The 69,854-nt window shown below is 48.1% G+C and overlaps 3 protein-coding genes and 2 non-coding genes across 20 annotated transcripts; 3 read left to right on the plus strand and 2 right to left on the minus strand.

Annotated features, from left to right (window-relative positions):
* The first annotated feature begins 5,844 nt into the window (after nt 1-5,844).
* On the plus strand, nt 5,845-14,980 carry ZNF672 (zinc finger protein 672). Of its 2 annotated transcripts, XM_014855313.3 has the most exons (4): nt 5,879-6,025; nt 10,828-10,929; nt 11,390-11,476; nt 12,648-14,980. In XM_014855313.3, exon 4 carries the CDS (start codon nt 12,772-12,774, stop codon nt 14,155-14,157), a length of 1,386 nt encoding a protein of 461 aa, XP_014710799.3. In that variant the 5' UTR covers nt 5,879-6,025; nt 10,828-10,929; nt 11,390-11,476; nt 12,648-12,771; the 3' UTR covers nt 14,158-14,980. The 2 variants fall into 2 exon arrangements, with proteins under 2 accessions (XP_014710798.3, XP_014710799.3); XM_014855312.3 differs by lacking the exon at nt 11,390-11,476 and having other exon boundaries at nt 5,845-6,025; nt 12,648-14,965.
* Nucleotides 14,981-15,810: 830 nt separating this feature from the next.
* ZNF692 (zinc finger protein 692) lies at nt 15,811-24,243 on the minus strand. 15 transcript variants are annotated; one of them, XM_070519527.1, is made up of 12 exons: nt 24,101-24,243; nt 23,239-23,426; nt 22,925-22,956; nt 22,313-22,573; nt 21,720-21,768; nt 21,503-21,628; nt 20,947-21,165; nt 20,782-20,859; nt 20,603-20,681; nt 19,062-19,176; nt 16,242-16,341; nt 15,811-16,114 (listed from the first exon to the last, which is right to left on the minus strand). In XM_070519527.1, exons 2-12 carry the CDS (start codon nt 23,412-23,414, stop codon nt 15,811-15,813), a joined length of 1,539 nt encoding a protein of 512 aa, XP_070375628.1. In that variant the 5' UTR covers nt 23,415-23,426; nt 24,101-24,243. The 15 variants fall into 15 exon arrangements, with proteins under 15 accessions (XP_070375628.1, XP_070375632.1, XP_070375627.1 ...); XM_070519531.1 differs by having other exon boundaries at nt 20,947-21,168; nt 22,313-22,405; nt 24,101-24,237; XM_070519526.1 differs by having other exon boundaries at nt 20,947-21,168; nt 24,101-24,237.
* A 16,250-nt stretch (nt 24,244-40,493) lies between these two features.
* Nucleotides 40,494-40,599, plus strand: TRNAL-CAA (transfer RNA leucine (anticodon CAA)). Its single transcript has 2 exons — nt 40,494-40,531; nt 40,554-40,599. It is a non-coding gene; the product is annotated as a tRNA-Leu (tRNA).
* A 275-nt stretch (nt 40,600-40,874) lies between these two features.
* Nucleotides 40,875-40,946, plus strand: TRNAE-CUC (transfer RNA glutamic acid (anticodon CUC)). The gene has a single exon. It is a non-coding gene; the product is annotated as a tRNA-Glu (tRNA).
* A 4,556-nt stretch (nt 40,947-45,502) lies between these two features.
* LOC106840130 (L-amino-acid oxidase-like) lies at nt 45,503-52,365 on the minus strand. Its single transcript, XM_014855316.3, has 6 exons — nt 52,034-52,365; nt 51,697-51,809; nt 50,166-50,367; nt 49,661-49,729; nt 48,032-48,168; nt 45,503-46,801 (listed from the first exon to the last, which is right to left on the minus strand). The coding sequence occupies exons 1-6, from the start codon at nt 52,259-52,261 to the stop codon at nt 45,958-45,960; spliced, it is 1,593 nt and encodes a 530-aa protein (XP_014710802.3). The 5' UTR covers nt 52,262-52,365; the 3' UTR covers nt 45,503-45,957.
* Between the last annotated feature and the right edge of the window lie 17,489 nt (nt 52,366-69,854).

Raw genomic sequence — 69,854 nt, forward strand, 5'->3', positions numbered from 1 at the left:
GTTAATAACACTGTCAGTTACTAGGTAGTATCACAAGTCAACTCTTAGTGAAATAAAATTTTCTCAGAAGTTTTTACTGGTAACTTTCATCTTTAATTTCTTCATACAAATACTCTAAATTACCCTCATCTTTGAAAACTACCTTTTTCTTAGTTTGTTTTTTCCTACCAATAAAAGCTATCTTTTTATGTTCTTTGATTTTTTTCCCACCATCAGTTAAATATTTAATAAATACCACCAGCAATCGATACTGTGAATTAAACATCAAGTTAGTTGACTAATGTGCAGTCAGAGCAGATCAGTGGTTGCATAGGGGAGAGGTGGAAGAGATTACAAAGTGGCACACAGAAACTTATGGGTGGTGGATGTATTCTCTATCTTGACTGTAGTGAGGATTTGATTTGTGTATACATATGTCAGAAATTTTCAAATTGAACATTACAATATGTGAGATTTTTTTATGACAGTTATACCTCAATAATGCTGTTTTTTAAACATCTGGTTGAAAACTTGCTCCCAGAAATATATAATGTAAAATCTACTAATGTTAATAAAAGGGACTGTCTATATGACTAAAATACCTGAATTATTTCTACCCTTATTAAATCTGCTGGGTTTTCCAGAAGGAAATTATTTTTCCCTGAGTTGCTTATCTCATTTAATAATAAAAACAGCAAACACTTATGCAGTGTTTACCTTGTGCTAGACACTGTTCTGAGTAGTTTATTCATTTGATCTTCATGATAACCAACTGAGGTATATTGTACCTCCATTTTATAAGTGAGGAAAGTGAGGGACTAGAGGTTAAGTAACTTGCCCAACATCATACTGCTGGCAGGTGGTGACACCAGTCTTTGAACTCACACAATCCAGGTCCTTAGGTACAATAATATACTGCCTCGATTAAGCTTTATAAGGAAAAGTATTTAAGATTATTTAAAATCTTTTTAACACATCATATGTTAAGTTTAAATCTACTTAAATTTTAAATGCTCCAATCTGAAAATAACCAAAATCAAAATAGTTTCTAAAGATGCTACAAGTTTGCATGTAATACTAATATTATTTATACTAGCTCTTACCTAGCCTTTAAAGTAGTTTCAATCGTAAAACCTGATTTTATCCTTACCTTGTAGTCTACTTTGAAACTGATTTTCCCCTCAAAGTTTTTCATAATTTTAAACTCATTTTTATACTGATTCCTAGATGTTAATTTTGAACATATTTTTAATCTAACATAATTTTTAAAAAATGTTACCATTAAGGACTAAGAAATTTTGTCACTAAGGACTACGACATCATTAAAGACTAGGGAAAACCTGCAGTTTAAAGCAAGTTGATCTTTTTTTTAAAATAAACTTTATTTATTGCAGTAACAAGAAAGTTGATCTTTAAATATCCTCTCAACAAATATTCTATTTTTGTTGTGCTATATCAGGTTTATCTAGTTTACTATAGCTCTTCACAATTAGTTTACCTGCATAAATGTAAAAATAAGAAGCAGTCTCTCTGATGGAATCAGTACCCGAGACCTTGAAGTTGGCCACAGACTGTGAGCAGCACAACCTCCAATCATTTTCTAATGAATGCTCTTTAAATTAATTTAAAAGACGTTTAATCCTCTGTGTCACGTCATTAAAATTAACGTGTGTTATTGATGCACTTGGTAAGTTCTCTCGTTTTCTGCTTTCATTTCCTGAAATCTATTTTGATCTGGCTTTACAATATGTTTGCAACTTGAAATTAATAAAAATCCTCATTGCTTAAAAAAAATAAAATCTGCGATTCAGAGTTTCATGAGGTTGATCCATTCTTCCCTGTTATTATTATTGTAGACTGTTAGATTTCACTTTCCTATACTTGGTTTTTCCCACTATTTGAAAACTGCGTCAGTTGACATCTGTGGAATTATTTGAGGAAGCCCTATAAGCTACCATGTTCTAGAGGTCAATGTTTTTATTGTATGTAGGACTGAAATTGGAATACTTGAAGAATGAAAACATTGTATTCAGTAATATAGGAACAAAGTGAAATTGAAACAGTATTCTCAGTCTTTATATCACTAGTAACACAGCAAGCCTTCCAAATCTGATTTTAGACATTTTGAATATCCATTGGGCTCACATTTCAAACTAGCAATTTGAAATAGTGGTCTATACCCTTAGCTACACTTACTTGCTGTTCAGTTGCCTCTCAACTGCAACGTAAAGCATGTACCATGTGCTTGCTCCAGGTAACTTTTACTTTTATCCCCTCCTTTCTGTCCCTATCTCTCTTCTTAAACCACTGGCAGTGCCATCTGGTCAAACCAAACAGACTGATGCTGCCATGATGTTATTTGACTTACTCCAGCATTGGTCACTGACTACCACTTCTTCACATGGGATCCAAAACCTAACCCTGTCCCTACCCTTCTCCTCTTCAAAGCCTTTACTGGTTACCCATTCTGCAGCTGCCTCTTTTTGGAGACTGGTGCTTTAAGGTTCTACCCTCAGCCCCCTTCTTATCCACCTACAGCCTCTCTGGGAAATGTCATCCACTCTCATAGCTTCACTTTTTGACCTCTAACTTCCTAGTCTTTACAAATCCGGTTGCACTGTGGCTCCTCCACTGCCCACTGAGGGAAGCCCAAACTCTTGAGTGTGGCATAGATTCTAACCTTACTCAAAGGGCACATAATGGGCACATAATTTTTTATTCATCTCCATAGTCCCATTACTCAGCCAGGTGTGGACTCAGAGGACCTTGATAAAAGCTTGTGGAAAGAAGGGATTCCTCTAACTACCCAAATTTCTTTGAGTTTCCACTCCGAACACCTCCACCCCCTCCACTTTCTAGAATTCCTACCCTGCCCCACTCAGCATTGTCCACAGAATTCTGACCCTCATCTACTCACACTTTGTCCTCAGTCTAGAGCAAGAGCATGCCCATTCCTTTCCTGTTCGTCCATTCCCTCTGCCCCAACCCAATCCCAGCACCTACATTGGAAGAAAGCTCCCAGGGGTGGAAATCATTGTCACCATCACCCACAGACCCTGATACAAAACCTTGGCTACACATTGAATCTGTGAAATTTGCTGATGACCTATAGCAGAATTAGCCTGTTCTTCCCATTCTATCTTTCTACCATTTATACTTGGCACATTGTGGGATGGCAAAGTCTGTGGAGGTCTGTCCTCCCACATGTCCTCAAAGGACTCATCTCTGTTTCATCTCCAGTACTCAGCTCACTTCCTTGCACATAAACAGGCATTCAGAAATGTGTACTCAGTATGACTGCCCTCAAGCTTACAATTTAGTAGGAGCAAAAAGATATGCACATAATTCCTAAGTATATGGTAAAGGATGGTAAATACAGAGACAGTGTCTTATGACTCTTATGGCCTGCAAGGACAACAAATTTTCAATAAATGCTTACAGAATTGCTGGATGAACAATGTTAGTGGTCAGAAACGAAATATGGTTTTCTCTTTGAGGTGGGTTGACATTTGAACACAGTCATGAAGGATAAGCAGGACTTTGACAGACAATGAGAGACGGAGGAGTGGCAATGTATTCCAGGCTGAGAGAAATTTAGAAGGTGGGTGAGGAGTGACCCAGCTTAGTGGAGGGTTGGAGAAAACGGGTTGGAAAGGCAGGTTGGCACAGGTGGAAGAGAGCCTTGATGTCACATGAGGAGAGTAAACTTCATTTGGTGGTTAATACATACCTTTGATAGTTTTTGAACAGGAGTATGACACATTCAGAGCTTACTTCAGGGAGATTCATCTGGCAGTTCACAGCTGTATTTGCCAATGCCTAGAACACCACCTGGCATATACTAGACCATCCATAAGAATCTTGAATATATACAGCACCACATTGGGAGTTGTCATTTATTGATGTAGATTTGTAAGGAACGACAACCATTTGGATCTTATATTTTCAAGTTGACAAATATGCATATAACTTCATCCTTGGTCTTTTAACTTTCACTACACTCGGTAATCCTGTTCCAATTATTATCCCCCTCTATAACGACTCTGATAACATAAGAAACAAAAATTCACCTTCCTGTATTTTTTCTCCATTGTTCAAGTTCTTCCCTCCATAGCTACACAAAGAAAGTTGTCTAATGCAGCCCTTTTTCACATGACAGTTTGTTAAATTTTGCATACAGTTATCATGTACAGGTTTCTGTTTTCCAGGTTAAATATTCCCAAGCCCCTTCAATTATGTGATGTATTTCTCACCATTCTAGTCACTGCTTTGGAAGTGGCCAAGTGTGTCAGTCGCCCTCAAATACATGACAATACTGAGTCCAGAAATGTCCTAATTAGTCCACTTCTCTGGCTTGAAAGGCTTTGGAATTATCCTCCTCTACATAATACTACCTTATCTGTGTATGGTACTTTACTTCAGGCATGTTTTCCGTTTCGACATCCCCCACCTCCATCCCTTCCTGGTTCAGAGGCCCTCATCACTCCAGGCCTGCATCCTGGGTCTCCATTTTCTGCTTCTTTGCCTGCTGCTGCCAGACCTTGTACTCCTTACACCATGCTGTCATATGAGGGTGAGCAAACACTGATTGAGCATCTGTGATCTGCAAGCACTCTGCTCATGCTTCAGGGCATCGTTTATGAGTAGGACAAGGCCTGTCTCTTAAACTATGAGGGCGACAGCCTTCGACTATAACGTGTAGAGGCTTGCATTGCAGTATGAAGCATCGTTTATGAGTAGGACAAGGCCTGTCTCTTAAACTATGAGGGCGACAGCCTTCATCTGACTATAACGTGTAGAGGCTTGCATTGCAGTATGAATGCACATCCAGGACTGAGGATGAGGGCATCTGGCATGTTTATGGAGATTGCATTTGACTAAACTTTTAAGAATGGGTGGAATTAAAAGAAGAGTAGAAGAGCGTTCCAGGCTGAATCGGGGAAGGGCATGAGCAGTCTAAGTGTACACTGTTTTAGGGGACTCCTAAGCAGAGCAGAAGGGCAGAAGCTATGGATGTGTTTCAGGATAAATGGTACTAGGTGATCTCGAAAGGAAGATTAGAGCAGGTAAAGCAGGGGTCCTGAGGGCTATTCTATGGAGTCTGTTGTGATCATAGGCAGCCCTGCAAAGGGGACAGTCACGCTCCCAATGCATTTCCGGAAAATAACACAAGCATCACTTATCAGTGGAAGACGACATTGGAGTCTCAACACTCGGACAGGGAGCTCAGCCAGCAAGCTCTTGCAGAGGCAGCAGGCAAGCAGGAGAACCCCCAACCGCCCCTCCCACCCCCCACCCCCGACAGTACGACCTTGGGCGAATCATTAACTTGTGGGAGCCTCCTAGGCTGGGCTGTGGCGAGGATTAAGCGAGATAACAGGCCAAGTCTGGCCTCACTGTAAGAAATCACTAGCTTACTACTGGGACGGTTTGGGCGAGCAGCCCCTGCGGCCGTCCCGCGCACGGCACCTGCTACCCCGGCGGCAGCACCCGCAGAGACACCAGTCCACAGCCCTGCGGACGCGCGCTATCCGCGGTAAAACTAGAGAGTGCACCCGGACTCCGCCACCGGTGGGGCGGTGGCCGCGGCTCGGTCCCCTTTCTGCTCTGACTGGGCGGGATGAGCCCCGGGAGGAGGACAAAGGAGGAGGCAAGGATTGGTTAAGTCTGGGAAGAAGGCGGGGCCTTGGCACGGGAGGGAGGCGGGCCCGGAGTCTCTCCGCGCTCCCGCTGTCAGCCCCGCCCCCTCACCGGGATTCTGTCCTGGCCCCGCCAGGCTGAGCCGCCAGGGGTGCGTTCTTCCGCCTTCTAGTCTTCCCAGCAACCCGTGACGCGGTCCGCGTGCGGCCCACCACTGGCCAACCCGGGAAAGTGGGGCTGGAGCGTGAGTCCCCATCCCGAGGCACCTCCCTGTTCCCAGCGCTCGGCGACCCGTTCTCCGCCAGCCCCTTCCCTCCTGCGCCCCAGTCTCGCGGTCCGGGAGGCGGGGGTCGGCGAACCCGCTGAGTGGGAGCCGCGCAGTGTCCGAGGAGCCAGTCGGCGACCGGTGAGGGGACCGAGGGGCCGGGAGGGCAGGGTTGGCGCCAGGCAGCGGTCCGCAACTGTCGCCCGTCTTCTCCCCTCCGCCCCGGGCGGCCCGCGGCCGCCACCGTCGGCATCGCCGCCCCGACGACGAAGTGACGCGGAGCCGCGGAGGAGTGAGCGATCGGGCTGCGCACGCCTGCGGCCGCCGAGCAAACTACTCCTCCCAGGCCTTGTCCTCCGCGTGTCTTCGCCCGTCCTCCCCCGGTGACCTTCGGGGCCAGTGTCCCCACAACGTAGACCTTGCCAGGCTGAACCGGATTAAAAGGGCAGCAGCAGCCACTGGGCTCCTTCGGCGTTAAACGCCCACTGCTCCCTACCACGTTTTTGGTGCCCTGTCTTGCCCTCCGCGTGGGCTGGCGCCAAGGGCGTGGAGCTGGGTTGGGTCCGGGCTGGGAAGAGTTTCGCCCAAGGAGAACCTACCCAGCAACTCGTGACGAAAGCTGACTAAAGGGTCTGGGATTGGCTGCGCTGCACCCAGGGAAGGCGACCTGCTCAGGTGCGGCCTTCCTCGTTCCTCGAATAGTCATGCTTACCTCCCGTTAAGTACTAGGCACCAAGTCTTAAAATGAGTAACCAACGTCCCTGCTTACTCCCGAAGCTCTCAGGGTACGGCGTGTGGCTACGGAAGGCTCTAAGGCTCTACGGAAAGCTACGCTTCTCTAAACGTGTGAAGACGATTCTGTAGGGGTCGGGGGGGGGGGGCGGGGAAGGACTTAAAAGGTCTTGCAGAACGTTTAGGATGCTTAGGAGGTAGAAGTAGGAGTCAGACCCCTTCAGGGTCCTTCAGTGGAACTGTCTCGAGGAGAGTAAATCCTAAAAAGTCGGCAACCGCAGTTCTCAGATTTGCACATATTTTGTCCTTCCCTCTTTTCATATGAAACATTATAATAGCTTCTTTTACTGAGTTTTCCAAGGCAGGAGTGTCAAACACTCGAAATCCCCTATCCAAAGTCACACAGCTAGTAATGGGAGAACCAGAATTTGGACACTGCCTCTCTGGTTCCTCTACATAGGTTGCAGTTCTGACTCAACCAAAGCAGAGTATTTGCAGTATATGCGGTGGGTAGGGCAATGGAGGATAAGATGACTAGAAAGAGGTCGTCTCTTCCAGGAACCTAACGTTACAGATTATTCCAGATTAATACATCATTTAAAAAAAGTGTTGAATGCTTTTGTGTACTCAACTTCTTCCTAGGCCCAGGGAGGATGCAAAACACCATGAAGTCACTTCTTTCATCCCAGTTCTGGGATACTCTGGCCCCTCAGGGCTTCAGTTTTGCCCATGTGTCAAAGAGACACAGAGAATAAACTACCCTGCTATATATGTTCTCTCCCATGCATACCTTATCCGCACTTCCCAGATTTTACAGGAATAGCTTTGTGGAGGCAAAACTTCCAAAAGAATGTATTTGGATCATGATTAGGCTTGGGCACTGAGGGTGTGAGGGAGCTGCTCTTCCTATTTCCACCAGCTCCTTAAACATGTCAGACTGGATCTGAAGCTGGAAGGGGCTACTTTTGAAGAACTGGGCCTTGTTTTGGGGGGAGAAGGAAGTGAGGAGTGGGGATTTCACACCCATCCTTACCTAGAAAAGGGCTGAAACCTTTCCAGGGTGGATAGGAATCAGTTTCCTGTTACTTTCACTGATTATTCAGAATAAAGCCAAGTAAGGGGATGAGGTGTGAGAGTGCTTAGCAGTGCTTCTCTGAGGAGGGGTTATTTGAGCAGAGCTCTGAATGAAAGGGAAAAGGGCTTTCCAGGAAAGGAACTACAAATGGAAATGTCCCAAAGCAGGTTCCAGAGGGTCAGGTAAACTTTTCTATCTCCCCAATTCCTCCCCCACCCCCACAGATTGAGAAGTGGACAATTTGATTCTGTCTGGATGTAGATTTCAGCATCTTCCAGGAGTGTCTCTGAGCCCAGGAGACAACAGTGTATCTTTAGGGCTGGGACTGGGTGGTGCTTAAGGATACACAGAGAGGCCAACAGAAGAATCATCTCGCCCAAATGCAGCTACTGCTCCCCAACCCACAGCTTTTTTTTTTTTAAAGATTGGCACCTGAGCTGACATCTGTTGCCAATCTTTTTTTCTTCTTCTTCTTCTCCCCAAAGCCCCCCAGTACATAGTTGTATATTCTAGTTGTATGTCCTTCGGGTTGTGCTATGTGGGATGCCACTTCAGCATGGCTTGATGAGCGGTACCATGTCCATGTGTAGGATCCGAGCCAGCAAAACTCCAGGCTGCCAAATCCCAGCACACGAACTTAACCACTTGGCCACATGGCTGACCCCACCACCCCACCCCCACTGCTAACGTGGGCATTTTCCTTTCCCCAGCCAGAGCCTCAGGGGGTCAACATGTCACGCATAGACCGAGCCCTGGTCCTGGCACAGTGGGGCTTCCTGCTGAGCTGCCGCTGGTAGGCTAGGGCCGGGAAGGGTTGGGGGCTGCCTGAGAGAACTAGAGCCAGGCTATCCGGCCTGCTGCACCCCTCCTGTCCCCAGCCCTGTCTGCAGCACTTGTGTTGGGTGATGCTGGACAAGCTCCTGTGAGAACCTCAGGTCTCATGGGGGTAACCAGTAATACCCACCTCAAAGGACTACTGGGAGGACCCAGTGGGAACAAACAAACACTTGAGAGTGGTTATATGTTGATGCTAGTAATAACAGAGAGTAGCAGTGAGAGGCATTGCATGAGTCACAACCCCAAGACCCAACCAGGTTTCCTACTCGCAGTACAGATGTCCACTTTCCAGAAAAGCAGGTGGGCACCTCTTGAAGGGATGGGCAGGGCCTGGGGTTTTGGGAGATGAGAGGAATGGTCCCCTTCTCTGGTTACTGAGGCTCTAAGAGTCAGGGCAGTCAGTGACCTCTTCCCAGGCAAACCCTTCCAGGTACTATGAGGTGAGACAATATATCTCTTTGTATATTGTCCAGGATTGGGAAAGGCATTTGGGTAAGCACTCTCCAATAGAAATAAAATGTCAGCCACATTTGTAATCTTCACTTTTCTTAAAAACAGGTGAAGTTAATTTTAACAGTATATTTCATTTAACCCAGTATATCAAAAATCTTATCATTTCAACATATAATCAACATTAGACATTATTAATGAGATTTTGCGTTCTTATTTCATACTAAGTCTTTGAAACTAGGAGTGTATTTGACCCTTACAGCACATCTCAGTTTGGAACAGCACCGCTCAAGTGTTCAGTCACCACATGTGGCTCGTGGCTACTTAGTGTACAGCACAGCTGGGACAGCCTTTAGCCCCACTCCTGCAGCCCAGACCAGTAACTCAGGCTTCAAGATGGAGGAATTGTGAGGATCACTTGCTTCTTTATCATGCCCCAGAAATACCGGCCCAGCAGAACAGATAACCAGGGAAGAAAATTTCCATACTGACTGAAGGACAAAACTCAGAAAAAACTCTAAACTGCTCTCACAGTAGATTGTTAGTAAATATTGTAAATCCTTATTAATTCCAACACTCTTGATTTGTAATATGTGATCGCTTAGATATGGTGTGGCGTGCCTGCGATATCTATTAAGAAACAAAAATAAAGTAATATACAAAACTCAGAAGTTTATCTTTAATCTATTGTGAATGTTAATCTTTTCCATTAGCTTATCTTCTTAGTACCTGTTTTTTATTAGTTGTACGTACAGTATTTGTAAATATTTGTATTAATTGCTTGAAAGGTACTTAAATACTTCAAAGCATCAAACGATTAGGACTTTTTGCCAACTCACACATAATTACCCCTTCCCTCTTTCCAAGCCTTCCTTATACTTTTTTTTTCCCCTAAGTAAAAGAAATTTGGTGGTACAACGACTTCAAAACTCTCAATCAGGAAAGTAGTGGTTAGGACAGCCTAGAAATCATTCTTTATTTGGCACAGTAATACTTTACTTTTTCTTTCAGATTTCCTTGCAGGCATAGACCCCTTTGCTTCTAGGGCAAGCTCCAGCATGGGGTGAGGTACTGAAGAGAGACTTGAAGGGTGCACCTCAAGCACCAAACCTGCACCCTAGACAGGGTCTCTCTTACTCCACATCTGTAATGGGGGAAAATGGTGTCTTTGTTTATATGTCATTTATGTGTGCATGTTGGTGCTTGTGTGGTTGTCTTACCTTCCTTGGGCATGTGCCCTGGCAGTCAGTGGCCTGGCAGAAGGTGGGTTCCCAGAAACTTGGCCTGAGAAGTGCATGGTCCCCAGAGACCCCTGGGTGAGGTGGAGCATTCACCGAAGCATGAGCATTTGATGTGTGAGCATCTCTTTGGCATTTGGGATCAACCAGTGAGTCTCGAGGGAAGGTTTTACTCACATGAGAGCAAACATGCCTTTGAATTGACAACCAGCTAGAATCAGCAGCCTGTGTCTGGGCTGCAAGTTCCCTCTGGAAGAACTGAGAGATTCCCTCTAAAGTCTGCTCTCACATCTGCAGAGGGGCTTCTGCTCCTGGTTGCAGATTTTGCTTAAAACTCATCTTCTTTGAATAAGATGTCTTGGATTTAAAATATTCCAGACAAAAAAAAAGTGTGTGGGGTGGGGGAAGTCTCATAGATGAAACAGATAGCAAAATATAGATAGACACTGAAGATGAGTGATTCATGATACTATTCGTTAGTTTTTTATATTCGAAAATGTCCATTAAAAAATACCCTCCTTCAGGAAATATTTCCCTCTTCTTTCTCTCCCTGCTTCTGTCCCTTCTGCTCAGTTTAAATTCACGTCATCCCTCTTCCTTCACCCCTGCAGGGCACAGCACATCCTGCTCCAGATACCAGAAGAGAACACCCTACACTGGCCACTCCTGCCCAATGCGGAGGGGAGCAGAAGCTCCAGAGCCCACCCCTGCAGGTTTGTGGCTTTCAAGGTTTTTTTCAGTTGACCCCATTTGCACCCAAAAGATGAGAACTCCATCTATGGGATTTTTATTTAAGATTGGCAACTGAGCTAACATCTGTTGCCAATCTTTTTCTTTTCTTCTTCTTCTTCTTCTCCCGAAAGCCCCCCACTACATAGTTGTAGATTCTAGTTGTAGGTCCTTCTGGTTGTGTTATGTGGGATGCTGCCTCAGCATGGCCTGATGAGTGGTGCTGTGTCCACGCCCAGGATCTGAACTGGTGAAACCCTGGGCTGCTAACGCAGAGCGCATGAACTTAACTATTGGGCCATGGGGCCAGCCTCTGTGGGATGTTTCAACCAGAGCTCTCGATATTTATAATGAGTTTTCATCTGCTAATAAGAAAATGACTGCTGACTATTTTGTTTGCTTCCTCTCCCTGATCTTTTGGGTGACATGGCCTACAACTGATAGCAACTATACCTAATCTCCAGTGTCCCACTGAACTGAGCTGGGGACAGATCCATGGGCCTTGAGGGAAGCAGTGATGAGGCCCGCCAGGTGAGGAGGATAGCCCCATTTGTGCTCTAACTAGAGGGCATAGGAGGTTCTGTGCACAAAGGCTGACCCTGCTCCCAGACAACTCCTGGACCAATTTGTCAGAAGGATCCAGGGATACCATTTGAGATAAAGAAGACAGCAGAGCAGAGTCTGTCCCCATAACAGGGCTTCTCTGCTACTCCAGGTTCTCAGATCCCTGGAGCTGGGGCAGTGAAGAAAGTCTGTAGAAGGTCTGCAAACAACTTGGATGGCCCTGAGAATTAGAAAGGATTCCCCTTCCTTCTCCCCAGCCTTCCCTGAAAATGTGAAAAATACTTCTTGGATAATACCATTAACTTTTGATAATATTCTTTGTGAATTATCCATGTTCCTTTTTCAGCCCTTTCCTAGATCCTGAGTTGCTTTCTCAAGGCTAGACAAGGGAACTCCAGGGCTGTGTACTCGTATGCAGCGATTGTTTATCAGGTACCATCTGAAACCAAGGAGCAAATACTTAGGCGTTCCTCAGATACCTTCTGTTGCCCAGGCCCCAGCCCTTTCTGAGCCTTTTGCCCAGGCTGCCGCTGCTGGATGGGTTTATGCTTCATCTCATTGCCTTCCTTGTCCTTCTAGCCCAGGCCTGGCGGGGTTCACGTTGGTAACTTAGAAAACCCGGGTGTCAGAAGAAAGTGTTGGTACCTTCTAGGGACTTCTCATTGCCTATGCCTTCTTGGTTGTTTCCTAGTGCATCTCCAGGCCAAGATCCCCAGTCTAAAGCCAGAAAACAGGCTGGGCCTCCTTCTCTACTCCCGAGCAGTGTGCTGGAGGCACATTCCCCTCTCAGTCTCTCCTGTCCTTCCTGGTGTCACAAGAACCCCTTTCCCCAAATTTCTAGGACTCTCATCGCTTTGTGTCCTCTTGGAGAACCGAATCCAGGAGATGGCCTAGCTGAGGAAGTTACAGGAAATGGAGAGTCAGTACTTGCCTGTCTATTCCCCAAGGTGTAGCTGTTGCAGCTGCTGCTGGGGCTCACAGTGACCTTCTCCCTACAGGGCTCACAGTGCAGGGTGAGCCTGGCTACAGCCAACCTCTGAACAGCTGCAGTACCTGCCTGTGAGAGAAGGAACCCTGGAATCCACAGACTAATTTTCCACACCTTTCCTTCTTTCCTCTGCTATTGCTCCTTTTCCAGGATTTGAGAAAACTGAAAACAACCCGCAGCTCCAGGAGGTGGACCACGGAGCATGAGTGGCACGCTTCCCTGCTGGTCTGGCTCCCAGTCTGCACCCTGAGGGCGCTCTGACTGGGCTGCCACTATGTTTGCTGCATCAGAGGTGGCGGCTGCGGATAAGCCTTACGTGTGCAGTGAGTGCGGCAAGAGTTTCCGCTACAGTACGGTGCTGCTGCGGCACGAGCGTGCCCATGGCGGAGACAGCCGCTTCCGTTGCCTAGACTGCGGGGAACGCTGCGCACAGGCCGCCGACCTCCGAGCGCACCAACGCGCCCATACCGGCCAGACGCTCTACATCTGCAGTGACTGCGGCCAGAGCTTCCGCCACAGTGGCCGCCTCGACCTGCACCAGAGCACGCACAGGCGGCAAAGCCGCTCCTGCCCCTGCCGTGCTTGCGGCCGCCGCTTCCCACACCTCCCAGCTCTAATGCTGCACCGGCGCCGCCGGCACCCACCTGAGCGGCCCAGCCGCTGTCCGCTGTGCTCCCGCACCTTCCGCCAGAGTGCGCTGTGCTTCCACCAGGCGAGGGCGCACCCGTGGGGGACACCTGCCCCGGCAGCCGACTTGCTCCACCGCTGTGCACAGTGCCCACGGGCGTTTCGCAGCAGCACCGGGCTGCGGTGCCATGAGCGCGTCCATGCGGCCCAGAGCCATGGCAGCTCCACACCCCGGCAGCCATGCGCTCCAGCCACACACCAGTGTGGCGTGTGTGGCAAGAGCTTCTCCAAGAGCTCCACGCTAACGCGACACTTGCAGACGCACTCAGGTGAGAAACCCTTCAAATGCCCCGAGTGCGGCAAGGGCTTCTCAGAGAGCGCCACGCTGGGGCGCCATCAGCGCACACACACGGGTGAGAAGCCCTACGCGTGCCCCGACTGTGGGCGCTGCTTCAGCGAGAGCTCCACGCTGCTGCGCCACAGGCGCAGCCACCAGGGTGAGCGGCCGCATGCATGCTCCACCTGCGGCAAGGGCTTTGGACAGCGCTCCGACCTGGTGGTGCACCAGCGCATCCACACGGGTGAGAGGCCTTTCCCATGTCCTGAGTGCAACCACCGCTTCAGTGACCGCTCAGACCTCACCAAGCACCGGCGCACGCACACGGGCGAGAAGCCCTACCGCTGCGAGTTGTGCGGAAAACTCTTCACGTGCGTGTCCAACCTCAATGTGCACCGGCGCAACCACGCCGGCCAGAAGCCCCACAAGTGCCCCGAGTGTGGCAAGGCCTTCAGCGTGGGCTCGAAGCTGGAGCTGCACCGCAAGACGCACCTGGGCGAGCGGCCAGCAGAATGTGCCGAGTGTGGCAAATGCTTCAGCCACAGCCGCTCACTGTCACAGCACCAGCGGGCCCACACGCGTGCTCGCACTGCCGCCGCCACCCAGGCCCCACTGGGAGCTGCCCTCATCTTTGCTGGGCAGGCAGGACAGGAAAAGCTAGAAGTTTCTCTGTCCCGGTTGAGGGAGACTTGCTGAGAGACTCCTCTGGAGTGTGCTAGGCAAGCATCAATACACTGCCACAGGGATGGTGGGGCAACTCACAGATGGACGTTGTGGGACGTCGTGGAAGGGCAGCACCGCCTGTCCCCTTTCCCTATCTCTGTTGGTAGCCTTTCACCTGGCCTCCTGCCACACCCCTACAGCGACTTCCCTTGTCAGCTCTTTTCCTGTCCTCAGCCCTTCTGCCCTCTGCGGTGTAGCTGCAGGGAGGGGAAAACCTCCCAGACCCCAGCATGGAAGAGAGCCCAGATGCTGGTGTGGTCCTCCACTGCTGTTGTGCTCTCAGGGGTTTCTTGTTTTCTCATCTGTGTTGTCTTCTCCTGTCCCATCTCCTTTTTCTAGTCTGAGTCTCCTCCCTCTCTCCTTCCCGGGGGCTTTTGCTATTGTGCCTCTTCAGGTAATGATCACACATGTGGTCACACACACCCTACCTGCCCTGTGGTCTTGCCTCTTGGTTCTACTTGACTGTTGGTCTCTCTGCTGCTTTCCTCCTGGGCTTCTGAGAGATGGTGGGAGAGCTCACTTCAATGAAGGACATTTACACGCCAGAAGGACCTAGCCTACTGCCTGGCAGAGATGGCCCACCCACATCAAGGTGGGCGGGACACCTCAGCATGGCTGCCTGCCTATCCCATAGGCCAGACCTGATGGTGTCCAGATCCAGGTGCCTCTCAGGACAGAGTTCTCCTGAGAGGCACCACCAGAGGTGGGTGGCATTAGCTCTGGAACCTGGGCCAAGACCACATGGGTCCACAAAGCCAGGCACTGCCAATTTTAGCATCAGAATGTTATTTCTAAATCAAGCCTGGAGCCATGGGGAAACTGAGCTCCACAGAGGTAACAGTGCAGGGTGGAAAATCCCCTGGAATTGGCCAGAGATTTTTTGCTTATGGCTGGTGAAATAAAGAGTTGCTTATTTGGGTTCTGGATCCCCAGAGCCCCCCTTTGTCAAATGTGAGGCTGCTGTCTTTGCAGACTTCAGGAGTGATCCAAGAGCCAGGCCCTTTCAAAGTTCCAAGGTCTTGTCCCTTCCAAAGGTAGCTCAGCCATCTTGCAAGTACGGGCCCCTCTATTTTGCACTGGAAGACAGTACTATTCAGGGGCCTATACATTTGGTTCTCTTGGTCAATGGAGAGTACAAATGTGGCCAGGATCACATACCTCTTTTCCTGCTCCAGCCCATTTCTCTGGAATGACCCAGCACTCTCCATACGGTCACGGCCTGCCCTGCTTAAGTGCAAGGGTAGGTGTGATACTCCATAGAAAGGGCTGCAAACTGCCAAAGCAAATTGGGAAAGAAAGCTGGGTCCTCAAGGTGGGGGCAGATAGGGGCCTGCAGAGAGAGGAACAGGGCCTACGCCTATGGTGCACTTCAGGCACATGCCAGCAGAGCCTGCTTCCAAAGGAATCAGGTGCCAAAACACTCGCTCTGCCCACACACGTCCATGTAAAATACTGGGTTTATTCTGTCCTTTAGGAAGACTAAAGTAGCCTGGGTCCCCTAGAGCCCAGTCTTGCCCCCACTCTGCTCTTCCTGTCGTTCTAGTTCCAGGGACCAGGCATCTGGCTCTTCTCCTCCTTGCTCCTTTTCAGTCCCTGGGGTCTCGCTCCCCAAAGCCTGGGGAATGCTCACTGCTGAGGGAGCAGGGTCGGAGCCTGAGGAACTGGAGAGGGCCTGGACCCATCACTGGACCCCAGGGGTGTAGGGGAAGAGATGCTGGCACAGGGCTCCAGTAGGCCAGGTGACTCTTGTGGGGCTGGGTGCAGGGTTGGGTGGCTTTTGCTGCGGTGAGCTGCAACACTGTCTGGCTTCTCAAAGCACTTGCCACAGAACTCACAAGGGAAGCGCAGAGTAGCTGCTGTCTCTGCATGCTTGCGCCGGTGCCAGTTCAGGGAGGCCTTCTGGCGGCAGGTGAACCCGCAGATCTCACACCTGAGCCAGGGACATCAGAGGGAAGGAAGGGGCCTCAGTCCACCTTGACATCCCCAGGGGTTCCTTCTGCTCCCAGCTGCCACTGTCCTGCCAGCCTCCCTGCCAGCCCTCCCTCCCCCACACTCACTGCAGGGGTTTCTCTCCAGTGTGGATGCGCCGGTGGATGATGAGGTTGCTGCTGGTGCGGAAAGACCGAGCGCAGAACTCACAGATGTAGTCCCGGGTATCTGCGAGTGCATGGGGGACACCCCAGCATCCATCCCCAGGCTGTGGCCCCTCCTCAGCCCACCCCACTCCACATACCCAGGAGTACTGTCCCGGTTCAGCCTGCATATCCCACCCTTTCCAGCCCTCAAGAGTGCCTTGTGGCTGTCAGCAGTCAATTTCCTCCCTTGTCTTTTCCCCTGCCCCTGCCCTCCCTGCCAGCTATCACAGCACCTGCCCGTTGCCAGTCTCCAGCAGCTCTCATAGGCCTGCTGTCGTTTTTCTCCTACACCCCCAAGCCTCAGGGCCTGCATGGAGGAGGTATCCTTGCCTGTCATGGCATCCTTTAGACCTCTGTCCCACCACTGCACTGTATATCCTGCCATCAGACCACACACACACCTGCAGCCTTCACCCCCTTCACTCCCCTGTGCTCCACACAACTGTCTCCAAGCCCTCTCCTCGGCCACCCCTCCTGCTGTCGTTTTGTTTTATACATGTCCAGCACTCCACTTCTCTGTTCCCTGACCTTCACTGACCTGGTCCCCCACCATTCTCAGCCACCTCTCCCAGGTCATACCCCATCACTGTACCACCTTGAAATCACAGTTTCAAGCAACCCAAATTCAGCTATGGCCTCCTACTTTTTCCTGCTACAATAATCCCATGACTCCAGGCTGCCAGTCCAGTGGCCCGCTGCCTTTCCACAGGGTGTCTTTATAGCCTTTCTTCATTCATACTACCAATTAATCTGTTCCCCTCTCCTTCAGCTGTACCTGCTTGGTTAAAACCCAACTCAGGATAAACACAACCCTTGGCCTGCTTCAGGCCTGAGCATGTGTGCTGAGGAGCCCACAACCACCTCCCTCCCCCAGCCTCTCCTTTCATCCACAACCACAAGTCTCAAGTCTCCTATGCCTCTGCATTTCCCTGGTCAGTTTACTCTCCCACTCTCTACAATCCAGAAGGCCATTTTCATACCACCTCCTCTCTCCACCAGCCTCATTCAGCAGTGATCTCGTTCAAGTCACCAAGAAAAGAGAAGCCAGAAGAGAAGGCCCACATCCACCCCTGACCTAATCCACCAGCCAACTTGCTTCTGTGCCCGTATATGTGAATACTCCCTGCTCCCCTGTGGCCACCCTCCAACTGTGCCTGAGACACACCCTTCCTCACTAAATTGAGGTTGCCCATCCTACTCCATCAGCAAGCCTTTCCTCCCTGTGGGATTCTTCCCATCTCTGCGCCAAAATCTCACAGCCCTCCAGTTAAGACCCCATTTCTCTTATTTGTTTTCACAGCAAAACTCCAAAGAGTTGCCCATAGTCACTGTCTCCACTTCCTCAGCTCTTTTCTGCCTTGAACCCACTCCATTCTGGCTGTCACCTCCCTTGTCACATGCCATGTCACCTGGTCAAGGATGGCTTCTCGCTGCCAGTCCAGTGGCCTGTCCTCATCCTCATCTTACCTGGCCCTGCAGCACTGGCACAACTCACCGCTGCCTCCTCCCTGAAGCACTTTCTCCACTTGGCTCCTCAGAGCCCACTCTCTTTGCCTGCCTCAACTGCCCCTCTGCCGCTGCCCTTCTCACTTGCTCTGCTTGGACTTCTTGTCTAATTATGCTCGCTCCCTCCATGTAAGTACACTCTATTCACAGCTCCAAATACCGTCCATGTTGAGCATGATGAACACATTTTCTTCCCCCACCGTCTTCCCAAACTCCAGATTCACATCTTCTGGGATGCCTAATAAGCATGTCTCAAATAAAAGGACCCTTTCTCAAAGCCCGCTTCTCCCTTGTTTTCGGGAAATCACGTCATCTTCTGCCTAGGTGCTCAGGCCAGAATCTCCTAAGTCAGCCCTGACTCCCCCCGCCCATCCCAACCGAGGCCAATCTGTGCTTCCCACAACAGCCCTTCTGGTTCCACCATCACACTCAGGTCAGCCTCCAGCCACTTCTCACCAACTTGCCCGCACCAGTGCATCCAGGCTACTGTCTGTGCACTGCACATTCCTGCAGTCCCCCATTCTCTACATGGTAGCCACAGAGTTCCTATGAAAGTCAATTGTGTTCCTCCACTGCTCAAGACCCTGAGACGGAGCGCATCTCATTCAGGCAGGAGCCAGGCCATTCTGTTGGTCGTCTTGGAGGCCTCTACCACCTATCTGATCTCTCCTTTCCTTTCTAACCTCCTGGCCTCCTCTCCATTCCTGGAATGCGCCATGCAGATGCCAGTTCAGGTCTGTCAACGTGGATAGGTCTCCATTCCTCCCTTCACTTAAGTCTTTGCTCAAAGCACCTTCCCTTTCTAAGAGAGCAACTCCTCTCTCACACTCTCCTCTCTTTCCCTGCTTCACATCTCTTCATAGCCTTGTATCACTAGAGAGGACATCTTAAGAGGTCAGGACTGCCAGCTTTGTTCCCTGCTGTTCGATACAGCAGCACTGCTGTAGAACATCTAGGTGCCGTTCTAGTCCCAGCACCTAGAACAGTCTCAAGCAGGCAGGTGCCCAACACAAAGAGAATGCAGGATGAGCGAGTGTCAGTCATCCCAGACAGGTGTGGCAGGACCTACAGATAGGAGGTGATGGGGCCAACAGGGGAAAGTGAAGGGACCCACACGGAGGTAAAGTGCCCCACAGAGGGAAGCGACAGGACCCATAGAGAGGGAGGTAAAGGGACCCACTGAGGGAGATGACAGGACCCCCAAGGGAGAGGTGAGGAGGCATTTCCACCACTCACCACTATGCAGCTTCACATGCTCCTTCAGGTGTTTCTTAAAGTTGAAGGACTTCCCACAAGCCGGCTCCGGGCAGGAGAAGGACTTTTGGTGGATGTGCTGGTACTTCTTGTGGTGCTAGAGAAGGAAGCAGGTGGTGTCCTCAAGGAGACTGCCAGAACTGACCCTGCAGGCAAGCTCCGCTGCCCCTTCGCCATCCCCCAGCAGTTCTCCCTGTCACCGCCAGCTCACATCATCCTGACTAGTCCTCACCCTGATCCCATCCCATCCTGATCCCCACTCTGCCCTCAACTTGTGTTATTTCACCTCCTTGCCACACCCTCCCCTGCAATGCTCAGTTCCCTGTACAAAGTGCCACTCTGGTGACAGTCCTGGTTCCTCAACCATGGATTTGCTACCTGCCAGGGATGGAAATACATTTTGGGTGGGTATGATTATCCTCTGATGTCAGTATTAATGTACAACAATATCGCCTAGATTGCCTACTTTTTATTGACAGCTCACCACAGGTAAATATTGTATGATGTTCTCCTAAATCTGCTTTGGAAACACACACCCTCAACCTGAACACGTTTAAGGGTAGTATATTCTTCAACCTTAACTCTCTAGTTATTTCCGGGAAATATTTCTCTTTTTATCTGACCTAATTTCACATCCTGTCTCACTAAAGTGCATGGACTTTCCCCTTCTCCATAATCCCATTTTCTCATAGTTAAACTGCTGCTGGGGGCTGCTTCAGTCTCCTCCATCAACAGGCTCAAGTACGTCTGACCAGCACTGCTGAATGTTCTCCTCAGTCCAGAGCTTCAACGCCACTTGGGGACTTTCCCCCTCCAAAGTCTCTCCGAAATCCCATCCACCTGTGCCTCTCCATCCCTCAGATGTGGGCTCTCTCCAGCCTCTGGACCTGCCCTGTGACGGCTCCAGCTGAGTGTGGAGCTGGGGTCCTTCCCTCTCTGTGCCTCAAACCTTTCCTGCAGTGAGGCTGGGGAGAGGACCATCTCCCAGTTCTCCCGGTGCCAGAACCACCCACTCAAGCCAGCAGGGTGAGGTGGGCAGAGAGCAGACTCGGGAACCCCAGCGCTATCACACACGCCAAGGAGCCTTGGGCGATGCTTAACCTTTCTGTGTGCCTTTGTTTCCTCATCTGCAAAGCAGGAACAATATCAGCACCTACTCCATAGGGATGCTGCGAAGATCAAAAGACTTGACACACGTCAAGTGCTTAGAACAGTCATAGCACCCCAAGAGCCTGACGAATGCCACTGTCATCTGTGTGCGGTCCTTGGAGGGCCAGTGCAACAAGCAGTAGCGGACAGCGGGTGCGCACCTGAAGCTTGGTTTTTCCTGGTTTTTTCACCTTATCTACCAGTCGTCTGACTGATTATTAACTGTAGGCAAGCTCTGCTCATACCCCAACCCTTCTCTTCCTGGCTTCAAATCCCTCCACGCCCCAGGCTCCATTGCCTGAGCTGCTCCTTCAGCCCTTCTCCCCAGCCCCAGCGGCCACACAGAACCCAACCTGTGCCCCTCACACCCTCACATTCAAATACTGCCGGTTGGAGAAGATCCTTCCACAGCCAGGGAAGTCACATGGCAGCAGCTCTCTTTTGGCAGCTTTCCTGGGGGAGGAGAATAGGGAAAAGCATGAGGACTACAGCAGGCTCTCCTCTACCTCCCTCCTCTCACCCCCTTCCCCAGAACCCCCTACCCCAGTCCTACCTAATTCTCTTAGGGCCGATCTGTGCGGTGTCCTCATCCCAGGTGGAGGCCAGAGCAGAGGGAGACTGACTCCCAGGGCTGTGGGCAGCAAAGAGGAAGCAGAGGGCCTCAAGAGAGAGCCATGTTGCAGGATGCCCCTGCCCTCTGTCTCAGCCATCAGGTTACCTGGCCATGGGCTGACTCTGCTGGGCCACTTGAAGGGTCCCGGTGAGCTCCAGCTGTACCCCGACTTCTGCAGGCAGAGGAGCTCCAGAACCCAATGAGGATGCTGATGAGGGTGGCAGAGCAAAAGGAACTGGGGGAGCTTCGGGGGCCATGGATGTCTCCCCCTCCTTAAGTTCGTGGGTGACAGGGGAAGGGGGTGGGTGTGGGGCATCTGGCTCACTGCTGAAAGGAGAATGAAGAGAATGAGGGCATTCTCTCTGGGCCTTCAGCCCAACCCCAGCCCCTATATCGCAAAGATCCCAAACTTGGAACAACCCAACTCCTATCCCACGATCTCTGTTCACATCTGCTTTCAGCCTTCCTTCTCCCCCAGAGCCTAATTTTACCCCCTTCCACCAAATTCAAAGCCTCCGGTTCTTTATGCCTTCTCCAAAGTCCAGCTTGCCCTCACCACCAACAAGCTCTTCCACAGAGTCTGCAAAGCTCTGGGTTCCCTGACCAGCTGCCCCCTCCCTCCTCCTGCTCTGCTAAGCATCCTCCCTCAGCCCCAACTTGCTCATCTGGGGAGGAGCTGTAGGTCCATGGGCTGGCATCACTGAGCATCTCCTCTTCATCTTCATCTTCCTCCTTCTCCTCTTCTTCTCCTGGGGGCAGGAAGGTCTCTGGTAGGGGTCCCACCCCCCTGCAGGTTCAAGGAAGGCAAGCTTGAGGTCCTACATGCTCACCCAGACTATCCACCAGGTCTATCCTGTCTCTCCCACCCCCAACCTCACCTGGGCAACCTGGCCTCCTGAGTCCTCTCATCATGCTCAGATTCCAGACCTGTTGGCACAGGTAGGGTCAAAGGGGAAGGAACTCTGGGCTGGAGGGATGAGGACAGGTGGAATTCTAAGGTCTGAAGTGGTAGGAGGACTCTTAGAAGGAAGAGGAGAGGACAGAGGCTACTGGAGTGGGAGGGGGTATTTTATTTTAGAGATGATATGTTCACATGGTTCAAAAAAATAAAGTATAAAAAGGTACATTGTGAAAAAAACCTCCTTTCCAATACTGTTCCCCAGTCACCTAGCTCTTGCCACAGGCAACCTGATTTCCTACAAGCCCGTCCAGAGATATCTGATACAATCATAAGCACATGCAAATAGACATTCTTTCTCCCCTTATTTTTCCAACAATGGTAACTTACCAATATATGCTATTCTGTATTTTGCTTTTCATACCTAAAAACATATTTCAGGATATATTTCCTTATCAGTATAGAGTTTTTCCATTGAGAAAGGATCATTTTTAGAGAATAGGGTTCTGAGCTACAGAGATGGGAATACTTTTCCCTCCCTTTTCTCCACAACTCTTCTTTTTCCCAGCCTACCTGCAGGCTCCTGCCTGCTCCTGGCCTCTGGGCACCAGCTTCTTGGGGCAGTACTTGGAAGGACTGGCCTGGGCTCCTCTGGAGGTGTGGGGCCTGAAGAGGGGCCCCAGGAGAAGGTGTGGCCTGCTGAGCACTCCCACACAAGCCCCCCTTCTCGGCCCCCAGGCCCCCGCAGCCCAGGCACCAGGCTGCACTCTCGGCTGTGTGCATGAGACAGGAGCACCAGATACTGCAAACCCTTGGGGGGCAAAGGCTTGGGACCTGGAGGGGTGAAGGTGACAGTCAGGGCAAGCTGCGAGGCCCTCTACTCTTGCCCTGGAGAACCATACCCAGATAGCCCTGTCCCCCAACCCACTGGGCAACCAGGTTCTTAGTCCAGTTTACCATTCTTCATAGCCCAGAACCCCAAGGTCTTGAGACATTGCTCCCTTCCCCACAGGCTGCCCCCATGGAACTACCTTGGGCTCCCCAACTCCCCCACCTCTTCTCAAACTCACTCAGTTCCCTCTAATCCAATCCCCTGAGGGAGGTGTTCCCAGGTCACATCACTCCCTGTTGCCCCTTTTCCCTCTCTGGCTCCTAAGCCCTCACCTCCAGCCATTCCCTACCTACCTGCACAGAGCACACAGACTGAAGAAGTGTACCTGTCAAGGGGACAAGAGGCAGGTCAAGTCCGGCCCCAGCTGGCCAACTGCCCTCAGCTGTGGGCGCTCACATACTTGGGAGCCAACCCTAAGGATCCCCTATTCGCTGGGGACCAAGAGGAGGGGACAGGACCGTGGGAAGCCACAAATCACACAGGCAATCCTGTTAAAGTGAGAAATCTGCCCGTGGAAAGTAGCAGCGGGCCAGCAGCTGGCCCTGGGAATGGGCCTGGGTGTTGTGCGTGGGTGCCCTCCCCCAGAGCCTTGGCCCTGGCTTCTAACCGGTCCAGCAGGAACTTGGCGAGCTGGGAGTGCAGGGAGAAGCCCAGCTGCTCCTTGAGGAGGCACCATTGCTCCATGTGGCCGCCCAGGCGGATGCGGCACTTGCTGCGGCGTGCGTCCAGCTGTCGCCGCTTCTCTCGCCGCGTGCGGCATGCGTCCGCCGGGGAGGCAGCCATGGGCACCAGGGCCTGCAGGATGGAGGAAACACGCATGTGAGCCGACCTGATGGGGGCCCAGTGGCCTGGGCTCCACCTGCTGCTCGGGCCTGTTTCCTCATCACTGAATCGAGGCAGGGCTAAACCATTTCAACAGCATTCACTGCCATTGGGCCCAAACCTCTCCTACTTACAGGGCGCGCGAACTAACGCAATGGGGTGGATGTCGTGGGGTAGGAGTTAGGGGGACAGGGTCAAAATCAGAAAAACAGCCTGACCCCGGGCTCACTGAAGTGTTGAAGCAGGAGGTATGGGGAAGGGATGTGAGATTTTCATGGGGAAATTTCAGCTGGGGGTGGACTGGGGCTACGTAACAGTTTAATCTTGAAGAGGGCATGGGCCTTTACTGGCTGAGGGGGGAAGGAGAGGTCGTGTGCATTGGGGCGCTCGATGTGGGTGGGGCCTGGGGTCGGGGGGTCTGGAGGGCTCCCCCCACCCCCGTCTCGGGCCGCCCCACTTAACCCTCACAATGCGTGGGACGGGCCAATCCCAAAGACAGCTTCCAGGCGGCCCAGACAGCCCGCCGCGGCCCACCCAAACCCCAGCCTTACCTGCGCACCCCCACCCGCCCTCAACCCGACTGCGCCTGCGCCTCTCCCGCCTCCTCGTGCGCGGGCCCAGAGAGCCGCAGAAGGACAGGGGCCCACCTCGAGCGCGCGCCGCCGCCGTTTCTCTTTTAAGAGGAAGCCGTCCCCCTCCGCGTCGGCGGCTCCAGCCCGGAACTAGGGCCGGGGCCGGGGGGAGGGGAGAGTCGGAGGCGGGCGGCGTGCGCCTGCGCACTGGCCGCTCCGCGCAACGCCTGCCGGGAACCGTGGTTCCCCACATATTATCCATGCGCATCGCTGAACCCTGCCAGAGTTGTGGACAGCCTGCTTCCGTGGCGGGTGCGTGCGCTTGATGACCAAAGTCTTGTGGAAATGGACTGGATAGGGCCAGGTCCAACTCCTGTGTGCCCAACCCCAGCCCTTCTAGCCTGCCCAAGAATGTCTCCTCTGCAATTGTTCCCATTTTGTACTTCACCTTCAATTTCCCTCTCTCATTTGCCACCAACAAGCAAACACGTGCTGCAGAATAAGCCACCTTAAAAACCAACTAGAGCTTTCTCAAGACCCCAATGTCCCCGCCAGCTATTGCCCATTCCTTCTGTTCGCATCAGAAAATCCTCTGAAAAGTTGCCTAGATTCACTGTGGACTCTTCCTCACTTACCATTCTCTCTTCTATTGACTCCAATGGGGTTTTCCTCTCTACCAAGCTACTGGAATGATGCTTCTCAAGGCCACTTGCGGTGGCCACGTTGCCAAATGCAGTGGTTAGTTCTCTGCCTTTCCACCCTTAGAGCAACATCTCACAATGTAGATCTTTCGCTCCACGCTTCCCGGCCCCCAGGTTGGCTTCTGCGGCTTCACATTCTTCTGGATTTCCTCCTTTCTTATTGGCTACTCCTGTCTTTTGTTGGGCCCTCCTCCACTGTCCTACCAAAACACAGAATGTCCCTTGGCTCAAGCTCTGGACCAAGCCTTCTCTCTTCTGTACCAAGTCTTCTTTCTTCTCCCTTCTTGGGTGATCTAATCGGCCCCGTGGCTTTACATACACTGATGACTCCCAGATTTATATTTCCAGCCTAGCCTCGTTTCAGCTGCTGACTCCTACCTAACTGCCCACTTGACTCTCCAGGGATAACTGACTTACGAACTTAGAATAGTGCCTGGCACATAGAAAGCAGTGACACATGCTAGCTGATGTTTTTCTCAAACATGACCATGGCCAACTCATAACACTTAATAATTCCTGCCCCCTCTCCTGTATTAGGAAGTTGCCATCATCCACCCACTTGTTCAGAACAAAAACCTGGAATCATCCTTGACTCTTCTCCTTCTGAGATACCAACACTATATACACCACTAGTCCTGTTGATACTATCTCCAAAAATACATCTTGAAGTCAGTGACTTCTGGCCCTCTCCACTGGTAAAACCTTGCTCTAAGCCACCTGTATTAGTTTTCTGTGGTTGCTGTAACACATCACCACAAACTTGATGGCTGAAAAAAGCAGAAATTTATTCTCTCACAGTTGTGGAGGCCAGAAGTCTTAGTATCAAGGTATTGGCAGGGCCGTACTCCCTATAAGGGATCTAGGGGAGAATCTTTTCCTTGCTTCTTGTGGTGGCCAGCATTCCCTGACTTGTGGCCATCTCACTCCAATCTCTGTCTCCCTGGTCATATTGCTTCCTCCTCTTTTCTCTGTATCAAATCTCCCTCAGCTTCTCTCTTATAAGGACACACCTGCATAATCCAAAGAATGTCCCCATCTCAATATCTTAAAACAATCACATCTGCAAAGTGTTTACCAGATAAGGTAACATTCACAGGCTTCAGAGACGATGACATAGATATCTTTTTTACTGGACCTTTTTTTTAGCTTACCAGACCACCACCATCTTTCTTCTGGTCTATGGCCAGCTCCTCCTAATTGATCTGCCTACTACTTCTACTCTTACCCTCACAAAGCAGGGACAGTAACCTCAAAGAGAAAATCTCCTGCTTAAAACCTTTCACTGGTCTCTAGTGCAACCCAAAACCCCAACCATGGCCCCAAGGCTCTTTGTGATCTGGCTGTTGGCCGCTCCTCTGGCCTCCATCTCCACCTTTCCTCACTGTGTCCACTCTGTCTTAGCTATGACAACGTTCTTGCTATTTTTTAAGTGTGCCAAGTATGCTGGAGGGAATTCCTTCTCTCTGGAGTGCTTGCCTCCCTCTTTGTGTGGTTGTTTCCTTCTTATGTAAATCCAAGCTCCAAGATCACCCACTCAGAAAGATCCTTTTTGTCATTCTCTGCCCCACTGTGCCCTATTCTTTCTCCCTCCTAGCACTCACCATTCTCGGACATCATTTCAGGGACTTGTTTACTTGTATGTTTGTTGTTGATGTATGATTGTTGTCTATCCCAGGATTCTCTGTACTTAAACAGACTAAATGACATGGTGTCCCATCATGAACCACCCTTAGGATAAGCCCTGTATGCCCTGCTCATACTGTCGTCTTGATTTGAGGTACCAATGACTCAACATACTTGTCTACCTAGTATACAGTAGGAAGGAAGATTTCCCACCTTGTTCCAGATAATTTACTCATTAATGAAGGTGTAACACTTACATGAAAAGTGCAGGACTCTATAGGGGAAAAAGAGAAAAAAGCTTTATTCTTTCCCCTCATAGTCCTTTAATAGGCATCTGCAAAATCCTAGCTTCTCGGTCTTGTGGATGAAATCACAAGCAGTTCCATAACCTTGGTTACTCTTAGATCATTAAAGTCCTTTACTCACTTTGAGAACCCAAGAACATTCTTGGTTCTCTGGGTTTGATACTACTCAAAATAATAAAACTTTAAACTCCTTAACCCTCCAATAAACCTCTCCAAAGAAATCCTTTTTTCTCTGTCAACCTCTCTTCAATTTTTTTACGTTATTGAAGTAAGAGATGAGCCAAGTCTCTTAAAATAGTCACCAGCTCCCTTCTTTGTAAATTCTGAAGAGGAGCATTAAGTTCTTTGGCACGGAGGGGAAGGGGGATTCTTTATATTTGTTCTCTGCCTTTACTGCTTCCTCAGCCCAATATGAGATTATAGAGTTCCATTTTATCATCCTCTTACAAAGGCTAAATTCGAGCTTTTCTTAGCTTTATCTCTTTGAGTTACATGGAATTTTCCGCATGCTGAAACTGCCAATTCTTTTTCACATAGAAGTTCCTAAATCTCCCCATGATGAACTCGTGTAACAAGCTGTAGGGGTCCATGTGGAGGACATTATATTTGTCCTCATGACATTTATTTTTCCTGTACTTTACATGGCACCGTAGCCCCCTTTTTATCTCCTCCCTTGGGAAAAGCCACATCTAATATTTCTGTTGCTGTACCCACTGAGTTCTCAATATCTTCTCCCTAAACACAAAAAACATTTTCCACTTCCCTGGTCCAAAGAAGGGAAGAGACAAATTGCTACAGAGTTGGAATCAACCCGCTGATCTGAAATCCTCAGAAGACTCATTTGGGCTGGAGAAGGAGCAATCCGCAGGAAATTTCAGCCCTAATTTTCGCGAAACCCGCAGACACTCTCAGCCTTGCTCAGGCCCAGTAGGAGGCCCTTTGTCTCCGCCCTCATCCAATCAGCGTCCAGCGTCTCTTCCCTCCAGCCAATCAGCATCGCTGGGAGCAACCTATATCCTAATTTGCCCTCGTCCCTTGACATTCAGTGGGCGGTGCCGCGCGCTGCGGCCAATCACACCCGACCGTGACCGGCCAGTGCCCTCTGTGATGGCATGTGGGCGGGCTGCGACGGTCTGTAAGAGATGCAGGACTGTGCTCTGCTGTGGCTAGCCGCGCCACTCCCGTCGCGTTTGTGTTCTTCGGCTGCAGATTCAGAGGAAGCCGGCAACCAAGAGATTCGCCAGCCGGAATGTTGCAGCAGCAGGGGTGCTCTCCGCGGTTGCGGCCGTGGGCACGGCGGAGTACGCGACTCTGGCTGCAGGGCAACATTATGCTCCAGGTTCTGAAGGAACAGCTGCCCAGCGACGCCGTCGTCATGCTGCACGTGGTGGAGCGGGACCTCTTTGACCACATCGTGCGCGAGGCGACCCAGCTTAGGCGGGAGAGCGCTGATGAGCGCGGTGAGCGCCAGGCCGTGGGTTCTGCCAAGACCAGCGCCGCTCTCCTGTCCCTCCTGCTCCCTGAGCGGCGCTTTCTGTCCATGCGTCCCCCATCCCGGCAGGTGGCTGGCGGGTGTGGGTGGCGCGCCACACGCTCTAGTTAGAGGGGCGGGCCTTGCGTGGGAGGCTCCGGGATAGGCAGCGCTGCCGAATAATTGCGGAAAATCGCAGATTTACAGATATAGCTCGGTTATCATCCAGGCTATAGCAGAGATCCGAGCACCTGGGCCTTGGATGTGTTGCAGACGAAATGGTGTTTCCAGAGTAAAGGCTCAGGGAAGGAGAAAACATTTGAGAAAGCCAGGGAAGTCATGGGCGCAGGAAAAGGTCCAAGCAGTCGTGGGAGGTTAGAATCCAGGCACCTGGACCACTCCTGCTGCCTCACTCCCTGGCGAAGTCAGAAATAAAATCTGATTCACTTTCAGTAGAAGCTGGCTTGTGTGCTGCTTTGTCAGGTGGAAGTCTCCACTGGGTGGGTGTGCTGGGTAAGGAGAGCTCAAAGATGAGGTTCCTCTGATAGATGGAGTGTTCTGACGTTACCCCCCGCCACCCTCCCCCCAGCCACGCCCCGGACTCTTTCCTTTCCTATTTCTCGTTTAGTCATCTTCATCTCCTGTACCAGGCCTTTGCACTGTTGGGCCTGTGTGTGTTCAAATGAAGTAGGACGTGAAGCCAGACGGGCAAGTAGAAGGTGCTGAGAGAATACTAGTCATATAAGCCAGGCTTATTAGGGGGAAAGGAGCCTAAGATGAAAGATAAAGGGTAAGAAAGAGCCCTCCCACCACCACGCACACCCCCTATATTTTTCTCCTGCTACATCTTGGAGCTAGCACTCAATTTTAGAATTTGCTGCTTTCCTCTCATTCGGCTCTGCTTCCTGTGTTTATTCTTTTCCTCTCATCTTTGTTTTCTCTCATTCCTGTTTTATTCTCTCCATTTACTGACGTTTCTTTTCTCATTTTACTTCTAACTACCCTTTTTCCTCCTTTCTAGCCCTTATTGCATATTGTCCTCTTTTTCTTTCCTTTTGTCTTCTCCCCTTTTCCTTGCCACATTTCATTTTTCTCTGTACGTAGAAAGTTTTACATTTGGGCCCAAAATAGATGCAACCAATTCTCTTCTGCCATCTTCCAGCGTCAGACTTCAGAAGAATTTGTGAACTACCACCGTTTTGAAATCCTTTCTCCTAATTCTATTCTTGTTGCATTCCCCTCTGGTCCACTCACCAGATCACATTTGGATGGTTCTCAAAAAAAGTGGTTCCATCTCTCCTTGCTTCCATCTACCAGGACCTGGTGAATCTTGTCATCCTCAGACTGCCCATTCAGCTGGTGAGAACTGGGAAACATGGCTGTAATTCCCTTATTGTCAGTCTTCAGGTTACTTTCTCCAGAAGCACCACAACAGCTTGTGGTTAAACTTCCCATTTGTAGCCCTGAGCAGAGACTGTAGTCTACTGGATTAGAGTGTTGGGCTTCATCAGCCTTGACACCCTTTAGGCTTTCTCCTAAACTCATAAAGAGGCTAGCCACACCATCCCCTTTCTCCTAAGTGAAAACCCTTGTGAAAGATGCTCTGCCTTAAGAGCTAAATGGACAGGACTTGATCACAAAGCATCTCTAAGAATCTCTGAAGATTGCTATAGCTGTGTGTAAAAATGGTCCCCATCAGTGTCCCTCTCATTGCTCTATTTGTTTAGAAGGCCTGGGAAAGGAGAAAAAGAGGTAGGCTGCTAACAGCCCCAGCAGTAAAATAAGGTGAGAAAACCAGTGGGTTGAGGACATGTGCTGGGAAGAACTTGTGTTGTGAGGCTTGCCTCTGGTTATGCCAACCCTCTCCCTGACCTGTAAAGACACCCAGCATGATGCCCAACACATAAATGCCTGCCCCTCAGCCCTCTCCACCAGGAAAACCTAAATCTGGCTACTACATCTATTGAGATGACTGCAACACTACCCAGTATTTCAAGTTTATTAACTCAAGTCTTGATACTCTGAAGGCAGTAATTTCAGAATAGAAAACAGAACTGAGGTCTGGGTAGATACTGGGAAAAGGAGATGGGATCTGAAAGTTGCTTGGTAGCAGGAAGTGGATGATGTTCAAGGGGCATACAAGAAAATTGTTGCAGAGAAGTGAGGTGGTTCACATCTCCACTGATGATCTAAATGAGGCTATTTTTCCCTGGAGGGCTTTAAGATGATAACAGAATGAAAAATGAAATGGAGGTGGTTATGGCAAATGGCTTGGAGGAAATAGCATCTCCCCTGCCATATGCACTACTGCAATCCAGCATGGAGAGAGGAGGAGGGGTGACAGAGCACTGTAGGAGGCTTTTTAGAAGCTACAGTAAGACCCTCTTTGTGTAACCAGAGCATCTAGACCTCCTGAGTCCCCTCCCTTCAACCACCAACACCATACAGTGGAGCCTAGGAGATGGCAGTGATGATGCTGTGTGAGTTTTTCAGGTTCGCCAAGGCCACCACGAGCTGGGAATCTAGGCCTTGCTGACTTATCAAAGTTCAAAGTTTATCTTGGAGGATTCTCATCTTGGAAGAGGGCAGGACAGGGGAGGGGGAAGTTCAAAGGAGAACAGAGAAACAACTTGGAAGCTTGAGGGAAGGGCCCAAGGCACTAAGAAGACATAGGGCAAAAGGTCCAAGAGCAAGAAGAAAAGACTTCCCCTAAATTTAAATCAGATGATGCTGTCCAAGTGCATCCTCTTCATTATTATTCCATCTTCCACCCTACAACTCCTACCCTGCCCTAGCCTGGTGTCACCTCCTCCTCAGCCTTCCCAGACTTCTTCCCCTGTTTGTCTTCTCCCCTCCACCCAACTCCCTATAACAAGGTAAGAAGACTCCTTAACACAAGTCCACGGGCACTGTCACCTCGCACATGTGCAACATGGGCAACTACTTCTAGGAGGTGAAATGGAGCAAGAAGACAGCCCAGTGGAGTTAGAATCAGAACCAGGGGCAGGGGCTGGCCCCGTGGCCAGAGTGGTTAAGATCGCGCTCTCTGCTGCAGGCGGCCCAGTGTTTCGTTGGTTTGAATCCTGGGCGCGGACATGGCACTCCTCGTCGGACCACGCTGGGGTGGTGTCCCACATGCCACAACTAGAAGGATCCACAACGAAGAATGTACAACTATGTACTGGAGGGGCTTTGGGGAGAAAAAGGAAAAAAATAAAATCTTTTAAAAAAAAAAAAGAATCAGAACCAGGGGCAGAGTCAGGGGCATGGCCCGCAAAGAATTTCAATAAAAAAACAAAACCAAACAAGTCAGTGTGATTTTTATTACCACCCACCCTGTCAATCATAAACAATGTCAGTGATAAAATACTTCTGGGTAAAATCTTCTGGTGGTCTAAGTTCTAAACAATTGTAGACTTACAGTTGTAGGTTGAATTAGTTTGTCTATCTCAAGATCCTAATGCTTCAATTAGAACATTCTTTTTTTCTTTAAATATTTTATTTTTCCTTTTTCTCCCCAAAGCTCCCCAGTACACAGTTGTGTATTTTTACTTGTGGGTCCTTCCAGTTGTGGCATGTGGGACACCGCCTCAGCATGGCTTGATGAGTGGTGCCGTGTCCGCGCCCAGGATCCGAACCAGCGAAACCCTGGGCTGTGGAAGCAGAGCACGTGAACTTAACTGCTCAGCCACGGGGCCGGCCCCCAGCACATTCTTGTTATTTATCTTTTAGTAAACATTATATTCTACATGGAAATTAATATGGAGAATTTACATTACTGTGTCAGCTCAGGACAGAGGCCCACTCAGCTACACATGCTCACTTCCAAAGTAAGTTCTTAACAGTTTGGTTTGGAACCATTTATGCTCACTTTGGGCACAGACGACCTCTCCATGGCCTAAGGGACCACATATACCTGTATTTAAACGGTGGATTAGAAATACACAATAGCACAGTGGTTGTAAAGATGGAGAATCAACTTGAGTTAAACAATTCTGTCACTCTACATAGCCGCTAGCTTGGAAGCTAAAACAGTAAAACAAAGTGTGAACTGCAAAGTGTAATATATTTGTTTGGTAAGTACAAATTTTAGTTTAGGCATGAAATATTTTACTGAATTTGAACATTTTTTAAAATTGAAAAATCTGAGGGGCCCCAGCCCGAGGGCGCAGCGGTTAAGTGCGCACGTTCTGCTTCGGCTGCCTGGGGTTCACCGGTCGGATCCGGTGCGGAAATGGCACCGCTTGGCGAGCCATGCTGTAGGCGTCCCACGTATAAAGTGGAGGAAGATGGGCATGGATGTTAGCTCAGGGCCAGTCTTCCTCAGTGAAAAGAGGAGGATTGGCAGCAGATGTTAGCTCAGGGCTAATCTTCCTCAAAAAAAAAAAAAAGAGAAAGAAAATAAAATAATATTGAAAAATCTAGAATGAATGTCTCTAGAATATGAAACGTTACTCAAACGTCATCTTCTTTAAAGCTTTCCCCAGTCCTTCCCAGGCAGTTCTAAAAGCTGTATCTTCTTGCTACCTGGCAACATTTCAGCACCTCTCAGAGATTATTCCAGCTATTTCAAGCATCTTGCTCTCTAACACCATCTGTCCTTCTAGTTCGCTCCTTCTGATCCACTCTTTTTTTTTAAAGATTGGCACCTGGGCTAACAATTGTTGCCAATCTTTCTTTTTTTTTTCTTTTCTGCTTTATCTCCCCGCCCCCGTATATAGTTGTATATCCTAGTTGCAGGTTCTTCTAGTTGTGGGTTGTGGGACGCCGCCTCAACGTGGCCTGAGGAGCGGTGCCATGTCCACGCCCAGGATCCGAACCCTGGGCCGCTGCAGCGGAGCGCGTGAACTTAACCACTCGGCCACGGAGCCGGCCCCTCTGATCCACTCTTGATCCCACTGGGATTCCAGTCTGTCACTTCATAACTGACTCACTCTACCTCTGTCCTCCCTCCCCTCCTTGCCCAGCTTCTACTCCGGGTTCTACCATTGTAGTCACTCCTCTGGCACACACCCTTATGTCCTGGCCCCTCTCCCTGAGCCTTAATCGCTTGGCAAGAAGCCTTTGCTACTGTCCCTATAGCACTCAGGTGGCAATCTGAGGCCAAGTCGTTCCTAGGCACAACAGCTTTCCCACTCCCCACACCTCCACCCTAGCATGTCCATCTTTTCAATCATCAATTTTCTCTTGACTTCAGGGGTTCTTAGCCTGGGATCCCAGTGGATAGACTTCAGGGGCCCATGAATTTGGATGGGAAACAATTTACATCATTATCTTCACTAACCTCTAGCTGAAATTGAGTATCTCCTTCCATTAACAACGGAGACAGCAAACCACAGTAGTATGAGCAGGACCCAGTGTCATGAATAAAAATCATAGATATTTTTATATCACATTACAGTTGTTGCAGATATTTCAGAATGTCATTTATACTTATCACTAATTCAAAATGCTACTATATCTTATTATTTAATGTGTTAATAAATAAGCACACATATTACTATATCAGAAATTAATTTTAGCATTTTGATAACAGAATTTCAGCATAGTTTCCTTTGTAATCCTATGTATTTTGTCTTATGCATTTAAAAACATTATGAAGGAACTTCCTCAACATGATAAAGGATATATATGAAAATCCCACAGCTAACATTATCATCAAAGGGAAAGACTGAAGGCTTTGCCTATAAGATCAGAAACAAGACAAAGATGTCCACTTTCACCACTGTTATTCAATATTGTAGCAAGAAGTTCTAGCCAAAGCAATTAGGCGATTAGGCAAATAGAACACATCCAAATTGGAAGGGAATAAGTATAAGTTTTAGTTGCAGATGACATGATTATCCTATATATAAAAAATACCCAAGAATCCACACAAAAAAACTACTAGAGCTAATAAACAAGTTTAGCAAAGTTGCAGGGTACAAGATCAAAACACAAAATTCTGTCGTATTTCTATACACCAATAATTCCATTTACAATAGAAAACAATTCCATTTACAATAGCCCCCAAAGAATAAAATACCTATGCATAAATATAACCAAGAAAGTGAAAGACTTATACATTGAAAACTATAAAACATTGCTGAAATAAACACCCAAATAAATGGAAAGATATCCCATGTTCATGGCCTGGAACCCTTAATATTGTTGAATCAATACTACCCAAAGTAATGTACAGATTCGATGTAACCTTCAATAAAATCACAATGGCCTTTTTTTCTTTTGCAGAAATGGAAAAGCCAATTCTCAAATGCATCTGGAATTGCAAAGGCCCTCAAATAGCCAAAATAATCTTGAAGAAAAAGAACAAAGTTGGGGGAATCACATGTCCTGATTTCAAAACTTACTACAAAGCTACAACAAAAGTCATCAAAACAGTGTGGTACTGGCATAAAGACAGACATATAGACCACTGGAGTAGAATTGAGAGTCCAGAAATAAGCCCACATATCTATGGTCAACTGATTTGGAACAATGGGGAAAGAATATCTCTTCAACAAATGGTGTGAAGACAACTGGATATCATATGCAGGGTGGAATTTGACCTCTACCTCATACCACATACAGAAATCAACCCAAAATGGATCAATGACCTAAATATAAGAGCTAAAAATCATAAAACTATTAGGAAAAAATAGGGGTAAATCTTCATGATCTTTGATTTGGCAATGGATTCTTAGATATGACACCAAAAGCATGAGCAAGAAAAGAAGAATAGATAAATTATAATTAAAATTCAAAACTTTTATTCATCAAGAACATTATGAAGAAAGTGAAAAGACAAGCTACAGAATGGCAGAAAATATTTGCAAGTCTTCTAGCTAATAAAGATCTAGGATCCACAATATATAAAGAACACTTACAACTCAAGAACAAGAAGACAACCCAATTTAAGAAATGAACAAAGGAATAGACATTTTTCCAAAGAAGATATACAAATGGCCAACAAGCACAAGAAAAGATACTAGTTTTTAGGGAAATGAAAATCAAAACTACAATGAGGCACCACTGCACACCCACTGGGGTGGCTGTAATAAAAAATAAAAGGAAAATAGGAGAAGTTGGAAGCCTCATACATTGCTGGTGGAAACGTAAAGTAGTTCAGCTCCTGTGGAAAATAGATTGGTAATTCTATGTTTAACTTTTTGAGGAACCTGCAATCTATATTCCAACGACCCACCAATTCCGTTCCTAGGTATATACCCCAAAGAATTGAAAGCAGTGAGAAGCGAGTAAGAGAAACCTCAACTAAATTGGAGGTGGGAAGGCCTGTAGGGGGAGCTCTCATGCCATATCATACATCTTCAATTACTCCAAACAGGAAAAGACCTAGGCTTGCATCTCAAACAGAAAGTACAACTACTTTATCACTAAAGGAAGATTTTTCTCCCCACCTGGCAACAGCCCAGCCAATGAGAATTACTGCAGCTCAGCGAATGAAACGCCATTTCTGCCCTGAACTGTTATTTTCCTCCAATGGACTTTGAGTTAGAACATCTGCTCCCTACTCCCCCTTTTTCTCTATAAAAGCAAGCTCTCTTCCTTTGTTCTCTGGATTTCCCTGTGGTTCACCATAGTATTTACATCCTGAATTGCAATTCTTTTGGCTATTCCCAAATAAACTTGTCTTGAGAGTAAAATAACTGGTGAATTTTCTTTTTTAAGTTGACAACAGGTACTTAAGTGTATGTACACACATGTTCATAGGAGCACTATTCACAATAGCTAAAGTTGCCCGAATGTCCACCAATGGACAAATTGTGGTATATTGATACAATGGAATATTGTTCACCCATAAAAAGGGATGAAATACTAATACATGCTACAATATGGATGCACACTTGTGTGTGTGCTAAGAAAAAGAAGGCACACACAAAAGGTCACATATTATATGACTCCATTTATATGAAATATTCAGAATAGATACATTCATAAACATAGCAGATTGGTGGTTGCCAGGGGTTAGGGAGGGTGGAACAGGGAGTGCTATAGACTGAATTTTGACCCTTCAAATTTAGGTGTTGAAGTCCTAATCCCCAAAGTTGAAGGCTTAGGTGTTGATGGTATTTTAAGTTGGGGCCTTTAGGAGCTAATCAGGTTTAGATGAGGTCACGAAGGTAGGGCCCTCAGAACTGTGAGAAAACAAATTCCTGTTAATTAAGGCACCCAGTCTATGGTATTTTGTGATGGCAGCGCAAGCTGACTAAGATAAGGAGTAACTGCTTGACCGGTACAAGGTGTCCTTTTGGGATAATGAGACTATTTCAGAAATTAAATAGAGACAGTGGTTGTACAACATTGTGAATGTGCAAAGTGCTACTCTGAATGGTTAATTTTATGTTATGTCCCTTTCACCTTCATGTTTTTAAAACAAACAAACAAAAAACATGAGAAATTTTCTGTGGGCTTCATCACGTGGCCAGAGGAGTTCAAAGAATGTTGAGAAGTCCAGCAACACTGGATCACTCCATCAGTATGCCACACCACGTAACACTTGTTTTCAAACAAACCCAAATCCTTTTTTGATTCCATGGTCTCCTGTAGCTAGCATTCCATTTTGCTGATCCCCTTCACAGCAGAATGCTTCTCAAAGGACATCACTGTGCGCTGTGACCCCCTCCAATCTGTCCTCCATCCTCACCAGAACCCTGCTACGCTGGGTCCTCATCTTCTGCAGCATTGGATGCTCTCTTCCACGCTCTTTCTCCACACGGCTTTCACAATATCAGACTCTCCACTTTTTCTCTCTTCCCCACTGGCCATTCTTTCTCAGCCTTCTATGCTGCTTTTCCCTCTTCTTTCTTAACTTATTGGAATGTCCCAGGGCCCAGTCCTTGGCCCCTATCCCCACTTACCAGTGAACTCAGCCTGTTTCATGGCTTTAAATACAATCTATTGGCCAACGACCTTCTACTTTACATCTCCCACTGGACCTCTCCCTTGTATTCCAGATGCTTGCAGTTGTCTACTTGACTCTTCTAACAGGCATCTTAAACCTGAAGATAGAAAACCATACTCTCCCTCCTCCACAATCTGCCTCCTCCCAGCCTTCCCTAACGGCCAAATGCTCAGGCCTCAAATCCAAGAGTTACAAGCCATTTCTTTACTTCTTGCACATAAATCAATCCTGTTTGCTCCACCTTCAAAATATGTCCAGAATTCAAATGTCCCTCATCACCTGGCCTGCTGCCACCCAGTCCAGTCCAGGGGAGCCTGCAGTAGCCTCTCAGTTGCTCTCCCTGCTTCACTCTTGCACTCTACAGTCTACTCTCCATATGGCAGGTAGACAATCCTGTGAAATTAGGCCATATCTTACCACACCTCAGCTCAGAACTCTCCTCTTCACTGAGTGTCAATCTACAGGCTGACACATGGCCCTCTTACTCAGTTCCAGACATATTGTCTGTTTTGCATTCCTTGCTGCCCCTTGATCTGCTCTTCCCTCTCCCCTCAGATATTTTATCTGGTCACCCCTTGACTCTCCTCAAATGTTTGCTCAAAGGGAACATCCTGAGAGGCCTTCTGAACCACTTGCATCTCCCTCTACCCTCCTTTCTCTGCTTTATTGTTCTTCACAGTACTTATCACTTGCACATATAATTATTTTGTTTATTCTAGATCTTTCTAGGCTGGAATGTGAGCTTTTGAGCACAGATCTTTTGTTTTCTTCTCTGCTGGATCCCAGTCCTTGTCCTCCAGGGGCTCAGGTAGAGCCAGGGCATTTTCTGGGCAAGCTAGAGGGAATAAAGGCAAATAAAGCACGTTGAGCAAAAGGCAGCTAGCTCACTGGGGCACAGGGGAGACTGTGAGGTGAGGTCAGGGGGGTCAGAAGGTCCTGAGGGCCAAGTAGGCCACCAGAGGAATTAGGATATTATCGCAAGGGTTATAGAAAGCATACCTCCCATTCTGACAATGCTCATGTCCTCCCTTCAGTTACAGCTCCAATGTGTAAGAAATGATTTTCCAAAACTGGGAAACAGAAAAGAGATTACTAGTGACAAAGACTCTCTCCTTGATCAAACTTTAGCCAGGCTCCTCTGAGGCCTCTTTTCAGCTAGGGCCCTCTTTTCAACCTCGGGCTTCCATGTCCATCCTTGCAGAGTCTAGTTTTAATAAGAATCCTGCTAGGTCAGTTTAGCAAGAATCTCCCAACCTTTGATATCTGATCACCCCTTATATCTAATCAAATTTCTCATCCCCCACCATCCTCCAGGTCATATCTAATGACCCTGACTCGCCTTCGGTAGAAATCCTGTTAGGTCAGTGTAGCAAGAAATCTCCCTACCCTTAATGTGTCCTCTTAGTCATTTTCCATCCGTTGACCCGCACCCAGCTCCTTGGCTGTAAATGCTCACTTGTGTTTGCTGTATTTGGAATTGATCTCAGTTGCATATGAGGTCTCTTATCACTTATTGTAATAGTTCCTGGATAAAATCTGTTTTTATCATTTTAACTGCTGTCTGGTTCTGGTTCTCTTGGACAGTAGGTGTCCTTACAGTGGAGTGCTTAGCATTGTCTAGCAGCCCCTTGGGGATTATCTGATTCCTGGGCACCTTTGACTGACTTCTATTTACTTGACTATTTTACAATTCTATAGGAGTAGAGGTTAACTTGTAGAAAATTGATAGGAATGCCAATGGTTTCTGTCTGAGAGCAAGGCCAAAAATTCCTGTTTCCAGCAATACGAATAAAATTTGGCAAGAGATGCACCTGATTTCTCTCTGGTAGGAAAAAAAATAACCTCAAAGTAAAAACCATAATCTTAAACATCACATTTTATTACACTTAGGATATTAATCTGCCATTCGTTTGTTAGCAATCTCCTGTCAGTATTCCTTTGGCTGACTGATTATTTTAAAAATCTCTACAAAATCTCCTTTGAATTGGTTATAACATAGTACAGGGCTCCTCATCAATGAGTTGAATAAAATCTGGATACATGTGCATCATATGTTTGTGTGAGAGTCATGTGTTTTATTTTTTGAAAATTATTTTAGCAAAATTCACCTCAGTGAGGGCTTACTTGACCACCCCAGTCTAAAAAAAGAACTCCACCATTTCATTGCCCTGCTTTTGTTTTGTCTTCACAGTTTGCAGATATTTGTTTGTGCTGATTGTCTGTCTCCTGAGCAGTCAGCTTGCCAGGGCAAGGGCTACTGTGTTTGTTCACTGCCGTATCTTCAGTGGATCCTCAATAAAGAATGAATGAATGAATGAATGAATGGTATGTGGTCTGGAGCAGAGGAGCTGGGCCTTCCCCTTTGATGCTAAAGCACAGTTGCTGTCTTTCCACTCTTGTTAACTGCTCCCCTGAATTCTTTTTCAATTAGGCCTGACTTGGATTTCTGTGTTGTCCAGTTTTAGCCAGAATCTCCCATCCTTGATATCTGATCGCCCTTGATATCTAATGGGGTTCCTCACCCTCCACCTGCCCTCTGCCCCACCAAGTGATGTTTCATCACGGTGGTCTGCCTTCACCAAGAATCCTGTCAGGTTGGTAGATGGAACTCCTCCCTTACCCTTGATGATATTTTCTCTTACTAATTTTCCATCCACTGACTGCCACGCTGCTCCTTAGCTATAAATTCCCACTTTTTCTTGTATCCGGAGTTGAGTTCAATCTCTCTCTCCCTCCCTGCAAGATCCCATTGCAGTAGTCTCTACACCTATCCTGAGAGCTCCCTTTGAATAAAGTCTTCCTTACAATGCTTTAACAACTGTCATAAACGAATAATATTTCTCTTTAACACTGGTGCCCCATTATTTCTAACCATGGCTGTGTGACTTGGCAGAGGAAGAGGGGTGGACCTTGAAGGACGAGTATGCCCGGGACAGTAAAGCAGAAAGTCCTAATAACAATGAAAACAACAACAGCAATCACTTGCCACTTAAGTCTGTGGCAAGTGTATTTCCACGTGCTTTCCACGTATTAACTCAAGTAGTGGGCGTTTCCTCAGCGAGGGGAGGGGACATGCGGCGGGAGCCAGGGGTCTGGCAGTGGAGGGTGACCCAGGTGGGTAGCTGCCTGGCGCTTTTTCTCTCCCTTTGCTGCTACAGTTTCCTGTCTTTGCAGGGCGGGCGCCTGCGCCGTGGTCACTAACCCCTCTGGTTTTCTAGAGGGGATTGTGCTTGCCTCTGGAGGCTCGGTTCGATTCCCGGCCTGGGAGAGCCAGGCTGAACGGTCCCGGGTGCAATGTAGATGCGGCGTCCTCTAGAGCTCCTCAGGAGAGCCAGGCGCGCAATAGGCGCTTCTTCACGACCCTGGCTAGGTAGGTTGGACGACAGCCTGTCTCGGCGGTTGGGTAGGGCAACGCGGCCAGCCGGCACAGGAAGCAGGCTTTACAAAGACGGCGGTAGGGGCGGGTGTCAGGATGGCCGAGTGGTCTAAGGCGCCAGACTCAAGGTGCTCACCTTGCCTACGGGCTTTCTGGTCTCCGAATGGAGGCGTGGGTTCGAATCCCACTCCTGACACGTGCTTTTTTTTTTTTCCTCCCTCTCAGGGACCCCAAAACCTCGAGGGCGCCTGGCATTTTCTTCTCTTTCCCGAGAAGGCGGCCGTACTCAGACTCTACCCTTTGCCACTGTCCTCCGCTGCCCATTTTTCCGGATTTACAATGGCTGAGCAGCTGCCTGAATAGAGAGGAAGGCGGTTTACCCGACGTTCATCCAATCATATTCATGCATGCAAAGTACGTCAGGCGTCAAACGCTTAGTCTAGTTTGTTACACGACGCTTGTTTCACCAGTTCCCTGGTGGTCTAGTGGTTAGGATTCGGCGCTCTCACCGCCGCGGCCCGGGTTCGATTCCCGGTCAGGGAAACATGTCTTTTTTTTTTCTCTTCCGATTTGAAATAGTCACGTGTTTGATAACTTTGGAAAGTATTATGAGAGGCGAGCATTATTGCAGTTAATGAGGGCTGGCTGTGTGTTAGGTGTAGTCCTATACCTGCAAAAAAGGTAAGGACGATGCGGGCAGCACTAAGTGGTCCAAAAGAGGAGCCTGAGGGTGCCACAAGTGCCTGGTCTTCTAACGCCTGTGTTTAAAAAGTCGCCCCAAGAATCCAAAAGGCCATTAGAACGGCACATGCCACCTAGAGGGATGGCTCAGGAGGGTCTTAGCTTCTCACAATGCCTCAGGCAGCTGTCGCGATGTAAAGAAGTCAGGTAATTTTCCCCCACTCCAATATCTACCTTTTTATTTTGAAAATAGATTGAAACAATCAAAATAATGACATAACGAGTACTAGTGTTCTATCTACATGCAACATTGGTTACTATTTTGCCGCATTTTCTCTTTGTCCAGAGAGCTTCCCCAGCCTCCCACCCGTTTGAAAGTTGCAGACATCATTACACTACCCTGTGTCACACCTAAGAAAATCAGCATTATCGTGTCATCATATGCCAGTCTACATTAAAATTTCCCCCAGTTGCTCCCCAAATATCTTTCATAGCTGCTTTTTAAAAGTTTTTGTTCTAGGAATTTTCATTGCCCATTTTTCTATTGTGGTCCTATTAAAAATAGCATATTTTAATAATATAACACTTAAATCACACATTTAAGTTGTATCTTCTTAACATTTGTATAATACTCTGAGCCTATATGCTTAATTTGTTATTTTTCAAAGTATTCACTTCTCCCTGGGCACCTTTTCTAGACCTCCAGGCCGGGGATGCCTTAGGATAGACTCTACTTCCCAATTATAAGCTGACTTTCCAGACGACCCCAGGCCTTGGACAAAGAATTTTCCCACTGCTTTACTGTGCCCTAGCAGTTGGCTTTTCTGTAATCCAGCCTAGTGTGGAGCACAGCCTAGTGAATGATGGCTCGGTCAGTGGTCAAGTTGTGCTGAGTTCAAGTCCTGATGTATCCTTTTAGCTAAAGGCAAGCTGTTTATCCTCTCTAAGCCTTAACTTTCTCATCCCTCGAACTGGTCAACCAAAGGATGAAGAAAAAAGAGAATGAAATTCTATCCAGTCTTTAAGTTTCAGTTTGAAATCTTCACTCATCTTCAAAAGAAATTAGAAGAAATCTAAACACACATAAGAACAAAGGGGCAAAAAAGCTGGAAAGACATTTAAATGGAACTGCAATTTTCTACAAGTGGCAGGATTATGAAAATTTTTAATTTCCTTTGTTGTAACTTCATGCATATGCTGATTTTTCTACCATGGGTATATAGAATTTAGTAGTTGAAGAATAATACACTTTATTTGAAAAACTGCTCACACCTTAGACAAAAATCAACTCAAACTGAATCATAGATTTAAATGTAACACTTAAAACTATAAAACTTCTAGGAGAAAACCTTCAGGACCTAGAGCTTAGTGAAGAGTTCTTGGAAATTACAATGAAAGCACAATCCATAAAAGAAAGCATCATTAAATCAGACCTCATCAAAATTAAAAACTTATTCTGCTAAAGACCCTGTTAAGAGGATGAAAAGACAACCTATAGACCAAAAAAAAATATTTGCAAGCCGCATAGCTGACAAAGGACTCATATCCAGGACATGTAGAGAACTCTCAAAATTCAGTGGTAAGAAAGCAACCAATCCAATTAAAAAATGAGCCAAAGACATGAAAAAAAATCGGTGTTCAACGTTGTTGAAATGCAAAATAAAACCACAATGAGATATCATCACACACTTATCAGAATGGCTAAAATAAAAAATAACGATAGCACAATGCCGGTGAGGATGCAGAGAAACTGGATCACTTATGCATTGCTGGTGGGGATGCAAAATGGTACAGCCACTCTCGAAAGACTCTGGCAATTCTTTACAAAACTATACATGCACTTATCATATGACTGAACAATTACATTCTCAGGCGTTTATCCCAGAAATATGGAAACTTATGTTGACACAAAAACTATACACAAATGTTCATAGCACATTTATTTGTAACAGCCCAAAACAGGAAATAACTGAAATGCCCTTCAGTGGGTGAATGGTTAAACAAAATGTGGTACCGCCATACCATAGAATGCTATTCAGCAATAAAAAGAAATGAACTATTGATACAGGCAACAGTTTGGATAGTTCCCAGGGAATTATGCACAGTGAAAAGTCAATCTTGACAGGTCACATACTATATGATTCCATTTATATAACATTCTAGAATGACGAAATTGTAGTGATGCAAACAGATTAGTGGCTGCCAGGGGTTGGAGATGTTGGGAGGTGGGGAGTGGGGTGGGGGTAACTATAGAGAGGTAGCAAGAGGTAGGTCTTTGTGTTGGTGTAATAGTTCTGTATCTTGATTGTGGGGGGTTATGGGAATCTACACATGTGATAAAATCACGTAGAACTACATACACACATTGTACCAATGTCAAATTCCTGGTTTTGTTGTTATATTATAATTATGTAAGATGTAACCATTGGTAGAAATTGGGTTAAAGGTATACTGGGACCTGTCTATTCTCTCTTCGCAACTTCCTTTGAATCTATAATTATTTTTCAAAAAATTACTCGCTCCCTAGATAGTAAGTGACATTAACCCCCAGCAGATATAATCCAGGAAGAAGCCCACCTCCGGCATCCTAAGGTTCTTCCCGTTTTACTCCTGACACATACCATCATCTATCAATTATCATACTTATTTGGACATATGTCAAAGTCTTTGCTTATAGATTGAATGTTTGTGTCCCCCACCCAAATTCATATATTGAAACCTAACCTCCAATATGTTGGTATTTGTGGTGGGCCCTTTGGGAGGTGATTGGGTCACAAGGGTGGAGCCCTTGTGAATGAGATTAGTGCCTTACAAAAGAGACCCAAGAAAGCTCCCTTGCCCCTGCTGCCATGTGAGGACACAGCAAGAAGTTGGCAGTCTGTGAATCAGGAAGAGGGCCCAAATCTGCTAAATCTCCTGGCACCTTGACCTTGGACTTCCCAGCCTCCAGGACAGCAAGAAATAAATTTCTGTAGTTTATAAGCCACCCAGTTTATGGTATTTTTGTTATAGCAGTCTGGACAGACTAAAACAGTCCCTAAACTTGTCTCCAAGTTCACTGAGGGCAGGACTTGGGTCTGATTCCCCAGATTTCAGAGCCGCTATCAGAGTGGTTGTTTAATCCATGTGAACTTCATGTGTGCAGTGAGATAGAATGGTGACTCACTGAGAGTGAGGGCGCCAATGGCCTCTATGGGGCTGGGCTGCAAGTGAGGAAGGAGACAGATAACCACGCTCTGTAGGGACGTAGTTGGGGTCTCTGTGGGTCAGTGTTGGGAGAGGCAATTGCCAAGCGGCCTGAGTGTCCCTATATGTTCTTGCTGGGTGTACCCAGTATCCAAGGCCCTGACTGCTCTTTGCTTGGGCAGCTTCTCAGAGTTGTGTTTTAACGGACAAACCCTTGAGGGATGAGGTAATGTGTTCCCTCCAAACAAAGAGCAGGCTTGCTTACTACCTGCTGTACAATTGGTAAATGCTCTGAGCTCAGTGTTTCTCAGTTGCAGTGCAAGCCCACTGCATGCATACTGTCCACCTGGGCCCCTTTGTATGCCCTCTTGGGACTTGGGGTGCTCATGCTGCTTGCTGTGTCATGAGCAATCAAGTCTTTTGTCTCTGACCCATACGTCTCACGTCTTCTGCCAGCATCCATGGAACTGCGGCAGGCTAACTTGTTAGCTTGCAAGTATGATAAAATCCCCAGACCCTGCTGGAGTGAGGTTCCTGGGCAGCCTATTGTTCTGACCTAGCCTCAAACTCTAAAGGGAATGGCACTGTCTCAGCTGGGTTCTGAAGGTCTTCCTGAAGGCACCTTGTTGCCTTTGGTGATGAACTGTCCTTTCACCTCGTAGCCACCCGGACCCTTCCTGTGGCTCTTTGGGTGATTAGTCATATGCCCAAGAGGTCCCTTGGGGACAAAATTCAGGCCAAGTCACTGTCAAATGATGGGCCTCTTTAGATCTCATGCATCTGTCTGCCTGACAGTTCTCAGAAGTATTGACTCCATCTATCTGTCTCCTCACCCCTCAGGGATGCCAGGCAAAGATGATCCAGGGGCACAGGAAAGAGACAGGGGGCAGAGCACGTAGCCCTGACTTTGTACATTCTGAGAACTTCTATTTATTCAAACATTCAACATATTCATTGCTGAATGTCTCCAAAGTGAACCACTAATTCTTTCAGGAACACAAAAAAGAATAAGACAGAGCCACTGAGCATAGAAGAAGCTAGACGATTTGGGGTTAGATGACTTAGGTTTTGACTCCTCTGGACCAGCATTTGTGACCTCAGGCAAGTTAGTTAACCTCTTGGAGAATCAGCTTTTCTTATCTGTAAAATGAAGTAATATTCGAATATATACATTGGGGATTGCTTTAATAACATGGAAAAGCATTCAGCATGTTGCTGGCCACAAAGTTGCCTCCATCTAAGGACCTAAGTTCCCAACTTCTCTCAAAATTCACAGTCATGGGAGGTGGAGGAGTCGAGATGGGGAGGGGAGCTAGTCCTGGACTCAGATTACAGGAACAAGAGAGGAGCCAAGGACCCCAGAGAAGGTCCTTGGAAGTCAATGGCCTCCCTAGCCCTCAGCACTCAATTCTATAATTACTCAGTCACTACCCAGAGTGTAGATAAAACACTTAGTGATAGCCTTAAACTCAATGAATGTTTTATTGTTTTAATCACTGAGTCACATGTTGTTGTCGAGACATTGCTAATAAATCCAAAGTCATGGGTAGCCAAATGTTGGATGGACTCCATTCCTTGGCCTTATGTGGCCACTTTTGGTCTGGCATCTTTGGGAAAATGTGGAGATAAAGTGAGATAGTGGATTTTGAGACTTTTCCTCACTGGAGATCACCCCAATTCCTGGGTGTCATGAAGCTGGCTGTAGCTCAGTTTTAGAGTGGGGCTCTTTTGAGTCTCTGGGGCCTTTTGTCAAAGCCAAGTCTGCAGACTCTTGGATGCTCTGTGCCACCCTGAGCCCTGACTTGATGGCCGTGTCAATCCAGCCGTGGGGCAGGGTTGTGTGCTCGCCGGCAAAGTAGACCCTCCCTTCGGGTTTACAGAGTTCCCGGGCATAGTCCACATATTGGTAGGGGGTGAAGAAGGCGAAGCCGCCCATGGAATAGGGGTCCTGGCCCCAGTGCTTTACCATAGAGTAGGGGCACAGGGTCCGCAGCTCCTCCTTGGGGCGGTCATGGACTGCGGCCAGGTCATCCAGGACGACATCGACTGCCCGGGTGTGGTCCATGGCAGCAAAGAAAGAAGAGTCGTCATCAACGGTATAGGAGGCCAGGATGACCCCTGTGCCATTGGGAAAGATATGGCTGGGATAGTAGATGAAGCGGGAAGGTCGATCAGTGCTGGACTTGCCTCCAAAGATGCCTTCATCTTCCCAGAAACGCTGCGTGCAGGCCAGAATCACTTTGGTGGCGCTGTTATAGTGAACGGATCGCAGTGCATCCTGCTTACCAGGGGAAAGAGGTGGCTGGAAATGGAGAAGCCGGGCAGCCTTAGCTGTGCTGGCCACGATCACATAATCTGCGGTTAGACGTGCCCTGGGCTGCAGTGGGTCTGGGGTCCGGTAGGTGATATGGACTCGGTCTCCATTTGTCTCTACCTCCTCCGCTGATGAGTGGAGCCAGACCGTCCCTGGCAAGAGGGCAGCATGCAGGGCCTGGGGGAGCTGGTCAAAGCCCCCAACGATTTCATGGAACCTGAGAGTGAGCAAGCAAAGGAGGGAGAGGGAAGTAGGTTGATGGACAAGGCCATACTGAGGATGGGCTGTTTAGACTGGACAGAGGCTGAGCCCTCTAATGGACCTGCTCTGGTCCTGTGTGCTAGGGAGATAAGTCACTGGCAAAAGGAAGGCATGCTAGGCAGGGTGGCCCTTTGCACCGGGGAATTAGAGAAAGGCACCACTTTCCGCCAACAAATCAGAATAATGCATCCCATCTGGGCAAATACAATCCCTTGCCGGAGCCCCGGTCTTGGAGCTGGATCATGCTGGCTCTCAGATACTCCCCTCCTGCCCCCTTGGGTGGTCACTTCCATGCAGGATTCCTGGCTATGGGGCCAACAAAGACCCAGGTTTCTTACAGGTCCTCTCAGCCCCTTCCATAATGTCCTTCGAGAGAGCCCAGCACAGCGTGACCCTCGACACATGCAGCACCATTAAGATCCTCCACTTGGCCTTGCTTAAGATCCCCCCTTTTCCTTCCATTTCCCTTTAAGACAGTCTTTGGCTTGAATTTAAATGGATTCACCCTGAATAAAAATTCTGGAAGGAAGGGAGAAGATGCTACTGGGAAAAGAAGAGGCCCGGATGCTCAAATAACTAAGCCAGTCCCCTCAGCCACTGTGGGCTCGCAGTGTCTGTTGCTCTCTTGGAAATGTCTGTAGGCTGTTTTTTTGGAGTTGGATCATAGAACCCACAGGGAGAGTAAATCCTAGTTTATTTTATCTTTGCAGCCCCAGACCATTTGCACAGGAGCCAGGAGTTTGGTGGCTGAAGTCTGGAGTTAACACCCCTGATACAACTTCCTGGGCTGAAAGACAGTAAGTGCCCAGTGTAAGGATCCCTGTCTGTGTAACAGGAGAGGTAAGGCCCACAGCAAAGCAGGCCTGTAGCCTCCGGATGTGACTGCCTCTTAGCCAGAGGGTCTCAAAGTGGGTCTCCTAGACAGAAAGCAGCAGCGGCCTTGGGAACATGTCAAAAACAAAGATTCTGAGGCCCTGGCCCAGATCTACTGAATCTGGGACTCGGGGTGGGCCCCGGCCACCTGTGATGCTGAGGCTCAATGGGGTTTGGAGAACGCTGCTTTCCCCCTTCCCCATTTCTTTTGAAATTTTCCACCTGATGTGTCTAATCTATCTTTCTATCACTTTCCTGCTTAGTAACTGGCTAACCCATGCCCATTTTCCCACCTCCCTACCCCACTTCCCACCGGGGCTCCTGGAAGAAGGAGATGATGCCTCGCAGGGTTTCCACGAAGGCCTCATAGTAGCCAGCATCTGTGTTGAGCAGGTCCCCGATCATCTGCACGGCCCCGAGGCTCAGGTTCCCCACCTTGATCAGGTACTCCTGCACCGACCGAGTGTAGAGAGAGAAGGTAGGGGGGTCAGAACGTCTGCGAACAGACAGGAGAGCCCTTGATTCCTGCCTAGGGACAGCAAGGAACAGAATTGGGCATGGTAGAATGGGAGGTACATACTCAGCCTGGCCCCTGGCGGCTGCGAAGGCTCGCCCTGGCACGCTAGGCTCTGACAGTGCTCACATTGCTCTCCCTGGTCCTAATAATGGGAAAGCAGCTGACACTAAGTGCCTCTCCCCACATGCACACATTTTTATGAGCCTTTCACTTGTATCACCCCCATATATAATGTTAAGAAGTAGCTTATCACTCCCCTTTTACAGACTGGGAAACTGAGGCCAGGTCTTCATGTCTACCTCAAGTGTCTTGGGCCCAGTCTGGCTTTGCTGACCTCCCTGTAAGGTCTGGGCCCTTATGATGAGCAGGAGGAAATCTGGGTACTGAGTATTTTTTTCTTACTCTGCTTTAACCCCCCACCACCCTGTCGCAGTCTGGGCTAGCCCAACAGCAAATGACCCTGAGGTTCTGCTTCTGGTGCGCCCGCCAGGCGAGAATGTGCCCCATGCTTCACTGCTGCTTCCTTCTCTCGGGCAAGGCCAGAGTGGACTCAACAGAGCTGGCCAGGAGGGATCCGTCAGTTACGGTGCCAACTACCTGTGTGCACAGGTCTGAGGGGTGTCCAGGGCCAAGTTGGTCCCGTTGTTACCAGTACAGGCAGCCCTGGAGGCTTGGCACTTGGGGAACAGGCCTATTACAGGCTGCCAGGATGGCAGGGCACAGCTGGCCTAGCATTAACCTGGGCAAAATGCCTCTATCAAACATGCTGGTTTAAACTAGAAATAAGACTACAGGGCCCCACCATCTCAGGGAAAACATCACTGAAAAGTTCTTGGAGACACATGGGACTGTAAGACCTACAGTGTGGACAACCAGGACCAAGAGAGGTTGCTAGGCTCTCTGCCTCTGGTGTGGGGTGTGGGGTGTGGGGTGGGTGGGAGGAGGTACTGGCAATTTGCTCTAGCTTGCCTTATTCTCCAACCTTTTATCTCTCCTTCCTCCCCACGTCCCTCCTTCTCTTCCTCCGTTCCTTCCCTTTTTTCTGCTCCATCCATCCCCACCCTCTCTCGCTCTCCAGGAGCTTACGTTCTAGCAGGGGTAACAGAACAGCTATGTGGACATCTGGGGGAAGAGCGTTCCAGGCAGAGGGAACAGCCAGCCAAAGCCCAGAGGGTGCGCTTGACAGAGTAAGAAACAGTAAGGGGCTGGGGTAGGTGGGCGAGGAAGGACTCCTTCTTCCTCTCTGGCAACCCTGAGCCACAGGACCTGGCTCAGGTGCCCGCTGGCTGCTGGTTGGGGACGGCAGGTCAAAGGTTAATATCACTTCTCAAGCTGGGAAGTGGGCAAGTGGTCCTGCTGTGGTTTCCGTGGAGGCATGACAGGGTGAGGTGTGGGCCACAAGAAGCGAGGGGTCTCGAGACTGACCTTGGTAGAGAAGGAGTCGTACTTCTCCAGCACCTGGCTGCAGCTGCTGGTTTTCAGCTCCTCCATTACCTGGGCACGGAGGAAGGAGGGGCGCTCGGTGAGAAGCAAACTCCGCCCCACGCCCTCACCTCAGCCCGGTCCAGCCCCCCATGCTCCAGCTCCTTAGCTTCAGCTTCTGTGTGGCTCCCAGCCTTGCTTTATGTGCGTCCCAAGTTCCAGGACTGCGTCCCACAGCTAGTCTGAGTGTCCCCATGGCGGAAACTTCACCTCCACTATTAGACAGACTACGGAGCGTGTACGGGTAGGGGCCAGGGCTATGCGGTCAGCCTGGGAGTACCGGAGGTGGCAAGTCTACTTCCTTGTCTGGTGTTGGACACGTTTCTGTTGGCCTCTGGGGCCACTGTGAACTGCGTGGGCATGCTGGAGAGCCTGGCGCCAAAGAACCGCTCAGTGAGGCTAGGCGAGGTAGGAGGGCTGGGCATGTATATGCTCACCCTCTGCTCACCTTCCGCAGCGAGTCTTCGAAGAGCTGTTCTGCCGTCTTCCGCTCTTCGTCAGCCCTGACTGGATAGCCCAGCAGTCGGGGGTCGGCCTGCACCTCCCCCGTTCGCCGCCGCACCCCATTGACCAGCACCCAGGTCTGGTTGTTAGAGGGATAAAACTCGTTGAGCTTCAGTCCATACTTCCTGATGAGCTCACGAGAGAGCCTGTGGAGTAAGTAAGGGACGGCTCAGCAGGGACAAGGAAGCTGCCAGTCCTCCTTGCTCCCGGGGTTCATTCCACACTCCCTACGGATTCACAGAGGCCACCCCTGGCCTCTATCCAAAGACAAGACACCAGGCCTCTCCCTCACTGTGCTAATGGTGGCAGGGCCATGAGGGAATGGGGCCACTGTAGTGGTCACACTACACCAGGGCCTCCATGCTGGCTGAGATCTCTCACTTTGCCTGAGACCTCTGTCCTCCAGGTCTTGGAGGTGCCATGAGAGCACACTGGAAATGTCTTCTGGATTCATCCTCCCTGGAGGCCATGCTCATCCCTCCCCAGCCTCCAGGCAGCATCCTCCACACCCCTGCTCGCTCCACAGGCAGAGTCCTCCTTCAGGATGGCACTCCATGAGGACACCTGGTGCTAGCTTCTGATCCCTGGGCTCCCACCAGACTCCACACCTTCCTAGAAGGACACTCATTATTTCCATCTTTAGCAAATCTAGCAGGTAACTTGACTTTTCAAGGTGCTCTTCCATCTCAATTGTCTTTTGGGATCCTCCACATCACCTTTTAGGCAGGCAGGGCAGGAGCCATTATGCCCATTATGGTAGATTAAAACACTGAAGCTTGGAGAGGTTCTGGGACAGGTCTGAAGCCACCAAAATGAGTTGGGGCAATCCAGCCCTGCTGGCTTCCAGGAGAGGACTCCCACCCGTCTCTGTCCCTCTTGGCCTCAGTGCTGATTGCTGTTCTAAGAATGTGTTCTAACTGTATGTTCTTAGATTCTATTTGGCATCCATTAATCATAGGGCTGAACCATCGCCAAAGTGTTTACCTCTCTCCTGCACATCAGCTTGCCTAGAACTCTCCTTTCGTGTGCAGACTGGCTGATCCAAGGCCATGCATGGCCCCATCCACACATCATGCCAATATTTCCCCTGCCCTAAATCACCCAGGACCACGTACCAGGCAGCTAGAGACCACTCCCGTCGGCCAAAGCCCACCACAATTATTCAAACTAGCCAGTCCTACGCTGTTTACTGTGCCCTGCCTTGCCTTTTCCTTGGAAACCCCAATAAAGGCCGTGTTCTGTGACTTCCCCTCACTCCTGTCTTCTGCCTCCTGAGCATCCCAATGCATCCCAGGGGCCCTGTGTGACATGGAGTGTTCCTTTCTCTCTGGAAATGTAAGAAATTCTTCTTTCAATGGCATTAGGCTCTCTGTGGCTACTCATCACCTCCATAAATTAAAATCCCAAGGGTACAAATGAGATAGCTGTCCAAACCCCAGCCTTCCTCACCCATCCCCTACTTCCCCCAAACATACCTGTGGTGGGCAGGGATCCTCATGGCGCCCAGCTCCACGTACCACTGTGCTCCAGGCACTCTGTGGGTCTCTATTCTGCCACCCACACGCCCTGAGGCCTCCAGGACAGTCACCTAGAAAGACAGCCCTTTCCTGGCCTCAATGAAGCCAGCCACTTCCTTTCCTGGCACAGCTCCCACAGCCCTCCTGCCTCTTCCCCAGGTCTCCCTCCATTATTGGGTCAGATCACTCACCTCTCCCTGTATTTCTACCCCTGCCTAGAGCTCTAGATCTGGCTCCCCAACCCCGCTCTTTGAGGCCATCCACTTCTCTCTCTCCCAAGTCCCCCGTCATGTACCTGGTGGCCAGCATCCTGCAGGGTCTTGGCAGCAGTGAGCCCAGCCATACCTGCGCCAATCACCACTACCTGTTTCCTTTCTGCTGTCTGCCTCAGCCCATCTTGGGCCAGCCGCACCAGCTCTTCATACTGGGGGTCCTCCAAGCACTTGAGAAGTTGGCTGTTGAAGGCCTGGGTACTCAGGCTGAGCATGGACAGGAGGCCGAGGGCCAGCCAGCCTGGGCACATGGCTGTGGAGATGGCAGTCAAGCAAATGGCTGGGGACCAAGAAGTCCAGCTTGTCTTAACACTTGCTTGAGGAGTGGTTGTATCACCAGACCTGTGATGCAACATCCCAGCACTCCTGAACACCTATATACTTCCTTCCCAACCAGAGGGTGCCTTAGTCATGGAGCCTGCCAAACCTCCTCCTTTCCCCCCACTCATCGGTGCTGCTCCCTCACAGCTCCCACTCAAGGAATGATGGAGACTGGGCCAGCTGGACTACCCTCAGCCCAATGGGGGATGAGTGGAGTGGACCTGCCCACCACGTTGGGTGCCCCATTCCCCGCTTGGGGTTGATAGAATGTTTGTTGCAGTGAGAAGACCTGATTCACTGTGGCTGTGGAAGGATGGGGTGAGGATGAAGAGTATAAAGGCATTGTTTAATAATGCCAACAGTCTCTGAGATGTACATGGCAGGCTACCAGCTTCCTAAGCCCCAGAGAGACATTCTGAGGTCATTTCCCAGACATAGCCAAGGTTCATCAGGGTTAAAGAGTTTGCCAGACTGTGAGCCTCCATTTCCACACCTGGCTAGGACAGGGAAGTTGGCACCCATTCTGGCTCAGCTCCTGGAACAGATGGGTCATACCTTCCCTCTAGGAGCCTATGAAAGGTGTACATTATATGATTGTCATTTTCTTATTGTTGTTATTGTTGAAGCTGTTATCTGTGTTATGGGCTGAATTGTACCTCCCCAAAATTCATGTGTTGAAATCCTAACCCAAATTACCTTAGAATGTGACTGTGTTTGGAGATAGGGTCTTTAAAGAGGTGATTAAGTTAAAATGAGGCTGTTAGGGTGGACCCTATGCAAGCTGACTGGTGTCCTTATAAGAAGAGAAAATTTGGACCCACAGAGAGAACCAGGGATGTGGGCACAGAGGAAAGACCATCTGAGGATACAGCAAGAAGGCAGCCATGTACAAGCCAAGGAGAGAGTCCTCAGGAGGAACCAACTCTGCTGACAGCCAGATTTTGGCTTTCTAGCCTCCAGAACTGTGAGAAATAACTTTCTGTTAGTTAAGCCACCCTGTCTGTGGCATTTTGTTTTGGCAGCCCAAGCAGACTAGTACAACCTGTCACCGTGTTTCCCTCTGCATCTTTCCCCACAGCAGAGGAGAACAGAGGGCCTGGTTCTGGCCCAGGGCTCTCAGGTCAGACCCACCTCCCCAAAGCCTTTAAAAAATGTGTATTCACTTTTTATGTGTATCCTCACAGGCAAAGCTTGGATGCACTCTTGATTCCAATCTCAGGATTTATGTTTAATTCAAGCCACCTTTTCTCCTTCTTTTATGACTGAGACAGCATAATGGCATTCAGAAAAAGAAAACACGGAGGGACAAATCATTTGTACCTCTCCTGCCTCATTCTTCCACCCCATTCCACTCATCACCATCAACAGTTGGCTGCAATCCCTTCAATTCTTGCAAAGAGTAAGATATAAGACTGTTGCTCAATAGCCTGTCTTCTCCATTTTGGACCAGAAATCAATCCCTTCTACACAGAGCCTGGCTCTTGGTGGGTTCTCGACACATTTATGGAATATAGGGGTGGAGGGATGGACAGATGGATGGACAGGTGGATGGAAGGATGAGTGGACAAATAAATAAGTGGATGGATGGACAGAGGAAAGGAATGATGAGTGGCCAGACACTTCAGGGCCTGCTGCAATGCCCCCCTCTGGTATCTGCATTTCATCACAGAGTCCAGGCTTGGGGGCAGTGCCCGGCCCAGACTGTTCCTCTCTGTCCTTTAGTTCACCTTTGCCCTGACCCTGGCCACTCTCCTAGGGGCCTCCTGCACTTCTCCAGCCTCCCTCTGAGAACTTGTGTATCTGGCTCTCTAATTCCTTTTACTGTATGCACACACATTTCAGAATTCAGCCTTTCTCCACCATCTGAATTCATCCAACTCTTCTTTCTTCAAGGAAGAGGAGTGGGGCTTATCCTTCTCCCCTCCCTCAAAGCAAGAAAGTGAAATCTGACGCATCCTGAAGTCATAGGTCTTGTCCCTTTATCTATTCACCCTTTTATGATGTTTCTTTTTTAACCACAGAGCTTATTGCTAGAAAATGGTGTTTGAAACTGTGAGCATTTCCAGCATATTGCTCAGCCCTTAAAGAGACGAGAAGATGCACGGTTGAGCCTTCCAGGAAACACAAGTGCTTTGGGTGGAGGAGATTTGCATGGAGTTACTCACACTCTCTCATCTGCTGCGGCCCTGGGGGGTCAGCTCATTAGGGCAGAGGGCTCCTCCCTAGTTAAGAGGAAAGCGGAACAAAATACCTTTGAGCTGAAGGAGCTGTCAAAACAACACAGTACAGCCCTTGATTTCACACAGAAGAAACCAGACCCAGGGAGCCTGAGTTGGCCCTGGTGCCACACAGGTATTCATTATTTGCAAAGCAAAGTTGACACCAGACCCACAGCTCTGAGCCCCTCCATCCACCCTTTACCCTCCTGAGCTAATCAACCACTGCCTTAAAGAATCACTGTATCTTGTCTCTGGGGTAGGGCACCGCTAAGCAACCCAGACATCTGCCCTTTGAGCCAAGGACCCGGTCTTCCTTGTCCACCTTGGTTTTGCCCATGCCTGGCACAGCTGCAGCTCCATTATGAATACTTAGTGACTATCTGCTGGATGAATGAACAAATGAGTGAGGATTAGATATGGAAACCACACATCCTAAATCTTCATCTTCAAGAAATTCTGTCCCTTGTCCTCTCCAAAATACATATGTCAGATGATACGTCTCCATTTTTGGTTTGGAAAGCAGGGTCATAGTAGGCCCAAGGTATGGGGGAGGCCCAGCCCAAAGCCCTAGACAGGCAGGCTCCCTGTGGGTACTCACAGACGTGGTTCTTGGGTCCCCAGGAGAGAGCTTGTTCCAACAGGCTGGTCTTGCTGGTGTCCAAGTTCTGTCTGAGAGACATGGGCAGAGTCAGGAGATGTATTCTGTCCTGCCTATGAACTTCCCAGCTTCCAGCCTTCAAATACATTCGGTTCGGCAGGTCTGGTGGGGAGCAGGCCCTGGAGAGGGAAAGCTCGGGGTGGGAGGTAAGCAGATGGAATCCAGTGCTCTCTTCTCCACTTGCTTCCAGACCTCTTCTTTCTTGCCTCCCCCTACCTGGATCGAGTGGACCCTTCCCTCACTAGTTTCCTTGGCTAGAAACCCTGAAGTAGATTTGTGTTCTCCTTCCCCTGAGTCTCCACATCCGGGGTTTCTAGCCCCCTCAGCTCTGCCTCCCCAGGGCCTCTCACACCAGCCCCCACCCGTTCTGCACTAAGGCTCCCTCCCTTACCTGGCCTAGGTGCTCCCTTCACTTTCTCCACAAAGGTCACTGCCTCTGGCCTTTCCCTGTTGGCCCTTTTCTCCCTTGGCTACCATCAGAGTGATGGTTCTAAATGCAAGTCGGGTTATGGCAGCCCCCTGATTTAAACCCCCTTGGCTTCTGAGCTACTTCACTCTCCTCTCTACTAAAGCTCTATTTTTGCATGATTATGCTTTCATTTACTCTTCGGGGCTGTGAACTGAATGATATCAGGGCACTTGCTTCTTAAGTAGCAGGCCTAGTGGAGGGCCAGGCATGCAGTGGTGCTCAAAGAATGCTCCATCAATGAATGCAGGAATGAGGTGGGGGGCTGTGCTCCCATCTCAGCCAGAAGTGAAGCCAGAGGACGATGACACAGCTGCTTTTCTGAATTCAGGCAGCGTTTTGCTCTTCCCTTCGCCTCTTCTTAGACTTGGCTCCTCCCACAGGGGCCCGCTTCTCACTCCTTCCTCCTGTTCTTTAGGATGTCCAGGACAGATTTCTCCACCTGTGGCTTAATTCTGGATGCGAGCCTCACACTTTCTCATCCAGCTTCCCACAGCATTTTTGTTCTCTGTGCACACCTCCCACTTCCCGGACTCAAGCCTGCTGTACTCCCTACAGCCCTCTCTGATTCTGGGAAATGTTACCCTCCTCTGTCTCTCTCTTTGCTGGGTGGGGAGGGTTTGGAGTTTCTAGGGGCATGGGGTGGGGAGCATGGAGGCCAGGTGCAGGCTGGGCTGAAGAGAAAGCAGAGGTTGATGAGAGAGAGTAAATGTGTAAATGTGTCAGCACCCCTGGCCTCGTGGCGGAGTGGTTAAGTTCGCGTGCTCCACTGAAGGTGGCCCAGTGTTTCGTTGGTTCGAATCCTGGGTGCGGGCATGGCACTGCTCATCAAACCACGCTGAGGCAGCGTCCCACGTGCCACAACTAGAAGGACCCACAACGAAGAATATACAACTATGTACTGGGGGGCTTTGGGGAGAAAAAGGAAAAAAATAAAATCTTTAAAAAAAAAAAATTATGTCAGCACCCCTTCCTGGCACAACAGCCTCGCTCTCTGCAACCCAGAGCCAGAAGAGGTTCCTCAATCTTGGCAGCATTCAGCAATGCGCTAGCCCAGATATTCAGGAGGGATGCTGGCATCCTGTTTCAGACCTTTCTAATCACCTCCCAAAGTGCCCCAACTTCACCACCAAACTCATGCACAGTAACCAGAGAAGACAGAGCTTCAAAGTGCTGGAGATCTTTGGAGATAGGCATAGTGCCAGCTAGGGATGTGATGAGAAAAACAACTTTTGTTTTTCTGAGTTGCTGCCTAGGCATTTTACATCTGACAACCCTGCTCACACCCAGAATCTGGACATTTGGATAAGGATCTGAGTTTAGGATTCCTGCCCAAGTTCCTGCTTTGCTTTTCCTGGGCCACCTTTTAAAATAACCACTTACGGTTGAGCCCGTGAAAAGTTAGTAACCTCTGCCCCAATCACCCTATAATTAATAGGTGCTTTCAACCCTGCTCTCTATCTCCTGCTGGCTCCTGACCTGAGACAGAGGATCCTCCTTTCTCTGACTCATTGCTCCCTCACCGCTTCTAGGATTTGTGAATAATAAACCTTGTAACTCTACTTCCTTTGTATGAGTGTATTGAAATGTGCCTTCAATCAAAATGACCCCAGGGTTTTCACTTCTCCAAGGCTGAGGAAGGCTTGGATGCTGAGGGAGCTACCTGCTCACCCTCTGTGGATGGCTTGTACATCCTCACTCAGCAGGTCATAATCTGCATCTTCTTAAATTTAATATACCAGCTATGGACCCCTAACATAAGAGCTGAGAGTAAGCCCAGTTATCTCTTATTCTGATGGACCTCATTGATTTGTTTATTCATTTATTATTCATTCATTCAGCACATCTTTACTGAATACCCTATACAGACCAGGTACTATTCCAGGTGCTTCGAATCCCCTAGGGGACAAAACACACAGAATTTCCATGAGAGGATGTGCAAATGGTGGGCATCATCATTAGTCATCAGGGAAATGCAGATTAAAACCCCCATGAGATTCCTCTTCACATCCATTAGCCTTTAGAGAATGGCTAAAATTAAACGAGTGACAGTAGGAAGTGCTGGCCAGCATGTGGGGCAAATAGAATTCTCATACAGTCTTGGTAAGTGTGTAGCTTGGTACAATCACTTTGGAAAATTGTTTGTCACTATCTACTAATGCTACACATATATATACCCTATGATCCAGAAATTCCACTCCTTGATACAGACCCAATATTAATTGAGTACATATGTCCACCAGAGACATGGGCAAGAATGTTCATAATGGCCCCAAACTTGAACTCACATGGATGAACAATGTATATAAAGTGTATATTCATACAATACTACCCAGCAGAAAAAAAAGCAATTAAACAGGGAAAACGAAACTAATCGCTGATAACACACCACGACATGGATGAATGTCACAGACACACAGTTGAGCAAAAGAAACCAAAGGATACATACTGTATTATTTCATTTACATGATGTTAAAAACAGGCAGAATTAACCAATGGGGATAAAAGTCATAGTAGGGATTATCTCCTGAGGGTGTTGCCTTGAAAGGAGCATAGGAGACCTCTCTGGGATGATGGAAATGTTTTATATCTTCATCTGGGTGGTGGCCACTCGAGTGTATAAATACCGAATGTACAAAATTTCGTTAATTAAGATATCTGAACGATACTCTATATGAACTATATCTTAGTAAAAATTTAAAAACAAATTCTAAATCATAAGAAAGTACCCATGTGCTAAAATTAAAATAGCTTTTTTTCAGGTTAAAAAAGGGAGAAAGGGAGATACTATGGAGGAGAGAGAAAGCCAACAAAACAACTGTACAGTATATCAGGTGATGAACAGCTCTGTGGAGAAACAGAAGTGGTCACAGGGCTTGGAGAGAGGTAGGCGGGGGCTGGGCCCCAGAGGAAAAGCCAGGTGTGAGGCTGAAGAGGATTGAGGCTGACGTCTGCTGAGATCTCCCCATTCTATCCACTGCCTGCATGGCTTCTAGGACTCAAATACAGCCTTAGAAGCCTAAGCACTGGCAAGCAAAATTCTCAGTAAAAGGTTGCCAAACTCCACTAGAAGAAAGTTCAACCAAGTTCTGATTTTTGTTTGTGCTTAAAAAATATCCAATACAGAATTGCTGGGGAGTCCTTGTCCTTTTTTGGAGGCTGCCTCTGGGTTGCCAGGGCCAGGTTTTGGATTTGACATCACTTCTGCTAATCTAGTTCTGATGTTAACTTCACTCATTCCTCACCCACACGCCTAAAGGAAGGTTGTCTTATGCTGTTTCCTGATGAGGAAACCAAGGTTCAAGGAAGTCAGGACTTGCTAAGAAGCCCTGATCACCTTGCATGCATGTGTTTGAGCTAAGAGTGAGTCCTGCTCTGCCTGGCTTCAGAGGATGCATTGTGCAGTGCCTCCTGGGGGTAACTACCACAGGGCTACAGACTAGGAAAGACCTGACCAACATCTGGCTCAAGCTCTGGTGCTGCACTGGCTACACAAGTATGCACACGGACACCACACACAGGCACACACCGGAGGCCCAGCAAGCGGAGCAGCTTTCAAGGGTGGGTGGTGAGCTGCCAGAGCAGGGCTGCCCCAGGAACCTGTAGCCTGCAAAGTGGACAACCCTTCAGGAAGGTGGGGACCTGGCCCACCAAGTGTGTCTTGGGACCCACATTCCAAGTGCCGAGTCCTGACTATGTAGGCTGCGGCTTGTGCCTTGATGAGTGGTAAGCTCTGCTCGGGGCAGCGAGAGGTCACGCAGCCTAGACCTGTTGCCCAATCTACTCAGAGCCAGGAGAGGGGAGTACTCAGACTGCCTGGATGTGGAGACCTTGGCCAAGGGAGGGTCTGGCAAGACCTCCGGCCTGTGCTAGGGAAGCTTGTCCTGGGGAATCTGTCCTGTTGGAGGTAGGGGGAACTGTCCTGGGAAGCCTGTCCTGGGAAAGTCTGTGCTGGGGGTCCTGTGCTGGGAGGGTCTAGCCTGGGGGAGCCTTCCCTGGGGGGAGTCTGTGATGGGGGGTTTTGTGCTGGGGCGTTCTCTCCTCCAGGAGGTTCTCTGCTGGGAGGTGTGAGCTGGGGAAAGAGACTCTGCAAGCTTGGGTTGACAATGAGTTGTCCTCTAGTCCCCCAGGATTGAGTCTGCTCACTGAGGGTGGGTAGAGGCTGGGAGGGGATGAGAGTCGGACAGGGAGGATCTAGGACATAGAAGGTGCAAGACTCTGGGCCAGTGAGGGTGAGACCCCATGAAGGGGCCCTGAGCCCTATGTGGCCCGTCACTGGCCCTCACCTGTACCCTTGCCCTCCTCTTTTTCACCTTCTCTGTCCCTCCTCCATATCCATGCCTCGGAGTGTAAAAGCTGCCCAGAACCCAGCCTGCTCATGCTCTCTGCATCCCACACAGAAGCAGATGATTACTGAGCCATGCCCTGGCACTGTCCTCTTGGCACAGGTGTCAAATAGAGTCAAACAAACACAGCAGATGTGCTATGTGGGTCTTGCTGCCTCTTCCTGGCCCCCAATGGGTTGAGGACAGGGCAGGGGCACCAGGCACACCACCACTGCCTCTGCCTCTGCCTCTCCCTACTCTCCCTAGCGAGCATAAAACAGAACCTCAAAAATTGCATGGAGGCCTCTAAGGGGGAGGGCATGCAAGGCAGGGATAGGAGGAGAGAATAGGGACCCAGGAGGAGTAGGAGACATGCAGCCCACACCCTGACTTTGAACTGCTCCATCTCAGACCCCCACGGGGGCTGACTGGCCTACAGGTCATGCAGAGCCTACTTCCCCAAGACATGTCCTCCTCTGTCTGCATCAGCTCCCAGGAAAATGGGAGACAGGCTGTCCTTTGGGCCACCCCAGGACCATCTCACCCTTATGAGAGGATGTAACCACAGAGGGCAAGTGGAGGGGGTCTCTCCTTTGGACACACAGATGGGGGACTCTGCCCCCACTTCACCTCAGACCTCATACCATTTCGTCTCACTGGAACCCTGGCTGGTTGCTCACCAAGAAGCTAGCCCCAGGAGAGATGTGGCCAGGGGAAGGGTCCTGGTCCAAGTGGAAGGGGACGTGGTCTTGGACCAGGGGGAGGCGAATGAACCCCTTTGGGGGTGGCAGGCTGGTTAGAGGAGGCATCACTTACAGGGTCTGAAAAATTCATCCTAAAAGGCTGTGATGTGACAGAAGGTGAGGGACCACCTACCTCAGAACCTGCCTTGGGGTAGGGCATGTACACAATGCCAAGCCTTCAGCATCTGTCACAGTCTTGCACAAAGATGTGCTCATTGTGCTCCTGTCCCCATGTCATTGGGCTTCCTGGCCTTGGTTCCCTCTGCTTTCCAGGTCTCTGATGACAGGCCCTGCAGGAATGCAGGAAGAAGAGGCTGGGATTTCAGAGCTATTAGCCAAAACCAAATGCTAAGGCTTGCTCTCTTTCCATCATCAGATGTCCAGGGAGAATCCTCTCCCTGATACAATAGGTGCTTGTGCAAGAGCATTCCAGTCAGTGGCCCAGCAGGACCAGGCAACCTGGGACTGGGTGGATGGGGCAGGCTCTCGGTTTCTACCACCCACCACCTCCTTCCACCTCCCTCCACCTAGCTCCTGTGTTTGTCTCCCAGCAAATCCCGCCAGGGGTGGGCCAGGGTGACATGAGGTAGCTCCATGCATGACTCATCTCTCCACCTTGAAACCCGGTCTTCCTTATCCCAAGAGCTGCATGTGGAGAGAAAATTCTGGCTTGACCAATAACTTTTAGGTTCCCCTCAAGGGGACAAGGGGGCACAGCAGAGGGTCTGACAGTTGGGTCGTAGCTGTGGCCCAGACCCCACTCCACCCTCGCCCATGTGTTTCTAGGCAGCTTTCTTCTTCCTGGAGGTCAATCTCTTCCGCCCCACCTGCACATTTGGGGCCAGTGTCATCCTGTTTCATCCAATGTCATCCAGTGTCATCAGTTTTTGCAGCAACATTTCCCACTTTGCCCAGTAGTGGGAGAAATGAGCATATTTTGGGGAAAACCCCTCATGTGGCCTCTGACTCATAACAAAATTTACCATCTTAATCATTTGTAAGTGTATAGTTCAGTAGCATTAAGTACTTTCACATTGTTGTATGACCATCACCACCATTCCAGAACTTTATCATCTTCCTAATCTGACACTCTGTACCTATTAAACACTAACTCCCCATTCCTCCTTCTCCAAGCCCCTGGCAACCACCCACCATTCTACTTTCTGTCTCTGTGAATTTGACTGTTCTAGGTTTCTCATATAAGGGAAATCATATAGTATTTGTCTTTCTGCATCTTGCTTATTTTACTTAGCATAGTATCTTTAAGTTTCATCCATTTTGTAGCAAGTGTCAGAATTTCATTCCTTTTTAAGGCTGAAGCATATTTCGTCATATGGATACACCACTTTTGTTTAGCCTTTCGTTGTTGATAAATAAATCCTTTGGATTAGTAAGTCAGCAAAGCTGTTGATTGCAGATCCCAGGAATGAGGGTGAAGATGTGTCGCTGTTGCCAAGCTTCCTTTTTTTTTCTTCCCAAAGCCCCAGAGCATGGTTGTATATCCCAGCTGTAAGTCCTTCTAGTTCTTCTATGTGAGCCCCCACCACATCATGGCAACTGCCAGTTGGGTGGTGTGGTTCTGTGACCAGGAAACAAACCCAGGCCACTGAAGCAGTGAGAGCACTGAACTTTAACCACTAGACCATCAGGGCTGGCTTGTGTCACTGTTCTTGAGGTGGGGGCTAGAGCTGCTTCTGAGGATGGTGATGGGATGGTATGTGGGGAAGTGCTGCCCTGGCAGACCCCAGCTGTCTAACCAATCCCTCTCTTACTCCTTGAACCTCTTCAGAAATGAGGCTGTGCCCCCAGGCCCCCATCATCACTAGCAAGGATGGGGTGGGGGGTGCAGGGTACCCTTCCCCTTTCAAGGCCCTTCCTTGAAAAGAAGGAGGGGCACCTCCAGGTATCCGCAAGACAGGAAAGCTAGAGTTCCATTGGGAGACAGGCTCTAGAGAGACACTGCAGCCATACAGGTGGGTCGTAGGACCAGCTGGCCCTTGGCCTCTCAGCAGGGGCAGCCCAGGGAGTTGTGAGGGCTCCTTCCCTGGAGATAACATCAGTGTGAGTGGAGAGGTGGGCCTCCCTGCCCAGACAGGTGATGGGAGGAAAGGACTGGGAAGAATGATGTGGGACACTGACTCAAGCTCTTATTAGCAAGATAACTGTTCTTATTAGGAAGATAACTCCCCATCTCTCATCTCCACTGACTCCTCCTGGCCTCAGATGCTGTCCTTTGGAGTTCTTGAAGGACCAATTAACTCGGGGAAGACAGGAAAAGTTCTTGTCCTCTCTTCTGGTAGGCTGGAGACAGGCCTGAAGGAGGCTTTGCCATCTTTCCTGGACCTGCCCTCTTCCCACCCTCATTCCTTCATTCACAGTTAAGGTTTGATTGAGCAGATCATTAATAAATCCCAGGCTCTGTTATCTTAAATGCGTCTTGGAACAAGGTCAAATTGAAGTGAATAAAGGAGGGAAGTTAGGAAAGAAAGGAGCCTGTGAGGGAGGCAAGAAGGGAGGAGGAAAGGGAAGGAGGGGGAGAGGGAGGGAGGAGGGGAAGAAGGGATGAGGTAGGGATGGAGGGAGGGAAGAAATGGCAAAATTAGCGCCAAGTACTTTCCTGACTTATAGACATAGGGTCAATTAAAGAGTAGACAGATAATAGTGTTTGTTAAACCACTGAAAAGAACAAGAAAAAATCTTTGAGTAGTTCCTGTCTGCATACACTAAATAGCTCTACTGAACAATAACTTGACCATTCAGTCAATCCCTCATTCACACTCATTCACTTAGTCACTGTGAAACATGCCCGTGTACCTGTGGAGTACAGACCCCGACCATACAGTGGTGAATGAGGCAGACAGAGCCCGGCTCCTGTGGAATTTACAATCTAAGGACAGGCGAGATAAAAGAGTAAAGTATACCTACCACTTGTTCAATGGTAATAGTGCTAAGGGTTACAAAAAGCAAAAGAGGACAAGGAGTGTTAGAGTAATTGCAATTTTAAATGAAGTGGCAATATTGGTTGGCTATCTGGTGTGTGTGGTAGAGTTGTGTAGTGGAGGTGTGTGTGATGGTGAAGGTGTGTGATGATGTTGTTGTAGTTGTGGTACTGGGGTACCCCTACCACAGGCATCCATCCCAGTGCCTCTGGCGGCTGTCCCCATCCTGTATCAGTGACCTTGGGCTCAGCCAGCTCAGGCCTGAGCAGAACCTGAGGATATCCTTCCCACCTTCCTGCCTGCTGCTCCAAGTAGGCCCTGATCAGCTTTTCCCCAGGCTCATATCAGGCTTGTCCACCTTCCTATGCTTCAGGAGAGCTGCCCTGGGGTTGGGCCCAGTATTGAGATTAAGCCTCAGGGCTGCCAGAGGGATCTTTTCAAAAATGTCAAATCAGGGGCCCCTCTGTTTGCCTCCCCACCCCAATGTCTCTTTATTTTGATCATAGGAAAAGCCAAGGGCATTCAGAGACCTCCAAGCCCCCACCAGGCTCTGCCCCTGTTGCTCTTCAACCAGGTCTGTACTCTTCTCCCCTTCTTACCTTCAGCTTCAAGCACACTGGCCTCCTGCATGTCACTCAATAGCTCAGGCTGGCTCCAGGCTCAGGGCCTTTGCACAAGCTGTTCTTTTTGCCTGGGATGGTCTTCCTTGTGACCATCATCTCCTGCAGTCTTTGCTCAAATGTTATTTTCCCAGTCATACCTTCTATGACCACACACCTGCCCCGTCCCTCACCTCTTTCTGCTTTATTCTCCCCATAGTTCTTGTCATCTTCTAAGAGCCTATATATTTATAGTCTCCCCCTACAGAAGATAGAAACTCCTTGAGGTCAAGGAATGCTGTTTAGGTCACTGCTTTACCCCAGTTCTTGATACGTACTAAGTGCTCAATAAATATCCGCCTCTCAGGGGCAGAAGCTGCAGCCGCAGTCTTGGCTGCCCAGGGCTGGGTGGTGCTGGGCAGTGGAAAAGGAGAGAGGAAATGGCAGGGCTTGACTCTGCTCAGGGTTGGGTAGAGCCTACTAACAGCTCTACAGGAGGCAAGTGAACCGTCTCCTTCTTCCTTACTCCTCCTACCTCTATTGGAGAATGTTTGGGGCTCATGGCTCCCTACCCTAGCAGCACTGGGTTTGGAGATCCTGTGCAAGATGATTGCTAAGGTCCCGTTCCAGCTGTGCACTCTGTGGCTCAGTCCAATTGCCCCCACTAGCCTCAACCCAAGGAGAGTGATGGCCAGGCCACCCCTGGCCTCTTCCTTGGGCCCTGGATTCCAGGCTCCTTTCTACACTGGCTGAGGGCTCTCAACTGGCATCAAGTATCTCCTACACTTAACATTTTACTGTGGTGTCCTGCTTTCTACCAACTCTTCTGTCTATTTTTTCCCTTGGTATTTACTTTTTAATAGAGGCATACATTAAATCCTGCTAGTCTGGCCTATTCCTGAACCTCATTTAAACAGCCTGCACGACTTCATTCGCTCAGCACTGTGTCTATGGGATCCCTCTGTGCTGGTGTAATAAGAGTGCATATTTATTGAACATGATACTCTGCAATTTATTGACCCATTCCACTGCTAATGGACATTTGGGTGGTTTCCAGCTTTTGGCTTTTGAGAATAAATCTGCTAAGAACATCCTAGTACATACTTAGTACTTATTTCCATTGGGCATATGCTCATTTCACCTGAATTTTAAAGCCTACGTCATGAAGGCCTGTCCTTCATGTCCAACTTCATCAACAATTGTTTTAAAAACAAATAATCATCTTGTGAATGTGTTATATGAGTTGTCACTTGGGTCTTTGCCCCTAATTAAATTCTACAAGTTCACTAGCCATTTGGAGGATAAAAATAAAGTTAGCTTGCTACCATGTCAAACTGCAAAATAAATTCCAGATAGAATAAATTTTTGAAATTACTTTTATTGTAAAATAAAACACAAATACAGAAACCAACATATGACTTAATGCATTTTATGAGGTGCCACCTGTGTAACCACCACCCAGGTGAAAAATAGAATGTTGCCAGTCACCCAGCAACCCCTCGCATGCCCAACTTAGTCACACCTGCCTCCCCCAGCAGAGTGACCTCCAACTGACTTTATAACGATCACTTCTGCATTTTTTAAATAGATTTATCACCCAAGGAGCTTCCTTGGATGCTATGATTTAGTCTCATCCTTCATGCTTGTTACAATTCAAAATGTTTTGTCTCTTTTAATTTATGGATTCTCCCTCCATCGCTTCTTTCCCTTATAATTTATCTGTTAAAGGTCCTGAGCTTTTGCCCTGTGGTTTCTCCTAGTCTGGATGTTGCTGTTGAAGTATTCATGGTGCTGCTTAGTCTGCTTCTCTGCCCTCAGAGTTTCCTGCAAACTGGTTTAGAGGCTTGGTCAGATCCAGGTTTGGTCTCTTGGACAGGAATATGGATGGATGGTGGTGTGTTCCTTCATCAGGAGGCAGCTTGTGTCTAATTTGTCTTTTGTGATATTAGCAGCTGTTGATGCTCAATGCCTAAACCCATTAAGTCCATCAATTTATTGGGGGTTAAAAATGTGATATTCTGGAACTATCATTTTTTTTAATTAGTTGAAATACTTTTAAGAAAAGACATTTCCCTTTCTTTACTTTTTGTTTACTCATTGGTATAAATCACACAAGAAATTCAGGGTAAATGCCTGATTTTCCTCTTTAATTTACTAGTTTTCAAAATGATAAATGTATCCTATTTTATTCTCCAAATGTAGCCACTTTTTTGTATCATTATGAAATTATGATTTTTAAGTATATATGATAGTTTTTAATCCATTGCAATGGTTATTCTTGTCGAAGTTCAAATTGTCCCATCTTTGGCCAGTGGGAGCCCTTTAAAGTTGACCTTTGAGTGTTTTAGCCATAACACTAGTAGTCCTGCTCAATTCCTGGCTATTTGGTGTGACAAGATGTTACAGGCTCATCTTGCATATTTCTTGTGCCAGACCTGGAATCAGTCATTTGTTCAACTTCTTTGGTTTCTTTCACAGGGAAATGAAACTTCAGAACTCAATCTGTTCTAGGGGCTAGGAATACTCAATACTATTAGGTTGGTCATAATTTCTAAGCCTTGTCAGTGGACAAAGCTGAAACATTAAACACCTCATGAATTCGTACTTCAAAATCAAATTCAGGGCCACAGATTTTTTAAACTGAATCTCTTCTATACTACATCTTTATCTCCTTTCGTAAACACTGAGAACCCTGGTTCTAAAGGAAATGGGGACTAGAATTAGCATATTTTATTACTATTTGCTTTTTCCCACATCACATACACAACAGTTTCAACAAAAATAATACGAATACTACCATCAACTATATAATTACTGAAAATAGGTTAAATGTTTTTTGTTGTTTTTGTTCTATCCATTGTCCTGCCATTTAAAATACATTTGTACTATATCTGCATGGTTGGACCATATAGCCATTCCAAACTATATTCTCTGTCTCTCAGTCTTCACTTAGCATTACAAGTACATTCACTCAGTTCTACAAGTAGCTCTGCATTTAATGCTAACCACCATTTTTTTTTTTTTTTTTTTTTTTGCTTGATGAAGATTGTGAGAATCTTCCTCTATTTTGTACGTGGGATGCCATGACGGCGTGGCTTGATGAGTGGCGTGTAGGTGCACACTGGGATCCAAACCCGTGAACCCCAGGCCACCCAAGCAGAGTGCAAACTTAACCACTATGCCAACAGCCTGGCCCCTAACCACCACTTTTTATGTCAGTATCTGTTATCATTTTTTTTGCCTGAAGACCGTTCTCTAGTAGATACATACAAACGGCTCATGGGAACAACCTTTGAGCTCTTACATGATGTTGACAGTTTGTCTATTCTTTTGTCGCAACATATGTCAGTTTTGCTGGTCATAAAATCATTGACCCATATTTTCTTTCCTTGACTATCTTAACGTTACTTGATTTCCTTTGGCATGAAGTGTTGCTGTTCAAAAGTTTGATGATAGTCTAATTTATTTCCTTTACAAGTCACTTGTTCTTTTTGCCTGCACGCCCAAATGATATTTTTCTTTTTCTTTCAGGCCCAACAGTTTTACTAGTTTGTATCTTGGTATCAGTCATTCTAGGTTGATGTACTTAGGTATTTGGTGCACTCTTTCCAACGTAATTTCAAATCTTTTCTTGAAAATTTTCTTGAATTATAGTTTTTAGAATTTGTTCTGTTACTCTGCTTTATTTTTCTTTATCATGGACTCATTTTATCCATATTGTGGATTTTCCTTATCTATGTTAAATATTTTTTACTTTCTCTTGAATCTTTTTCATCTCTTTTCATCATTTCTTTTTTAAAAAATTATTTTATTGAGGTCATAATGCTTTGTAACATTGTGTAATTTCAGGTGTACGTTATTATTTATCAGTTTCTATATAGACTGCATCATGCTCACCACATATAGTCTAATTTTTATCTGTTACCATACATGTGTGCCCCTTTAACCATTTTGCCCACCCTCAACCCCCTTCCCCTCTGGTAACCACTAACCTTGTCTCTTTGTCTGTGTGTTTGTTTATCTTCCACATATGACTGAAATCTTGCAGTGTTTGTGTTTCTCTGTCGGGCTTATCTTGCTTAACATCATACCCTCAAGGTTCATCCATGTTGTCGAAAATGGGAGGACTTTGTCTTTTTTTATGGCTGAGTAGTATTCCATTGTATATATATCCATCACATCTTCTTTATCCATTTATCAGTTGATAGGCACCTGGGTTGCTTCCATGTCTTGGCTATTGTGAATAATGCTGCAGTGAACATAGGGGTGCATAAATCTCTTTGAATTATTGATTTCAAGATCTTTGGATAAATATTCAGCAGTGGGATAGCTGGATCGTATGGTATTTCTATTTTATTTTTTTTGAGAAATATCCATACTGTTTTCCGTAGTAGTTGCACCAGTTTGTGTTCCCACCAGCAGTGTATGAGGGTTCCCTTTTCTCCAAATCCTCTCCAGTATTTGTTACTTTTTGTCTTGTTAATTACAGCCATTCTGACAGGTGTAAGGTGATATCTCATTGTAGTTTGGATCGCATTTCCCTAATAACTAGTGATGTCGAACATCCTCTCATGTGCCTGTTGGTCATCTGTATATCTTCTTTGGAAAAATGTCTGTTTATATCCTCTGCCCATTTTTCTTTTTTTTAGATTTTATTTTTTTCCTTTTTCTCCCCAAAGCCCCCCGGTACATAGTTGTATATTCTTAGTTGTGGGTCCTTCTAGTTGTGGCATGTGGGACGCTGCCTCAGCGTGGTTTGATGAGCAGTGCCATGTCCACGCCTAGGATTCAAACTGAGGAAACACTGGGCCGCCTGCAGCAGAGCATGCGAACTTAACCACTCGGCCACAGGGCCAGCCCCTATCCTCTGCCCATTTTTTGATTGAGTTGTTTGTTTTCTGTTGTTGAGTTGTATGAGTTCTTTATATATTTTGGAAATTAACTCCCTGTCAGATAGGTGATTTGCAAATATTTTCTCTGATTTGGTAGGTGGTCTTTTCGTTTTGTTGATGGTTTCCTTTGCCTTGCAGAAGATTTTTAGTCTGATGAAATCCAATTTGTTTACTTTTCTTTTGTTTCCCTTGCCTGGTCAGACATGGTACTTCCAAATAGGCTGCTAAGACTGATGTCGAATTGTGTACTGCCTATGTTTTCTTCTAGAAGTCTAATAGTTCCAGGTCTTACATTCAAGTCTTTAATCATTTTGAGTTAATTTTTGTGCATGGTTTAGCTTCATTCTTTTGCATGTGGCTGTCCAGTTTTCCCAGCACCATTTATTGAAGAGACTTTCCTTTCTCCATTGTGTGTTCTTGGCTCCCTAGTCGAAAATTAGCTGTCCATAGATGTCTGGTTTTATTTCTGAGCTCTCACTTCTGTTCCATTGATGTGTGTGTCTGTTTTTGTGCCAGTACCACGCTGTTTTGGTTACTATAGCTTTGTACTATATTTTGAAATCAGGGACTGTGATACCTCCAGATTTCCTCTTTTTTTCTCAGAATTCCTTTCGCTATTCAGGGTCTTTTGTTGTTCCATATAAATTTGAGGGTTTTTTGTTCTATTTCTGTGGAAAATGTT

The sequence above is a fragment of the Equus asinus genome, chromosome 10, assembly GCF_041296235.1.
Source record: "Equus asinus isolate D_3611 breed Donkey chromosome 10, EquAss-T2T_v2, whole genome shotgun sequence".
In the NCBI taxonomy this organism is placed as follows: domain Eukaryota; kingdom Metazoa; phylum Chordata; class Mammalia; order Perissodactyla; family Equidae; genus Equus; species Equus asinus.

Bases quoted from the DNA above. Each gene is read 5' to 3' on its own strand.
- ZNF672 (XM_014855312.3), top strand. From the start codon at position 12,772: ATGTTTGCTGCATCAGAGGTGGCGGCTGCGGATAAGCCTTACGTGTGC.
- ZNF692 (XM_070519526.1), bottom strand. From the start codon at position 23,414: ATGGCTGCCTCCCCGGCGGACGCATGCCGCACGCGGCGAGAGAAGCGG. The intron at 21,769-22,312 runs GTAGGCTGGGAA...CTGTGCCAACAG, and splicing joins GAGCAGGCAGGAGCCTGCAG to GTCTGGAATCTGAGCATGAT. The intron at 20,860-20,946 runs GTAACCTGATGG...TGCTGCCCACAG, and splicing joins CAGAGTCAGCCCATGGCCAG to CCCTGGGAGTCAGTCTCCCT.
- LOC106840130 (XM_014855316.3), bottom strand. From the start codon at position 52,261: ATGTGCCCAGGCTGGCTGGCCCTCGGCCTCCTGTCCATGCTCAGCCTG. The intron at 50,368-51,696 runs GTATGTTTGGGG...CTTACTCCACAG, and splicing joins AGGATCCCTGCCCACCACAG to GCTCTCTCGTGAGCTCATCA. The intron at 48,169-49,660 runs GTCAGTCTCGAG...CGGTCGGTGCAG, and splicing joins ACGACTCCTTCTCTACCAAG to GAGTACCTGATCAAGGTGGG.